This window comes from Amblyraja radiata, chromosome 6, assembly GCF_010909765.2.
Source record: "Amblyraja radiata isolate CabotCenter1 chromosome 6, sAmbRad1.1.pri, whole genome shotgun sequence".
In the NCBI taxonomy this organism is placed as follows: Eukaryota; Metazoa; Chordata; class Chondrichthyes; order Rajiformes; family Rajidae; genus Amblyraja; species Amblyraja radiata.
The window spans coordinates 10,035,541-10,107,265 of record NC_045961.1 but is presented as its reverse complement, the minus strand read 5'-3'; the positions used below and the strand labels follow the sequence as shown (position 1 = coordinate 10,107,265).

Here is a 71,725-nt window from a genome sequence, read left to right as displayed (position 1 = left end):
GACTAGAATATAAAAACATAAAAACATGCAATGCTGAGGCTCCATAAGACGCTGGACAGGACACATTTGCAGTATTAGGAACAGTTTTGGGCAGCTTATCTGACGCAGGTTGTGCCGGCTCCGGAGAGGGTTGTGGAGGCAATTTACGTGAATGATCCCAGGAAAAATTGTCTAAACATATGATGAGTGTTTGTCGGCACTGGGCCTGTACTCGCTGGAGTTTAGAATGACTGATGGAGTGGCGGCGCGGCTCTGGCTGCAGCGGCTCTCCGGCAGTCCTGTTTGTTTTGTGTTTTTTGGGTTGTTTATTTTCGTTTTGGTTAGTCTAGTTTTGGTTTTTAGTTTGTGTTTTGGGGGGGGGGGGGGGGGGGGGGGGGTTGAAACGGGGCTTGCTGTCTCTCCCTGTGGGGGAATGCGACTTTTTTGTCGTATTCCCCTTCTCTGCCTCCGTCTGCGCTGAGGCCTAATGGCGGAGCTGGCGACCTCGAGGCTCAGGAGGCAGAGCCCGCCAGGACTCGCACTGAGCTCGCTCCCGTGAGGACGGCCCGGCTCGGGGCTGGAACAGGGCTTTCGTGAGGGGCTGTGACGGCCGGCCCGAGGAAGGAACGGTGCTCCCGTCGGAGTAGCCGAGCTCGGGGAGGTGCGGCGTTCCCAGCCCGAGGGAGGAGTGGCGCCCGGTCGGGGCGGCCCAGCCCGAGGGAGGAGCGGTGCCCGGTCGGGGCGGCCCAGCCCGAGGGAGGAGCGGTGCCCGGTTGGGGCGGCCTGGCGCGAGGCTGAGACGGTGGCAGTACTCACGTGAGGGCGATCCAGCTCAGGGCTGGAACGATGCTCCGGGGGCTGGGACGGCAGTTCTGGTGGCGGTGGCCTGAGACCGGGGGTTCGGCCGCGGGCCAGCGGCTGCGTCAGCAGGTCTGGTGAGCGGCAGCTTCGACTACCCCGGGCCGCGGTGTTTGAGCCGCAGGACAGGTTTTAACATCGCCCGGGGGGTATCGCCTCAGCGCAGAAGGAGAAGAAGGAGAAGAGGAGGGAAGAGACTGCAGCCCTAAGACTTTTGCCTCCATCACAGTGAGGAGATGTTGGGTGGACTCACTGTGGTGGATGTTAATATGTGTTTATTGTTGTTTTTTATCGTATTGTATTGTATGTATGACTGCTTAAATTTCGTTCAGACTTCGGTCTGGATGACAATAAATTCTATTCTATTCTATTCTATTCTATTCTATGATGAGGGGGGACCTCATTGAAATGTACAGAATAGTGAAAGGCCTGGATACAGTGGATGAGGAGAGGATGTTTCCACTAGTGTGAGAGTCTAGGGCCAGAGGCTTTGGCCTTAGAATAAAAGGACGTTCCTTTAGGAAGATGAGGAGGAATTTCTTTAGTCCCTGGCGTGGTGGTGAATCTGTGGAATTCTTTGCCACAGACGGCTCTGGAGGCCAAGTCAGTGGATATTTTTAAGGCAGAGACAGAAAGATTCTTGATTAGTACGGGTGTCAAAGGTTATGGGGAGAAGGCAGGAGAATGGGATTAGGAGGGAGAGATAGATAAGGCAGGATTGAATGGCGGAGTAGACTTGATGGGCCGAATGGCCTAATTCTGCTCCTATCACTGATGAACATATGAACTCATGACCCCCTCCCCTCTCACAGCCCCATCTCCACCCTCCCCTCCCCCTCAGGTGATGACCCCCATTCACCTCGGTGCGGGTTCCCCGCTGGGGGGAGGGTTGTCGTGTAGGCTGGACCCCCTGGGCCTGGCTGCTGGCGAACAGCTCCTCCATTCTGCTGGTGTCGATGGCGATGTGCGCATCATCTGTCTGCGTTGTCCAGATGTTCTGCCGGCCCACCACACGGTGCTGCGGCAAGGCGTCCCAGTTAAAGCGGCGCAACCGGGAACGTCGGGCCGGGGCCGATCGCCGGAGCAGGCCGGAGGCTGGGGGAGGGGGTGGGGGAGGGGGTGGGGGAGGGGGGAGGGGGAGGGGGAGGGGGAGGGGGAGGGGGAGGGGGGGGGGGAGGGGGAGGGGGAGGGGGAGGGGGAGGGGGAGCAGGTCCTTGGCAACTGGGATCGGGGTCAGAGGACTGTTGCCCGTGGTTACCGGGGTCAGAGGGTGGTGCCGGAGAGTTTGCCGATTCTCCAGGACTGTTTTGTGGGAACAAATGTGTAGAATCCAAATCTGGTGGCGTTACCACGACTACTGGGATCTGCTCCGTTGTCACGGTGACTGGGGCCTGTTCCGTTTTCATGGTGACCGGGGCCTGCTCTGTTGTCATGGTGACCGGGGCCTGCTCCATTTCCATGGTGACCAGGGCCTGCTCTGTTGTCATGGTGACCGGGGCCTGCTCCATTTCCATGGTGACCGGGGCCTGCTCTGTTGTCATGGTGACCAGGGTCTGCTCCATTTCCATGGTGAACGGGGCCTGCTCTGTTGTCATGGTGACCGGGCCCTGCTTCGTTTTCATGGTGACTGAGGCCTTCTCTGTTGTCATGGTGACTGAGACCTGCTCCGTTGACTGCTTCGCTGCGGTTAGTCAGAATCCAACAACCAGTTGGCCGAGCGATCCTCATCCCGTCACCAGAGTCACCAACTCTCCCCGGACCAGAAACCTGCGACACAGGAACACCACCATAACATATCGCGGATGGATCCCTCACCCCCATCTCCTCTCGTAGCTCTGCTCTCACTCCCCCTCCCCACCAACACACAAGGGAACAATGGGAACAGCTCCATCCAAGACCACAGGAAATTGTAGAGAGTTGTGGATGTAGCCCAGACCATCCCACAAACTAACCTCCCATCTCAGGGCTGGCAACATTGGGTGAAAGTTGAGAGTGAAAAATTGTGAGGGAGCATAGTGACTGAGGGGAGGGGGGAGGGGGAGGAGTGTGCGAGGGGGGGTGTCCACCCCTCCTACGATGGGGAGCTTTTGCATTTTTCAGCTTGAAATTGTGCAATCTGGTGCATTCTGTAGCGAGTCTTTTAACTTACATTTGAATGCAACATTTATGCTTTAAATTAGATTAGGTATGAATAAGGTTAGGCTAAATTACATTCCTAATTACATTCCACAGTAGAGCCACACTCTGATCAACAGGTGCAGCACATGAATGACCTTAGTATATTCATGTATGGAAATCAGATTATAATTCATGCTGTATGCATATATATAGAGGAAAAAACCCCCATAGAAACAAGGCAAGAGGAGTCAGACTACCATCACTGTTCTGCACAAATAAATTAATCAATCAACCTCACCCTTTGACTATATAAACAAGATGAAAATAATGTCACATATTCAACCAAGTAATTGGTTCAATGAAATTAAGATATACAGTGGCTCGCGAAGAGCTCTATCTATCTCCCTTGCACCATTTCCTCTCCTTTTCACCTTCAGCCTTTGTACTCCACCCATTACCTACAGTGGCTTGCAAAAGTATTCATACCCCTTGAACTTTTCCACATTTTGTCACGTTACAACCAAAAACGTAAATGTATTTTATTGGGATTTTATGTGATAGACCAACACAAAGTGGTGCATAATTGTGAAGTGGAAGGAAAATTATACATGGTTTTCAATTTTTTTTACAAATAAAAAACTGAAAAGTGTGGCGTGCAAAAGTATTCAGCCCCCTTTACTCTGATACCCCTAAATAAAATCCAGTGCAACCAATTGCCTTCAGAAGTCACATAATTAGTAAATAGAGTCCACTTGTGTGTAATCTAATCTCAGTATAAATACAGCTGTTCTGTAAAGGCCTCAGAGGTTTGTTAGAGAACATTAGTGAACAAACAGCATCATGAAGCCCAAGGAACACACCAGACAGGTCAGGGATAAAGTTGTGGAGAAGTTTAAAGCAGGGTTGGTTATAAAAAAATATCCCAAGCTTTGAACATCTCACAGAGCACTGTTCAATCCATCATCCAAAAATGGAAAGAGTATGGCACAACTGCAAACCTACCAAGGCATGGCCGTCCACCTAAACTGACAGGCCGGGCAAGGAGCGCATTAATCAGAGAAGCAGCCAAGAGGCCCATGGTAACTCTGGAGGAGCTGCAGAGATCCACAGCTCAGGTGGGAGAATCTGTCCACAGGACAACTATTAGTCGTGCACTCCACAAATCGGGCCTTTATGGAAGAGTGGCAAGAAGAAAGCCATTGTTGAAAAAAAGCCATAAGAAGTCCCGTTTGCAGTTTGCCACAAGCCATGTGGGGGACACAGCAAACATGTGGAGGAAGGTGCTCTGGTCAGATGAGACCAAAATTGAAGTTTTTGGCCTAAATGCAAAACGCTATGTGTGGCGGAAAACTAACACTGCACATCACCCTGAACACACCATCCCCACTGTGAAACATGGTGGTGGCAGCATCATGCTGTGGGGATGCTTTTCTTCAGCAGGGACAGCGAAGCTGGTCAGAGTTGATGGGAAGATGGATGGAGCCAAATACAGGGCAATCTTGGAAGAAAACCTGTTAGAGTCTGCAAAAGACTTGAGACTGGGGCGGAGGTTCACCTTCCAGCAGGACAACGACCCTAAACATACAGCCAGAGTGACAATGGAATGGTTTAGATCAAAGCATATTCATGTGTTGGAATGGCCCAGTCAAAGTCCAGACCTAAATCCAATTGAGAATCTCTGGCAAGACTTGAAAATTGCTGTTCACAGACGCTCTCCATCCAATCTGACTGATCTTGAGCTATTTTGCAAAGAAGAATGGGCAAACATTTCAGTCTCTAGATGTGCAAAGCTGGTAGAGACGTACCCCAAAAGACTTGCAGCTGTAATTGCAGCGAAAGGTGGTTCTACAAAGTATTGACTCAGGGGGGCTGAATACTTTTGCACGCCACACTTTTCAGTTTTTTATTTGTAAACAAATTTGAAAACCATGTATCATTTTCCTTCCACTTCACAATTATGCACCACTTTGTGTTGGTCTATCACATAAAATCCCAATAAAATATATTTACGTTTGTGGTTGTAACGTGACAAAATGTGGAAAAGTTCAAGGGGTATGAAAACTTTTGCAAGCCACTGTATATGTAAAACATATACATGGAAACAGGCTCTTCGGCCCACCAAGTCCACACAGACTAGCAATCTTAGACAATAGACAATAGACAATAGGTGCAGGAGTAGACCATTCAGCCTTTCGAGCCAGCATCACCATTCAATGTGATCATGGCTGATCATCCACAATCAGTACCCTGTTCCTGCCTTCTCCCCGTGTCCCTTGATTCTGATAGCCCTAAGAGCTCTATCTAACTCTCTTTTGAAAGCATCCAGTGAATTGGCCTCCACTGCCTTCTGAGGCAGAGAATTCCACAAATTCACAACTCTCTGTGTGAAAAAGTTTTTCCTCATATCAGTCTCATCCTTCTAAATTCCAGAGTATACAAGCCCAGCCGCTCCATTCTCTCAGCATATGCCAGTCCCGCCATCCCGGGAAATAACCTTGTAAACCTACGCTGCACTCGCTCAATAGCAAGAATGTCCTTCCTCAAATTAGGGGACCAAAACTGCACACAATACTCCAGGTGTGGTCTCACTAGGGCCCTGTACAGCTGCAGAAGGATTCTTTGCTCCTATACACAACTCCTCGTTATAAAGGCCAAAATGCCATTCGCTTTCTTCACTGCCTGCTGTACCTGCATGCTTACTTTCAGTGACTGATGTACAAACACACCCAGTTCCCGTTGTACTTCCCCTTTTCCTAACTGAACACCATTTGTATAATAATCTGCATTCCGGTTCTTGCTGCCAAAGTGAATAACCTCACATTTATCCATATTAAACTCTGCCCACTCACCCAACCCGTCCAAGTCACCCTGCAGCCTCATAGTATCCTCTTCACAGTTCACACTGCCACCCAGCTTTGAGACATCTGCAAATTTGCTAATGTTACTTTTAATTCCATCTAAATCATTGATGTATATTGTAAATAGCTGCGGACCCAGCAGCGAGCCTTGCGGCACCCCACTAGTCACTGCCTGAATTTGAATTTGTGGAATTCTCTGCCTCAGAAGGCAGTGGAGGCCGATTCACTGGATGCTTTCATAAGGGAACTCAAGGTAAAGGAACCATAAGGAGGTAGTGACCATAATATGACAAGTTTGAGAGGGAGAAGGTAAAATCATGGCTGATCCTACACAATCAGTACCCAAATCCTGCCTTCTCCCCATATCCCTTGATTCCACGAGTCCTGAGAGCTAAATCTAACTCTTTTGAATACATGATCACATTGAATGGCGGTGCTGGTTCAAAGGGCTGAATGGCCTACTCCTGCACCTATTATCTCTGTATCTATGTATCCACCTTCCGCAGAGACCGCTTCTTCTACAGAGCTCTATCTAACTCTCTCTTGAAAACATCCAGTGAATTGGCCTCCACTGCCTTCTGCGGCAGAGAATTCCACAGATTCACAACTCTCTGGGTAAAAAGGTTTTTCCTTGTCTCAGTCCTAAATGGCCGACCCCTTACTCTTAAACTGTGACCCCTGATTCTGGATTCAACATTGGGAACATGTTTCCTGCATCTAGCCTGTCCAATCCTTTAAGGATTTTAAAGGTTTCTATAAGAAACCCGCTCATCCTCCTACTTTCCAGTCAATACAAACCCAGTTTTTATATGAATTTTATACGATTCCATAAAATCCAGGGAATTATAGGCTGATGAACCTCATTGAAACTTACCAAATAGTGAAAGGCTTGGACAGAGTTGATGTGGAGAGGATGTTTCCACTAGTGGGAGAGTCTAGGATTAGAGGTCACAGCCTCAGAATTAAAGGACGTTCTTTGCGGAAGAAGATGAGGAGGAATTTCTTTAGTCAGAGGGTGGTGAATCTGTGGGATTCTTTGTCACAGACGGCTGTGGAGGCCAAGTCAGTGGATATTTTTAAGGCAGAGATACTGTAGTTTGATTCTTCGGTAGACACTAAATGCTGGAGTAACTCAGGCAGCATCTCTGCAGAGAAAGAATGGGCAACGTTTCAGATCGAGACCCTTCTTCAGTCTGATGTCAGGGGATGGGGCGGGAGAGAGATAGAATGTAGTTGGAGACAGTAAGACTAGTGGGAGAACTGGGAAGGGGGAGGGGATGGAGAGAGAGGGAAAGCAAGGGCTATCTGAAGTTAGAGATGTCAATGTTTATACAGCTGGGGTGTAAGCTGCCCAAGCGAAATATGAGGTGCTGTTCCTCCAATTTGCACTAGGCATTACTCTGACAATGGAGGAGGCCCAGGACAGAAAGATCAGTGTGGGAATGGGAAGGGGAGTTGAAGTGCTGAGCCACTGGGAATAGATAGATTCTTGATTAGTACGGGTGTCAGGGGTTATGGGGTGAAGGCAGGAAAATGGGGTTAGGAAGAAGAGATGGATCAGCCATGATTGAATGGCAGAGCAGAGTTGATGGGCCAAATGGTCTAATTCTGCTCCTATCACTTATGACCTTATGGGCCTCATGCTAGTGGTAGGGAAGCTACTAGAGAGGATTCTTTGGTATAAGATTTACTCCCATTTGGAAGAGAATGGGTTAATTTGGGACAATCAGCATGGCTTTGTACACGGCAGGTCATATTTTCCCAACTCGATTGAGTTTTTTGAGGGGGTGATGAATGGTGGGGGGTGGATGTTGTCTGCATGGATTGTAAGGCGTTTGATGAAGTCCCCCAAGATTGGCTGATCCAGAAGATTCAGATGAGTGGGATTAACACTGACTTGGTCACATGGATTCAGAGCTGGATTACTGATAGACGTGAGAGGTTTGAGGTGGAAGGACAATATTCAGGCTGGAGGTGTGTGACCAGTGGAGTTATGCAGGGACCTGTGCTGGGACCGCTGCTGTTTGTAATTTATATAAATGACTTGGGCATCAATGTAAGATACACACAAAATGCTGGAGTAACTCAGTGGGACGGGCAGCATTTCTGTCGAGAAGGAATGGGTGACGTTTCGGGTCGAGACCCTTCTTCAGACCCGAGAACGTCACCCATTCCTTCTCTCCAGAGATGCTGCCTGTCCCGCAGAGTTATTCCAGCATTTTGTGTCTATCTTTGGTTTAAACCAGCACCTGCAGTTACCCTGGACGTAAATGTAGACAGGTTGGTGAGTAAGTTTGCAGATGACACTAAGATTGCTGGGGTCACGGACTGTGAGAAAGGCTGACAAGCATAAAGCGGAATATAGGTCAGCTACAGAAATGGGAAGAGAAATGGCAGATGGAGTTTAACCTGAGCAAGTGTGAGGTGTTGCACCTTGGCAAGGTATATGGTTGATGGCAAGACCCTTAACAGCAATGATGTGCAGATAAACTTGGAATCCACGTCTGATCTGGGGAAGTTTGAAGAAGGGTCTTGACTCAAAACGTCACCTATCCATGTTCTCCACAGATGCTGCCTGACCCGCTGAGTTACTCCAGCACTCTGTGAAACGTCACCTATCCATGTTCTCCACAGATGCTGCCTGACCCGCTGAGTTACTCCAGCACTCTGAGAAACGTCACCTATCCATGTTCTCCACAGATGCTGCCTGACCCGCTGAGTTACTCCAGCACTCTGTGAAACGTCACCTATCCATGTTCTCCACAGATGCTGCCTGACCCGCTGAGTGTTTTCTTTGGGGGGTGAGGGCTCCAGGTCCGTAGCTCCCTTCTTCCCTGTGGCTATCACACTGTACAACTCCTCCCCCTTCTGTCGTGGGGTAGACTGACTCCCCTACGCACTCCTCCCCCCCATCCCCCAATCTTTGCACATTCCCTGGCCTTTCCACCCATCACTTTAATTTCATTGTTCACGTATCATGTGTTTTTATGACTGTTGGCAGACCAATTTCCCTCCTGGGATAAATACAATTCTAACGTATCAGATCGTAGGGTGAGTGGGGAAAGCTTGAAGGAGATGTGCGGGGCAAGTGTTTTACACAGTGGGTGCTTGGAACGTGCTGCCAGGGGTGGGGGTGGAGGCAGATATGATAGTGGTGTTTAAGAGGCTTTTAGACGGGCACATGGATATACAGGAAATGGAGGGATGCGAATCAGATACAGGCAGAGCAGAATAGTTTATTTTGGCATCATGTTCAGCACCGTCATTGTGGTCTGAAGGGCCTGATCTACATGAAGGAAAGAACTGCAGATGCTGGTTTACATCGAAGATAGACTCAAAATGCTGGAGCAACTCAGCGGGACAGGCAGCATCTCTGGAGAGAAGGAATGGGCGACGTTTTGTGTCGAGACCCTTCTTCAGACTGGGGGATGGGTCACACATACTGACCCACACACACAGAACCCCCCCCCACACACACACACACACAGACCCATAGAGACAGACACACACACACCCACACACACACCCACACACACAGACCAACACAAACAGACACACACACACACAGACTCACACACACAGACCCACACACACAGACCCACACAAACAGACACACATACAGACACACACACAGACCCGCACACATAGACACACACATACAGACACACAGACACACACACACAGGTACTTTGGATCTGTCTTCACTAAGGAAGACACAAATAATCTCCCAGATGTACTGGAGGACAGAGAATCTAAGGGGTTAGAGGAACTGAAATAAATTTTCATTAGGCGAGAAATAGTATTGGGTAGGCTAATGGGACTGAAGGATGATAAATCCCCTGGGCCGGATGGTCTGCATCCGTCAGGGTCCTCAGGGAGGTGGCTCTAGAAATAGTGGACGCATTGGTGATCATTTTCCAATGTTCAATAGATTCAGGATCAGTTCCTGCGGATTGGGCGATAGCTAATGTTATCCCACTTTTGAAGAAATAAGCGAGAGAGAAAACAGGGAATTACAGACCAGTTAGCCTGACGTCGGTGGTGGGAAAGATGCTGGAGTCAATTATTAAAGAGGTAATAATGGGGCATTAGGTTAGGTAAGGGGGACTGTCATATGAGGAAAGATTGAAAAGACTAGGCTTGTATTCACTGGAGTTTAGAAGGATAAGGGGGGATCTTATAGAAACATATAAAATTATTAAAAACTGGACAAGCAAGATGCAGGAAAAATGTTCCCAATGTTAGGCGAGTCCAGAACCAGGGGCCACAGTCTTAGAATAAAGGGGAGGCCATTTAAGACTGAGGTGAGAAGAAACTTTTACACCCAGATAGTTGTGAATTTGTGGAATTCCCTGCCACAGAGGGTAGTGGAGGCCAAATCACTGGATGGATTTAAGAGAGAGTTAGATCGAGCTCTAGGGGCTAGTGGAATCAAAGGATATGGGGAGAAGGCAGGCACGGGTTATTGATTTGGGACATCAACCATGATCACAATGAATGGTGGTGCTGGCTCGAAGGGCCGAATGGCCTCTGCCTGCACCTATTTTCTATGTTTCTATGTTTCACACACACACAGACCGCCACACACAGTCCCACACACACAGACAGACACACACTGACTGGCCCACACACATCTGATCTATGTTCTATGAGGGTGGAAGGTTTCGGGAGGGAGTGGGGGTGGGACAGGAGAACGGTTTAGGGAGGGGGGGGGGTTGTGGAGAGAGGGTTTGGGAGTGTTTAAGGAAGTGGTTGGGGTAAAGAGATAGCAGGGGAACAGAGGGAAGACAGGATGAGGGGGGCAGTGGGAGGGGGGGAGTGGGAGAGGGGGCAGTGGGAGAGGGGGACTGGGGGGGGCAGAGGGAGAGGGGGAGGGGGGACTGGGGGGCAGGGGAGGGGAGAGGGGGACAGGGGGAGGGGGACTGGGGGGGCAGGGGGAGAGGGGACTGGGGAGAGGGGACTGGGGGGAATGGGGGGCAGGGGGAGAGAGGGAAGGTGGACTGGGGGGGCAGGGGGAGAGGGGGAAGGGGGACTGGGGGCAGAGGGTGAGGGGGGGAGGGGGGGCTGGGGGAGAGGGGGAGGGGGGGAGGGGGGGCTGGGGGAGAGGAGAGAGGGCGACGTTTGCCGCGGTTCTGACCCGCGATGGTCCCATGTATCTCACTCACCGGCGGCTCCGTCCCGCCCGGTCCCTCGGATTGCCCCCCACAGCCCCTCGGCCCGTCGCTCCTGTCCCGGAGTTTCCCGACTTTTCACCAACTCCCCGAAACTGCGCTGGGCGTCGGCGCGCATGCGCGGAGATCCTCCCAAAATCAGACCGACAGGTAACTCCCCACCGTCAGTGTCATTGCGTGTATATGTATGTGTGTGTGTGTATCACTGTGTGTGTGTGGGGGGGGGGGGGGGGTCTGTGTGTGTGGGGTCTGTGTGTGGGGGGGGGGGTCTGTGTGTGTGTGGGGGTCTGTGCGGGTGTGTGTGTGGGGGGATCTGTGTGTGTGTGAGTCTGTGTGTGTGTGAGTCTGTGTGTGTGTGTGTATGTGTGGGGGGGGGTCTGTGCGGGTCTGTGTGTGTGTGTGAGTCTGTGTGTGTGTATCAGTGTGTGTGTGTGGGGGGGTCAGTGTCAGTGTGTGTGTGTATCAGTGTGTGTGTGTGGGGGGGTCAGTGTCAGTGTGTGTGTGTATCAGTGTGTGTGTGTGGGGGGGTCTGTGTGGGGGTCTGTGTGTGTGTATGTGTGTGGGGGGGGGGGTCAGTGTCAGTGTGTGCGTGTGGGTCTGTGGGTGCGTCAGTGTGTGTGTGTGTGTCAGTGTGTGTGTGTGGGGGGGGGGTCTGTGTGGGGGGTCTGTGTGTATGTGTCAGTGTGTGTGGGGGTCTGTGTGTGTGTCGGTCTGTGTGTGTGTGTGAGTCTGTGTGTGTGTGTATCAGTGTGTGTGTGTGTGTGTGGGAGGGGGGGTCAGTGTGTGTGTGTGTGTGGGTCAGTTACGGCGGCACAGCGCTGGAGTTGCTGCCTTACAGCAAAATGCAGCGCCAGAGACCCGGGTTCGATCCCGACTACGGATGCTGTCTGTGTGGAGTTTGTACGTTCTCCCCGTGACCACGTGGGGTTTCTCCCACACCCCAAAGACTTACAGGTTTGTAAGTTAATTGGCTTGATAAAAATGTTAAATTGTCCAAGTTGGCGATATGCAGAGTACTGCCCTGCCGACTACAAAATTCAGAAGGTTCAGAAGTCTGGAAAAGGTACAGAGAAGATTTACGAGGATGTTGCCAGGACTAGAGGGTGTGAGTTATAGGGTGAGGTTGAGTAGCTGGGATTCTATTCCTTGGAGTGCAGGAGGATGAGGGGTGATCTTATAGAGGTGTATAAAATCATGAGAGGAATAGATCGGGTAGATCGGGTAGAGTCCCTTGCCCAGAGTAGGGGAATCGAGGACCAGAGGACATGGGTTCAAGGTGAAGGGGAAAAGATTTAATAGGAATCTGAGGGGTAACTTTTTCACACAAAGGGTGGAGGGTGTATGGAGCAAACTGCCTAGAGGAGGTAGTTGAGGCTGGGACTATCCCAACATTTAAGAAGCAGTTAGACAGGTACATGGATAGGATAGGTTGGAGGGATATGGACCAAATGTGGGCAGGTGAGTAGTGTAGCTGGGACATTGTTGGCCGGTGTGGGCAAGTTGGGCCGATGGGCCTGTTTCCACACTGTATCACTATGACTCAAACTCAATGTTCATAAGGCTGGAGTGTGAACTGCCTAAGCGAAATACGAGCTACTGCTCCTCGAATTTGTGTTGGGCCTCACTCTGACAGTGGAGAAGGCCCAGGTCAGTGTGGGAATGGGAGAGGATTAAAGTGTAGGAAGGAACTGTAGATGTTGGTTTAAATCGAAGATAGACACAGAATGCTGAAGTAACTCGGCGAGACAGGCAGCATCTCTGGAGAGAAGGAATGGGTGACGATTCGGGTCGAGACCCTTCTTCAGACTGATGCCAGGGGAGAGGGGGGAACAAAGATAGGATGTAGTCAGAGAGTAAGACTGGTCGGAGAACTGGGGAGGGGATGTAGAGAGAAAGCAAGGGCTATTTGAAGTTAGAGAAGTCAATGTTCATACCGCTGGGGGGTTACATTGTTTAACAACCGGGAGATCAGGTTGGTTGAGGTGGAATGAGTGGAGGTGATGGGCAAAATGATCACTCTGCCTGCGCTTTAGATTAGATTAGATTAGATTCGTTTATTGTCATTCAGACCTTTGGGTCTGAACGAAATTTCGTTTCCCTGCAGTCATACATATAATTAAAAAATGACACAAACACACAATCAACACAAATTTAACATCCACCACAGTGAGTTCACCAAACACCTCCTCACTGTGGTGGAAGGCAACATCTTAAAGTCTCTGTCTCTTCCCTCTTTGTTGGTCTCACCGATATACAGGAGTCCACACCTGGAGCAGCGGATACAGTAGATGAGGTTGCAGGAGGTGCAAGTGAACCTCTGCCTCACCTGAAAGGACTGTCGGGCTCCTTGGACAGAGTCGAGGGGAGGTATAGGGACAGGTGTTGCATCTCCTGCGGTTGCAGGGGGAAGGTACCTGGGGAGCGGGTGGGAACTGGGAAGGGATGAATTAAGCAGGAAGTTACAGAGGGAACGGTCTCTGCGGCAATTTGTGGAGATGGGAAAATGTGGTCTGTAGTGGGATCCCGTTGGTGGTGGTAATAATAGCGGAGGATTATATGCTTATGCGAGGGTCAGTGTGTGTGTGAGGGTCAGTGTCCATGTGTGTGTGTGTGAGAGAGGGTCAGTGTGTGTGTGTGAGGGTCAGTGTCCATGTGTGTGTGTGTGTGAGGGTCAGTATCCATGTGTGTGTGTGTGAGGGTCAGTGTCCATGTGTGTGTGTGTGTGAGAGAGGGTCAGTGTGTGTGTGTGTGTGTGAGGGTCAGTGTCCATGTGTGTGTGTGTGAGCGTCAGTGTCCATGTGTGTATGTGTGTCCGTCCGTGCGTGTGACCCGTCTCCCAGTGAGGGTCAGTGTGTGTGTGTGACCCGTTGCCAGTGAGTGTGTTACACAACATGCGGAGATGCGGTGTTTGCCAAAGATCGTAGAAGACTCTTGCTCTAGTATCTTTGGTGTTCGCCGCCGGCTGGGCACTGCTTGTAATGCCGGCTCTGTGCTACCGGCCCGGTGCTGCAGTGGTGGTGCCGGTTTGGTGCTACCGACTCGGTGCTGCCGGCACGGCGCTGCCGGCTCTGTGGTGCTGCCGGCCCTGTGGTGCTGCCGGCCCTGTGCTGCCGGCTCTGTGGTGCCGGCCCCGCCCGGCTACCTGCAGCAACCTGTCGGCAACATTCCAGCCGGGCTCCCACTCCCTGCTGCGCGCCGAGCGGTTCCGTGTTGAATGTCCGGCCCCCCAGGGGACAGTGAGGGGCGGGAGGTGACCGTGGAATGCAGCCTCCCTGTCATTCCTCTCACTGCTCCCTCTCACAGTGCGGGATTGTTCCAGAAACTTCCCCCACACCGTGACTCAGGGGTTCAGGCGAGGCTGACGCAAGAACTTACAGCAGGCAGACGTGTGGATTCTTTCATTTCAACAGTTTGCACTTTTTAAGCATTGGTCAGGTCGCAGTGTTGTGGGCAGTTCTGATCGTCCCATTAAGTTCATAGGTTATAGGATTCGGCCCATTAAGTCTATTCCACCTTCAATCATGGCTGATCTAACTCTACCTCCTAATCACACTCTCCTGCCTTCTCCCCATAACCTCTGACACCCGTACTAATCAAGAATCTATCTCTGCCTTTAAGATACCCACTGACTTGGCCTCCACAGCCGTCTGTGGCAAAGAATCCCACAGATTCACCACCCTCTGACTAAATAAATGTCTCCTCATCTCCTTCCTAAAGGAACGTCCTTTAATTCTGAGGCTGTGACCTCTAGTCCTCGACTCTCCCACTAGTGGAAACATCCTCTCCACATCCACTCTATCCAAGCCTTTCACTATTCTGTACGTTTCAATGATGTACCCCCTCATCCTTCTAAACTCCAGCGAGTACAGGCCCAGTGCCGACAAAGACTCATCATAGGTTAACCCACTCATTCCTGGGATCATTCTCCTAAACCTCCTCTGGACCCTCTCCAGAGCCAGCACATCCTTCCCCATATTTGGGGCCCAAATCCGTTTACAATACTCCTGAGTGCAGAAGGGTCTCGACAGGAAACGTCACCTATTCCTTTTCTCCAGGGATGCAAGCTGACCTGTTGAGTTATTTCAGCATTTTGTCTATCTTCACAATATTCCTAAAGCGGTCTGACCAGTGCCTTGTAAAGCCTCAGCATTACACCGTTTTTATATTCTAGCCCTGTCACAATACATGCTAGCATTGCCTTAGTATGCAAGGAAGGAAGGGGGTGTGTGTGTGGGGGGGGGGGGGGGTTACCAGAATGATGACTGATTAGGGGGGCATTAGAACAAGGAGAGGTTGGACAGATTGGTTTCTCTGGAGCGCCGGAGGATGAGGGAAGACCTGATAGAGCCAGAGAGTGATGCAGCCCAACTTGCCCACACCGGCCAACATGTCCCAGCTACACTAGTCCCAGAGTGGTACAGTGTGGGAACACACACAGTTCCCTTCAGCCCAACTTGCCCACACCGGCCATCATGTTCCAGCTACACTAGTCCCACCTGCCTGCGTTTGGTCCAGATAGAAGCATTTGCAGTGCATTCAGAAAGTATTCACACCCCTTCACATTTTTCCACATTTTGTTACGTTACAGCCTTATTCTAAAATGGATTAAATTCTTTTTTTTTAATCATCAATCTACATACAATACCCCACAATAAAAAGCGATAACAGGTGTTTAGAAATGTTTGCAAAGTAATTAAAAAGAAATAACTGAAATATCACATTTACATAAGTATTCAGGCCCTTTACTTTGTTGAGGCACCTTTGGCAGCGATTACAGCCTCAAGTCTTCTTGGGTATGATGCTACAAGCTTGGCACACCTGTATTTGGGTGATTTCTCCCATTCTTCTCTGCAGATCCTCACAAGCTCTGTCAAGTTGGATGGGGAGCGTCGATGCACAGCTATTTTCAGGTCCCTCCAGAGATGTTCAATTGGGTTCAAGTCTGGCTGGGCCACTCAAGGACATTCAAACTTGTCACGAAGCCACTCCTGCGTTGTCTTGGCTGTGTGCTTAGGGTCATTGTCCTGTTGGAAGGTGAACCTCCACCCCAGTCTGAGGTCCAGAATGTCTAAGGCCGCTGAGGAAGCACAATCTGCCACAGGAAATGATGGTCCAATTCTACACGGCCATCGTAGAGTCTGTCCTCACCTGGTCCATCATGGTCTGGTTTGGCTCAGCCACCAAGCACGACACACGGATGTTGCAGCGAATCGTCCGATCAGCTGAGAAGGTTATCGGCTGCAACCTTCCCTCCATTGACAAACTGTAAACTGCAAGGGCCAGGAAGCGAGCGGGCAAGATCATCTCTGACCCCTCTCACCCTGGCCACAAACTCTTTGAATCACTTCTCTCTGGAAGGAGCTGCCACAGCCAGACATAAAGACAGCTTTTTTCCACGAGTGGTTGCTCTACTCAACAGCCAAATATCCGTAGCCTCCTTTTGCTCTGGTATTTTTTGGTTCACATGTTTGATCAATAATGTTTTATTATTGTTTAGTGTTTTATGTGTCATTCATAACTGTCACTGTATGTCATGTTGTCACTTGTGGGCCGAGCACCAAGGCAAATTCTTTGTATGTGAATACTTGGCCAATAAACTTATTCATTCATTCAATCAATCATTCATTCAGAACGCTCTGGAGCAGCTTTTCAATGATCTCTCTGTACTTTGCTCCGTTCATCTTTCATAGAAACATAGAAAATAGGTGCAAGAGTAGGCCATTCGGCCCTTCAAGCCTGCACCACCATTCAATATGATCATGGCTGATCTTCCATCGATCCTGACTAGTCTCCCAGTTCCTGCCGCTGAAAAACACCTCCACAGCATGATGCTGCCACCACCATGCTTCACAGTAGGTATGGTATTGGCCAGGTGATGAGCGGTGCCTGGTTTCCTCCAGACGTGACGTTTGGCATTCAGGCCAAAGAGTTCAATTTTGGTTTCATCAGACCAGAGAATCTTGTTTCGTGGCTTCATGGCTTGGTTTTTGCTCTGACATGCACTGTCAACTGTGGGACCTTATATAGACAGGTGTGTGCCTTTCCAAATCATGTCTAATCAATTTAATTTACCACTGGTGGACTCCAATCAAGTTGTAGAAACATCTCAAGGATAATCAATGGAAACAGGATGAACCTAAGCTCATTTTTGAGTGTCATAGCAAAGGGTCCGAATACTTATGTAAATGTGATATTTCAGTTGTTTCTCTTTAATTACTTTGCAAAAATGTCTAAACACCTGCTTTTGCTTCTTCATTCTGGGGTATTGTGTGTAGATTGATAATAAAAAAAATGAATTTAATCCATTTTAAAATAAGGATGTAATAACAAAATGTGTAAAAAGTGAAGGGGTGTGAATACTTTCTGAATGCAGTGTACGCGTTAGATCCACACTAGTCTCACTGGCCTGCATGTAGTCCAGATAGAAGTATATGTTGTAACAGTATGAGAGGCATAGATAGGGCAGGCTGTTCAGAACCTTCCCCCCCCCCCCCCCCCCCCCCCCCACCCCCCACCCCCCCCCCCCCCCCCCCCCCCCCCCCCCCCCCAAGGTGGAAATGGCAAGAAAATGTCAAATGTGGGGTGATATGGTACGGTGCCGTAGTGCTATCAGAGGCCCGGGTTCCATCCTGACGACAGCAGCTGTCGGTACGGAGTTTGTACCTTCTCCACGTGACCACGTGGGTTTCCTTTGAGATCTTCGGTTTTCTCCCACACTCCAAAAGCATGCAGGATTGTAGGGAAATTGGCTTGGTATAAGTGGGGGGGGGCAACGCCGATGAGGGTGGTGGGCTGTTGGGGGTGAGGGGGTAAGGCTGAGTGAGGCAAGTGGGGGGGGGGGGGGGTGTGAGGGGGGCAAGGCTGGGCGGGCAAGTGGGGGGGGGGGGGGTGAGGGGGAAGGCTGGGTGAGGGGGGCAAGGCTTGGCGGGCGAGTGCGGGGGGGGGTGTGTGAGAGGGGGCTGCCCACATCCCTTTCGTATAGTCCACTGTCCCACAGAACCAGTCTCCAGATCTGGCTTTTCTTCATCAATAAATATGAACAGTGACAAAGTGCAGAGTTAAAGACAGATTTTAATACAGTACATCACCCCCCCCACCCCGATGATAATTCCAACACCCGGGATCCCAAGAAACTGTGGACAGGAAAACACAGACTTTCCTCAGCCTCCCCACAGCAGGGGACGGAACTGGGGCTATGACAATGCAGGGGACCCCCCCCCCCCCCCCAGTTCACCAGCTGGGTGTAACGAACTTTGTGGGTTTAGGGCCCGGATCCCCCAGAAAGTCACAAGGTGGTGGTGGGTGGGCAGAGCCCAGACTACCCCTCCCCTCCCCTTATACCCCTCCACTCTCTCACCCTCCCTCTATACCCCTCCCCCTGACTCTTCCCCCCCCCTCCCCCCACCCCACTCAGTGCTGGTCGGTACTAAAATGTACCGGTCCCATGGTCCGCGTGGTGCCTGTACCCCCACCTTGGTACCTGAACCCCCACCTCAGTGCCCATAAACCCACCCTCCGGTGCCTGAACCCCCACCTCAGTGCCCATAAACCCACCCTCCGGTGCCTGAACCCCCACCCTGGTGCCCGTACATCCCCACAGCCCCAGAGGACGAGGCGGTGTCCTGGGGGGGGGAAGGGTGTGACCCCCCCCCCCTCCCCACAGCAGGACTATGTACATGTCGGGGGGGAGGTGGGGGGGGGGGGGGGGGGGTGGGCTGTCCCCGACACTGTGGAGACATCTGGAAATGATTGGACTGAAGCGACACAGAAACGTTCCTAAAATTCTAGCAGCTCTTGAGTCTGTTTGAAGCAGGAGCGGAGAACAGAGTGTGTGTTTGTGTGTTTAATGTGGACGCCCCCCCCCCCCCTCACTGTTCCTCCAGCCACGACGGCTTGTCCGAGCTCGGCACCTTCACCTTCACGTTGAACTGTTTCAGTGTCAGCTCCAACTGCTGCTGGTTCCCCGCAAAGTAGGCGGACACAGCGTTGTGGAACAGCAGCAGCTGTTTGTGCATCACCTTCACCTGTGGGGACAGAGTGGTCAGTCTGGGTGCAGCCCCGACCCCCCCACAGACCCCCCCCCCACACTGACCCCCAAATACACCCTCCACACACACAGACCCCCCACCGTCCCCACACACTGACCCCCCCCCCCCACACTAACCGGCCCCTCTGCAGGATCTGCAGTCGACAACTCTCTGACAGTGGCCACACAAGTGGACAGAGCGGTGAAGAAGGCGAACCTTACGCTGGCCTTCATCGGTCGGGGCGTCGAGTACAAGAGTCAGGAAGTCACCACGCAGCTTTATCGGACTTGGGTCGGGCTGCATCTGGAGTATTGCGGGCAGTTCTGGTCGCCCCCATCACAGGGAGGATGTGGGGGCTTTGGAGACGGTGCAGAGGAGGTTTACCAGAACGATGCCGGGATTAGAGGGTTTCAGCTACAGGGAGAGGGTGGACAGACTTGGGTTGTTGTCTCTGGAACGTCAGAGGTTGAGGGGAGACCTGATAGATGTTTATAAAATGATGAGAGGCGTAGATAGGGTAGACAGTCACAGCCTTGTCCCCAGGGTGGGGATGTCACAGACTAGAGGGCACAGCTTTAAGGTGAGAGGGGCAAAGTTTAAAGGAGATGTGCGGGGCAAGTGTTTTACACAGAGGGTGGTGGGTGCCTGGAACGCGCTGCCAGGGGTGGTGGTGGAGGCAGATACGACAGTGGTGTTTAAGAGGCGTTTAGACAGGCACGTGGATATGCGGGGAATGGAGGGATGTGGATCACATGCAGGCAGAGATTAGTTCACCTTGGCAGCGTGTACAGCACGAACATTGTGGGCCGAAGGGCCTGTGCAACGTCCTGTTCTGTGTAATATTAACCTTAACTAAATACAACACACACTGCCCCTCCCTTCATAAGTGACAGGAGCAGAATTAGGCCATTCGGCCCATCAAGTCTACTCCGCCATCCAATCACGACTGCTGTATCTCTCCCTCCTAACCCCATTCACCTGCCTTCTCCCCATAACCCCTGGTTTCTGTGGCAGGGAACGGGGTCAGTGCTGGGTGACCCTAGCCCCTTCACACCGTGTGTGTGTGAGTGTGTGTGTGTGTGTGTGTGTGAGTGGGGGTCCACACCTTGTTCTCCTCCAGGAATTTCAGCTTGATGGTGACGTCGTTGCGTAGACGTTCGTACTTGTCCTTGTGCAGCGAGTGGAGCTGCTGAGCCAGGTCTATCTTGGGTAAGGTCAACGAGTCACGTGGGCCCAGGTTCAGCTCCTCCAGGTCCGTGCGGTAGGCATCATACTCCAGCCTGTGGAGGGAGAGCAGTCACTCACAGGGGCACACCACACCCCCCCTCACATACCCCCCCACACACACACCCCTCCAGGTCCATGCGATAAGCATCGTACTCCAGCCTGTGGAGGGAGAGCGGTCACTCACAGGGGCAGCCCCCCCCTCACATACCCCCCCCCCCCCCACACACACACACCCCCACACACACACACTCCTCCACACACCCCCCCCTACACACACACACCCCTCCACACCCCCCCCACATACCCCCCCCCCACACACACACCCCCACACCCCTCCAACAACACACACACCCACCTGCCCTTGCATACCACACCACACCCCCCCCCACACACACCACCCCACCACACACACAACTCCTCCACACACACCCCCTCCCCTCCACACCCCCCCCCTCCCACACACCCCCCCCCCCACACACCCCCCACACACACACAGCCCTCCACACACACACTCACCCCCCTTGCATACCCCCCCACACACACCCATACATACCCCCCCACACACACACTCCGCTCCAGATCCGTGCTGTAGGCATCGTATTCCAGCCTGTGGAGGGAGAGCGGTCACTCACAGGGACACAATCCCCCCCCTCACGCACCCCCCCCCCCCCTCACGCACCCACCCCACCTCACACACTCCCCCCCTCGCACCCACACCCCCCCCTCGCACCCCCACCCCCTCACACACCCCCTCCCCTCCAGGTCCGTGCGGTAGGCATCATACTCCAGCCAGTGGACAGAGAGCGGTCACTCACAGGGGAACAATCCCCCCTCACTCACACCCCCCCCCCCCTTCACACACCCCTCCTCGCACCCACTCCCTCCCCTCCAGGTCCGTGCGATGGGCGTGGTACTCCAGCCTGCGGGGGCAATAGAGTGGTCACACCCCGCGCACAGACACACACTGTCCCCCCGGGTGTTGGACTGACCGGGCGCTCTCGAAGAGTTTGACGGTCAGCAGCGTGTCCTCCATGGTCTTGTTGACCAGCGTGTTGATGCTCGACACAAAGAAGTTGACCGCTCCCAGCAGAGTCTCGCCGTTCTTGCACAGAAGCTTCTGGGTCTCAGCGTTGTAGCCAAACTCCTCCTGCACCGGGGTGGGGGGTGAGGGGACAGTGGGGAGGGGGGTAGACAGGGTTGGGGGGGGGGGGGGGAGTCAGGTTGAGATACACCAGGTTCAGGCTCCAGTGAAGACACATCAATAGTCGTGAAGCTCCACAGATACAGGTAACCGCTGCGGTTCCATCTCCCCCGCCCCCCCCTTCTCAGCCCCACCCCCTCTCCTGCCCCCCGCCGTTTACCTGCAGCTCTGGGGATTTCTGGCTGAGGTCAGAGAAGGCCTCGCCCAGAGCGCGCTGTGTCTGCACCATACTGTAGAAGTGACCGGTCAGCGCCCGCGCCAGACGCAGCACGTTCTCGTACTTCCTCTTGGTGTCGCGGAGCAGCTCGATCTGCGTCTCCAGCTCCAGGTCGACCGTGCGCGACCCCCGGCCGAACCGCTCCGAGATCATCTGCTTCGTGCACTGAGGGGGGGGGAGAGAGGCACATGGGAGTCGTGTGGGGGAGAGGGAGAGGGGAGCAGGTGGGGACGGTGTGGGGAGAGGGGGAGGGGAGCAGGTGAGAGCCGTATGGGGGAGAGGGGGGGGTGGAGCAGGGTCTCTGGATGTCCGTGATGTGTGGACACTGGCAGTAAAAGAGAGCTGAGGGGTGACCAGTGATGGGGGTGATGACCAGTACGGTGAGAAACATCCCTGGGGCCAGACAACTACAGTGACCACAGGAGCGGTCACTGAGAAACAATTCAGCAGGATGTGGCCAGGACTCCAGGCCTTGCGCTACAGGGAGGTGGAAAGGGGGAAGGGACAGAGGGAACCACAGCTGGGGACTGGCCATGAGTGGCTGGAGTGGGATAGCATGGACTAGCCGGGCAGAATGGCACCTCACACCCACCTTATACGTGTTCATGTAACACACCCGCGCGCACACTCACACACATGCTCTCACACACTCACACACACGCTCTCTCACTATCGTGCACTCACACACACGCTCTCTTACACGCTCTCTAGTGCACACACGCACTCAGACGCGCTCCCTCACACATACACAACCATAAATGCGGGCGCACACACACTCACTCCACACACACACACGCACACGCTCTCTCACACAAACGCGGGCGCGCACACACACACTCGCACACACACACACTCTCTCACACACACACCCACACTCTCTCACACACACACACCTCTCACACACTCTCAACAAACACACACACACCCACACAACACCAACAACCACACACTCTTACACACACACACCACGCGCACACACACCACGCGCACACACAACCACGCGCTCACACACACACCACGCGCTCACACACACACCACGCGCTCACACACACACCACGCGCTCACACCACGCGCTCACACACACCACACGCACACAATAAGCGCTCACACACCACGCGCTCACACCACGCACACACACCACGCGCTCACACACCACGCGCTCACACACCACGCGCTCTCACACCACGCGCTCACACACCACACGCACACAATAAGCGCTCACACACCACGCGCTCTCACACACCACGCGCTCTCACACACCACGCGCTCACACACCACGCGCTCACACCACGCGCACACACACCACGCGCTCTCACACACCACGCGCTCTCACACACCACGCGCTCTCACACCACGCGCTCTCACACCACGCGCACACACACCACGCGCACACACCACGCGCACACACACCACGCGCACACACCACGCGCACACACACCACGCGCACACACACCACGCGCACACACACCACGCGCACACACACCACGCGCGCACACACCACGCGCGCACACACACCACGCGCGCACACACACCACGCGCGCACACACCACGCGCACACACCACGCACACACACCACGCGCTCACACCACGCGCACACACCACCACGCACAACACACAACGCACACACACCGCGCTCACACCCGCGCTCTCACACACCACGCACACACACCACGCGCTCACACCACGCACTCACACACCACGCGCTCACACCACGCGCTCTCACACACCACGCGCTCTCACACACCACGCGCTCACACACCACGCGCTCACACCACGCGCTCACACACCACGCGCACACACCACGCGCTCACACACCACGCACTCACACACCACGCGCACACACCACGCGCGCTCACACACCACGCACTCACACACCACGCGCACACACCACGCGCTCTCACACACCACGCGCTCACACCACGCGCTCACACCACGCGCTCACACCACGCGCTCACACACCACGCGCTCACACCACGCGCTCTCACACACCACGCGCACACACACCACGCGCACACACCACGCGCACACACCAAAGCAAACACCACCGCGCGAACGCACCACGACGCGCGCGCACACGCGCTCGCGCGCGCAACCACCGCCCGCGGCGCACCACGCGCGCCACAAACCACGCGCACCACACACGCGCGCACACACACCACGCGAACCACACCACGAGCACACACACCACGCGCCGCTCACACACACGCACGCACACACACACGCGCGCACAACACCACGCGCACACACACCACCCCCGAGCCAAACACACACGCGCACACACACCACGCGCACACACCACGCGCACACACACCACGCGCACACACACCACGCGCACACCACGCGCACACACCACGCGCACACACACCACGCGCTCACACCACGCGCACACACACCACGCGCACACACACCACGCGCACACACACCACGCGCACACACACCACGCGCACACACACCACGCGCACACACACTGATACACACACACAAATACACACACACCCACCTTATACGTGTTCATGCCCCACTTCTTCACCACGTCGAACTTCTCCCCGGCGATGCCGCGCGCTGCCTCGTTACCCGTGGAGACGGGGTTGCTCTGGGAGTGGTGAACGTTACTGGACCCTGCAACACAGCCTTGTGGGGGTCACAACACAGGGCACCAGCCCCCTCCCCTCCTCAACACCCCTCCCCCACAACACCCTCCCCTCCCCAGCACCCCAAACCCCCACCACACCCCCTTTAATTCTGAGTGTGACCTCTAGTCCTAGACTCTCCCACGAGTGGAAACATCCTCTCCACATCCACTCTATTCAAGCCTTTCATGCTCCCTTCCATGCTGATCATCCCAAATCAGTACCCCGTTCCTGCCTTCTCCCCATATCCCCTGACCGCTATTTTTAAGAGCCCTATCTAGCTCTCTCTTGAAAGCATCCAGAGAACCTGCCTCCACCGCCCTCTTGAGGCAGAGAACTTCACAGGCTCACCACTATTTGTGAGAAAAAGTGTATCCTCGTCTCCGTTCTAAATGGCCTACTCCTTATTCTTAAACTGTGGCCCCTTGTTCTGGACTCCCCCAACATCGGGAGCATGTTTCATTGAAGTTCCCCCTCATTCTTCTAAACTCAGTGAGTACAGGCCCAGTGCCGACATACACTCATCATAGGTTAACCCACTCATTCCTGGGATCATTCTTGTAAACCTCCTCTGGACCCTCTCCAGAGCCAGCACATCCTTCCTCAGATACGGGGCCCAAAATTGCTCACAATATTCCAAATGTGGCCTGACCAGCGCCTTATAGAGCCTCAGCATTACATCCCTGTTTTTGTGTACAAGCCCACTTGAAATAAATGCTAGCATTGAGTTTGCTTTCTTTACTGCTGGCATCTGTGCTGGGACCACTGCTGTGAGATATATAAATGTCCTGTACATACATGTAGAGAGGTGTGTAAATACATGTAGAGAGGTGTGTACATACATGTAGAGGTGTTATACATGTAGAGGTGTGTACATACATGCAGAGTGGTTTGCACATACATGTAGTGGTGTGTACATACATGTTGAGGTGTGTACATACATGTTGAGGTGTGTACATACATGCAGAGGTGTGTACATATGTAGAGGTGTCTACATACATGTAGAGGTGTGTACATACATGCAGAGGTGTGTACATACATGCAGAGGTGTCTACATACATGCAGATGGGTACATACATGCAGAGATGGGTACATACATGCAGAGGTGTGTACATACATGTAGAGGTGTGCACATACATGCAGAGGTGTGTACATACATGTAGAGGTGTGCACATACACGTAGAGGTGTGTACATACATGTAGAGGTGTGTACATACATGTAGAGCTGTCTGCATACATGTAGAGGTGTGTACATACATGTAGAGGTGTGTACATACATGTAGAGAGGTTTGCAGACAACACCAAATGGTGGCGTACAGACGACTGAACAGAAGTACGCAGTGGGACGTAGCTTAGTGATGGAAATGGGGGGAGAAATGGCAGATGGAGTTTAATCTACAGTAACATAGACAATAGGTGCAGGAGTAGGCCATTCGGCCCTTCGAGCCAGCACCGCCATTCAATGTGATCATGGCTGATCATCCACAATCAGTACCCCGGTCCTGCCTTCTCCCCATATCCCTTGATTCCGTTAGCACTCAGAGCTCTATCTTAAAGGCCTGTCCCACTTGGCTATTTTTTCGGCGACTGCCGGCATCATATCAGGGTCGCCAAAAGATTTTGAACATTTCAAAATTCAGCGGCAGCAAAAAAAACGTTGCCTCACTTGAAAAAACACCGCGCGTCATACGTCATCACGCCGCAAATTTTTCGGTGTCCTGATACGTCAGTCAATGATGCCGGCAGTCGCCGAAAAATCACCACGTGGGATAGGCCCTTAACTCTCTTTTGAAAGCGTCCAGTGAATCGGCATCCACTGCCTTCTGTGGTAGAGAATTCCACAGATTCACAACTCTGGGTGAAAATGTTTGTTCTAATCTCCGTTCTAAATGGCCGACCCCTTATTCTTAAACTGTGGCCCCTGGTTCTTGACTCTCCAAACATCGGGAACACGTTTCCTGCATCGACCCTGTCCAATCCCTTAATAATTTTATATGTTTCTGTAAGATACCCTCTCATCCTTTTAAATTCCAGTGAAGACAAGCCCAGTTGACCCATTCTTTCATCGTATGACAGTTCCGCCATTCCGGGAATTAACCTGGTGAACCTGTGCTGCACTCCCTCAATAGCAGAAATGTCCTTCCTCAAACACACACACACACACACACCGACAGACAGACACACAAAGGACACGCACAGAGACACACGCACAGACAGACACACGCACAGACAGACACACGCACAGACAGACACACGCAGACAGACACACGCGCAGACACACACGCGCAGACAGACGCGCACACAGACACGCACACAGACACGCGCACAGACACGCGCACAGACACGCACACAGACACACGCACACAGACACGCACACAGACACACGCACACAGACACATGCACACAGACACGTGCAGATAAGCGCACAGACACGCGCACAGACATGCACACAGACACGCACACAGACACGCAGACGCGCACACAGACACGCGCACACAGACGCGCGCACACAGACACGCAGACGCACACATAGACACGCACACACAGGCACGCACGCACAGACACGCACACACACACAGACACGCACACACAGACACGCACACAGACACGCACACAGACACGCACACAGACACGCGCACAGACACGCGCACAGACACGCACACACAGACGCGCACACAGACACGCGCACACAGACACGCGCACACAGACACGCACACACAGACACGCACACAGACACACGCACACAGACACATGCACACAGACACGTGCAGACACGCACACACAGGCACGCACGCAGACACGCACACACACGCACACACAGACACGCACACACAGACACGCACACACAGACACGCACACACAGACACGCACACACAGACACGCACACACAGGCACGCACACACAGACACGCACACACAGACAGACACACACTGTAATCGCTGCGTTTAACAACTATCTGGTGAATACTTGCTGCCTACTAGCTTTGCAAATCCTGACTTTCGGAATGAGACTGAACAGGGATTTTCCGTCTTTAGTTCCTGTCACTGCCCTGTCCCTCCACGGGAGCTGCACTGCCTCTAGCTCGGCTGCAAGGGAGAAAACACCATCAGTGTGTGCCGGGCAGACTGGCCTGCACTCTGGGGAGTAGAGAGAGCAGGCACACCCACACTGTGTCCCACCTACCCCCCAACTTCCCCCTCCTACTCCCCCCCTACTCACCTCCCTACCCCCCACCCACTCCCCCCCCTACTCCACCCCTACATCCCCGCTACTCCACCCCTCACAACCCCCCCACTTCCCCCCTACTCACCTTCCTACCCCCCCTACTCACCTCCCTACCCCCCCACGCTGACCAACGCTATTGTCCCACCCCCTCATCTCTGCTCCTCCCCACCCAGCCCCCAACTCTCCCCAGAGTCCACACACATCACCCCCCCCCTCCCTCACACTCACCTCTTCCCACCCTCAACACCCACCCCCTCACAAAGCTCCCACCCCCCCCGCACACACACCCCCTCCTGCTAACACCCCCCCCTCCCCCACACCTCCCTGCCTCCCCCGCCCCCCCCCCGGTGCAGGCCACTCGGCCTGTTGACCCTGCTGTCTGTCCGTGGGGAATCACCTTTGATGGAGGCGGTGGCGATGATCCCGTCGGCGGGGGCACCGTAGCCACCGCTCACGATGCTGGTCTCGTTCAGGTTGGGGCCCGACACCATCACCTGCTGCAGGTCCTGCGGGAGACACACCGGGGTAGACACTGGAACTGGGGGAGACAGAGCGGGTGGACACTGGAACTGGGGGAGACAGAGCGTGTAGAGACTGGAACTGGGGAAGACAGAGCGGGTGGCCACTGGAACTGGGGGAGACAGAGCGGGTGGCCACTGGAACTGGGGAGACAGAGCGGGTGGACACTGGAACTGGGGAGACAGAGCGGGTGGACACTGGAACTGGGGGAGACAGAGCGGGTGGACACTGGAACTGCGGGAGACAGAGCGTGTAGAGACTGGAACTGCGGGAGACAGAGCGTGTAGAGACTGGAACTGGGGAAGACAGAGCGGGTGGACACTGGAACTGGGGGATACACACCGGGGTAGACACTGGAACTGGGGAGACATAGCGGGTGGACACTGGAACTGGGGGAGACAGAGCGGGTGGCCACTGGAACTGGGGGAGACAGAGCGTGTAGAGACTGGAACTGGGGAAGACAGAGCGGGGTAAACACTAGAACTGGGGGAGACAGAGCCAATAGAGACTGGTACTTCTTATTGAGACCAGATCACAACATTAGAGGGGTGGGAGATTGCAACCTTCACGTGGTCCGCCCTGTTTCGACGAATGCAATCAACCTGGCGTGCACAATCAAATACAGAACCAGGTGTCCCTACAACTTTAGGCTGTGCACGCCATACACAAGAAGAAGACAACATTAGAAATTGTGCAGCTTGTCGGGATCTGCATACAATGGCGTCCTGTGCGTCGTGTACTTCTTGCGCGCGGTTGTGGAAAGATCGGTGGAAACTGGGCCGCGATGTGAGCGCTCTTTCCTTGACCCCAGACTGTAACAGGGGGTGACACCCCAGGGTTACACAGGGTGCTGGCTGGGCCGGTGAACAGCCGCTGCCAGAGTCAGACCCACCGCCGTGCCCCTGCCAAGGAGCCTGGAGAACGGGCATGGGGAGGGCGTGAGGGGTACACACGGACCCCTAGAGTCTGCTCCCCTCCCCCCTCCCTGGACTCCCTGTTCCTACCCCACCCCCTCCCCCTCTCCGGACCCCCTGTGCCTACCCCCCCCCCCCCTACCTGCTCCAGGCTGTCGTCCTCGGGCAGCTCGGCACTATCACCGTTGCTGTTGATGGCGATCTCCATGGTGGCCGCTTTCCCCATGACCCCGTCGGTCATTGTTCAGATCTGCCGGACAGCCCAGGGTTCAAGGTCACACACGCTTTCCCCCTCTCACCCTAACGCAACGCCCTCTTGTCATCGACCTTCCCATCCCAGGGAAAAGGTTCAGACTGTCTACCGCATCTATATCTCTCATAACCCTCTCAACAATTCCCACCTGTAACTGCATCTGAGGAAGGGCAGTGCTGAACTACTATCTACCTCATTGGTGACATTCGCATTATCCTTGATCGCAATTTGCAATTGTGCGCACACACACACACGTGAAGACACGCTCACACACACGCTCACACCCGCTCTGACACACACTTTCTCGCACACACTTGCTCACTCACGCGTACACACACTCGTCGTCTCACACATGCAGCAGCGGAGTGTGTAGGACACTACAAAGTGTGTGCAGTCGCTGTGTTTATCTGGTACCTCTCGTGCAAGAGCAGAGTGCCAGCCCTCCCCACCCACTCCCACACGGCAGACAGACAGACGTAGACTGGGCTAGGGGTGGCTGACTGTAGCCACGGGCTGCCTGCAATGAGAGGCTGCCATTGCAACATCCACCTGGGCAATGGGTCATCACGGTCAGTGGAGGCGATGGATCAGGGGGCCACGCAAGCCAAGGGGACCCTCACAGCCCCTGCACAGGGTGCTGACGTTTGTCAGCATGGGGTGCTGCTGAACGAGTGGGTGTCATCTAGAAGTGTGTCAGTATTTGCCGGGGGGTCCAGGGGGCATGTGTCAGTTACAGGGGGTCCCAGTGATGTTGACTTGGGGTCTCAGGGGATTAGGAGGTACCGATGAGAAGTAGGTATTGCAGTTTACGAGGTCCGGACTCAAAACGTCACCTATCCATGTTCTCCAGAAATGCTGCCTGACCGGGAGGGAGTGCTGGGGGATAAGGGGAAATTAGCCCCCCCCTGTGCAGTTGGGGGCTATGGGTGAGGGGTGGAATATTGTTGCGTTGGGGGACCAGGCCTCCCCCGTGTGACAGGGACCCAACGGGTCCCACTTGGTCTAGTTCTTGCTTTTGATGGAGTGCAGTGTAGGTTCACCAGGTTAATTCCCGGGATTGCGGGACTGTCATATTTGGATAGAATGGAGCTTCTTCGTCTTCCGAATGAAACATAAACCAAAGGAATAGTTAGATCTCAAGCCGGGTGTTGAGCAGCCAGGTTGTTGTCTCTGCATCAATATCTGCCAGGCCCTGAGCTCCATTTGGTGGGTGGTAGTGCAGGCACCCAGAGATGACATGGTTGGCTGGCTGTTGTTCAGAATGGAGCAATTGGGCTTGCGTACACTGGAAGTTAGGATGAGAAGGGATCTTATTGAAACATATAAGATTATTAAGGGATAGGACGCGCTAGAGGCAGGAAACATGTTCCCGATGTTGGGGGAGTCCAGAACCAGGGACCACAGTTTAAGAATAAGGGATAGGCCATTTAGAACGGAGATGAGGAACAACCTTTTCACCCAGAGTTGTGAATCTGTGGAATTCTCTGCCTCAGAAGTCAGTGGAGGCCGATTCTCTGGATGCTTTCAAGAGAGAGTTAGATAGAGCTCTTAAAGATAGTGTAGTCAAGGGATATGGGGAGAAGGCAGGAACGGGGTATTGATTGTGTATGATCACATTGAATGGCGGTGCTGGCTCGAAGGGCCAAATGGCTTACTCCTGCACCCATTGTCCACCCTTCAGCCGTCTGCTGCACACTGAGTGCCCACCAGGTGGCAGGCTGACCCAGCACCAAGGCAACAGGCAGCAGCCAAAGTCTACGTTTATTATTGTCATGGAGTGATACAGCATGAACACAGCTCCCTTCAGCCCAACTTGCCCACATCGGCCAACATGTCCCAGCTGCAGTCGTCCCACCTGCCTGCACTCGGTCCATATCCCTCCAAACCTATCCTATCCACGTACCTGTCTAACTGTTTCTTAAATGTTGGGATAATCTATCTTAAATATTTCTTAAACGTTGGGATAATCGCTGCCTCAACTACCTTCGTTCAACAGCTATTAAATCTTTTCCTCTTCACCCTAAACCTATGTCCTGTGGTCCTTGATTCCCCTACTCTGGACATCGACCAGATCTGTTCCTCTCATGATCTTATTGTTGTGGCAGGCAGTGTTGCTAGTGCTACACGGGTGGGTGTAAGCTAAACAGTGGGTCAACAACGAGGAAGCGTATGCGTGCAGCTAACGGCCACGTTTAAACATTTCAAGAGAGAGTTAGAGTTATTTTTTTAGCTCTTAGGGCTAAGGGAATCATGAGCTATGGGGATAAAGCCAGAACTGATTTTGGATAATCAGCCAATATCATATTGAATAGGGTTGGCCCGAAGGGCCAAATGGGCTCCACCTGCACCTATTTTCTATGTTACTAACAGGGCAGGGGAATGGGAACCAATGCAAGGAAACAGGGGCCATAAAAGGGGGACAGAAGCAGCAGGTAGAAGGGAGAAAAGAAAAACAAACCTGAAAGCTTTGTGCCTTAATGCAAGGAGCATTCGTAATAAGGTGGATGAATTGAATGTGCAGTTAGTTGTTATGAAATATGATATAGTTGGGATTACGGAGACATGGCTCCAGGATGACCAAGGCTTATATTAATAATTTGGAAGAGGGAATTAGGAGCAACACTAGGAAGTTTGCGGATGAAACTCACTATTTGGTAAGTTTCAATTAGGTCCCCCCTCATTCTTCTAAACTCCAGCTAGTCTATGATTATGTTGGCTGTTTTCGGCGAGGTGTAGGTGGGTCTGAAGAAGGGTCTCGACTTGAAACGTCACCCATTCCTTCTCTCCAGAGATGCTGCCTGAGTTACTCCAGCATTGTGTCTATCTGCAGTAGGTCCTGCAATCAGGCCCTGATCTGGGTGAATGCTGAGCTCAGATTGACAAGACACGACGTGGAACAAATAGACAGCGAGCTCTGCGCATTGATTCCCCCCGGCAACTGAGAGTCGTTCCGATGTGAGTCGCTGAGGGTTCAGCAGCAACACTATTTCACACAGAGGGTGGTGGGAGCATGGAATGAGCTGCTTGACGAGGTGATTGGGGCAGGTACAATAACAGGTACATCAATAGGAAAGGTTTAGAGGAATATGGGCCAAACGTGGGCAGGTGAGACTCGTTCAGATGGGCATCTTGGTGGGCACGAACGTGTTGGGCCAAAGGGCCCGTTTCATGCTGTGAGACTCTCGGACATGTCCAGAGGGGAACACAAGGAGACAAGAGCAAGGCCAGGGAACGCTGGAACCCAGTGGAATAATGTGGGATAAAGGGGAAAAGGAAGCACATGCCAGCTATGGAGAACTAACAGCTGGCGAGGAGCTCGCCAGTATAAAAAGGGCAATACAAAGTTTAATGGTTAAAGGTGCAGAACAAGGTATTTTACAGAGTGGTGAGTACCTGGAAGCTGCTGCTGTGGTGGAGGTGGAAGCGTTTAACACACTCACATCTGCTGTTCAACATATACGCAGCCCTAGACACACACACACATACACTCTCACACCTGCTGCTCCACACACACACACACAGCCCTACACTCACTCACACCTGCTGCTCCACACACACACGCAGCCCTACACACACACCCCTATACACACACAGACACACACACACACACACACACCCCTATACACACACAGACACACACACACACACACACACAGACACACACTCACACTCTCTCTCTGCACCTAACCCTAACGCTCAGTCTCCTCCATTGTCAGAGTGAGGCTAAACACATGTTGGAGGAACAGCATCTCATATTTCGCTTGGGCAGCTAAATATTGGTTTCTCTAACTTCAGGAGCCCCGACATTCCCTCCCTCTATCCCTCCCCCACCCAGGTCGCACTAACGCCTTGTTTTCACCCAACAAACAGCTAACAATGCCGTTTCCTTTATCATTGTTACTTTTGTGCATATCTATCATTCTTTGTTCTTTATCTCTCTACATCACCGTCTATATCTCTTGTTCCGTTATCCCTAACCAATCTGAAGAATGGTCTCGACCCGAAACGTCACCCATTCCTGCTCTCCAGAGATGCTGCTGCCTGTCCCGCTGAGTTACTCCAGCTTTTTGTGTCCATCTACATACACATACCTGCGCTGTGCACACTCACTGCTCTGTGCACACTCACTGCTCTGTGTACACTCAGGCTCTGTGCACACTCACTGCTCTGTGTACACTCACACAGCTCCCTCCTCCCCCGACACTCTGGGCCAGCTCTGTAGCCACGTCACCAGCTGAGTTGCAGGCGGGGTGGGGGAAGCAGGTTGGGTTAGTGCTCTCACTGCCTGCTTCACCATACAGCTCCCAGCCCAGACTCAACGCTCTCACCGCCTGCTCCACCATACAGGGACAGATCACCGGCCTCATCCCCTCCATCCGCAGTGCCGTGAATGCCAGGAACATCATCCACAGTCCCGGCACAGTCCCGGCACAGCACAGGACAGTCCCGGAACAGTACAGCACAGCAAAGTACAGGACAGTCCCGCACATTACAGCACAGTACAGCACAGCACCAGCACAACGCTGGCACAGTCCCGGCACAATGAGCAGTCAGCCTGCCTGCCAGCTGAGACATGGGCTGGGGTCAATCCTGGACTTTGCCACCCGGCAGTCTACCACTCACACAGACCCATTCACCAGCAGCCGGCAACTCCCCCAACACAAACAATAGGGTGTGAACACTCGACACCTCCCTCAGCCAGGCACAGCGGCCACATCACCACCTCCCTCACACATAGAAACATAGAAATTAGGTGCAGGAGTAGGCCATTCGGCCCTTCGAGCCTGCACCGCCATTCAATATGATCATGGCTGATCATCCAACTCAGTATCCCGTACCTGCCTTCTCTCCATACCCTCTGATCCCCTTAGCCACAAGGGCCACATCTAACTCCCTCTTAATATAGCCAATGAACTGGCCTCGACTACCCTCTGTGGCAGAGAGTTCCAGAGATTCACCACTCTCTGTGTGAAAAAAGTTCTTCTCATCTCGGTTTTAAAGGATTTCCCCCTTATCCTTAAGCTGTGACCCCTTGTCCTGGACTTCCCCAATATCGGGAGCAATCTTCCTGCATCTAGCCTGTCCAACCCCTTAAGAATTTTGTAAGTTTCTATAAGATCCCCTCTCAATCTCCTAAATTCTAGAGAGTATAAACCAAGTCTATCCAGTCTTTCTTCATAAGACAGTCCTGACATCCCAGGAATCAGTCTGGTGAACCTTCTCTGCACTCCCTCTATGGCAATAATGTCCTTCCTCAGATTTGGACACACAGCCCACAATGTCCCTGCCCGACACAATACCAAGCTCAACTAACCTCCTCTGTCTACACGTGATCCATACCTCTCCATTCCCCGCATATCCGTGCCTAAACAAAAGCCTCTTAAACACCACTATCGTATCTGCCTCCACCCCATCCCCTGGCAGCGCGTTCCAGGCACCCACCCCCCTCTGTGTAAAACACTTGCCCCGCACATCCCCTTTAAACTTTGCCCCTCATCTTAAAAGGTTCAGGTGTGCTTATTAGACGATAGACAATAGGTGCAGGAGGAGGCCATTGGCCCAGTGAGCTACCACCGCCATTCAATGTGATCATGGCTGATCATCCACAATCTGTACCCCATTCCTGCCTTCTCCCCATATCCTCTGACTCCGCTATCTTTAAGAGCCCTATCTAGCTCACATTGTCACGTACTGGGGTACAGTGAAAAGCTATCCAAACAGACCAGATAATACTCTACATAAATACAAACAAGTTAAACTCAAGTACAACAGGTAGAGCAAAGGGGAAGATACAGAGTGCAGAATATAGTTCTCAGCATTGTAGCGCATCAGTTGCACAGACAAAGTCGGCAATGGGGTAGAGGTGAACCGGACAGTTGGAGCAGGGAGGAGGTGGAATGACCAGGAGCTGTGTCCTCTAGTCTGTGACATCTCCCCCCTTGAAGAAGGTTCTGACTATCTAGCCCTCATGTATCCCCTCTGTCCAACACATCTATCAGAGCTGCTGCACATCTATCAGAGCTGCTGCAGGCAGGAGCAGACAGCTAGCAGCCCACATCACCAACTGTGTCAAACATCCTCACAACACACAAGGAACGGCACGCGCTGGGCCCTTGAGCAAAGTGCGAAGTGCTGGAGGAACTCAGCGGGTCAAGCAGCATTGGTGGAAGGAATGGATTAGGCAGCGTTTCAGGTCAGGACCCTTCTCCAGACTGAGTTAGACGTGGGGAGAAAGCTGGGAAAGATGGGACAATGTCTGGCAAGTGATAGGTGGATACAGGTGATTGGCAGATAGGTGACAAAGGTTTAAGAGAGACAGATAGATCAGCCATGATTGAATGGTGGAGTAACTTGATGGGCCGAATGGCCTAATTCACTCATGACCTTATGAAGGACATGTCTTACAACTTGACTGAGTTTTTCAAGGAAGTGATAAAAGTGATGAAGTGATTGATCACAAGGGATCAGTGACACAGTCGCCTAGACTGGTGGTGGGGCCATAGACACAAACGCCAGTGGCAGAGAGGGCAAGGCTGGTGGGACAGTGAGTCTGACCCGGGTCAGTCTGGGGTGATGTGGGTGAGCAGATGTGTGGGAAATGCAGATGTGGGTGAGGACTCCATGATTCACGGTGGGGAAGAGCTCGGTTTCCTCCATAAAAGAGGACATCTCCGACGTCCTCAAATGAGAGACCTCATCTCCAGAACAGACGCTAACAGGCAGAGGGGGCATGATGTAGAAACAAGGAACTGCAGGTGTTGGGTTACCAAAAGTAGACAAAGTGCTGGAGTAACTCAGCAGGTCAGGCAGCATCTCTGGAGAACATGGAGAGGTGACATTTGAGTCGGGACCCTTCTTTAGACTTCAGGCTGAACCTGAAACGTCACCTATCCATGTTCTCCACAGACGCTGCCTGACCCGCTGAGTTACTCCAGCACTCTGTGAAACGTCACCTATCCATGTTCTCCACAGACGCTGCCTGACCCGCTGAGTTACTCCAGCACTCTGTGAAACGTCACCTATCCATGTTCTCCACAGACGCTGCCTGACCCGCTGAGTTACTCCAGCACTCTGTGAAACGTCACCTATCCATGTTCTCCACAGATGCTGCCTGACCCGCTGAGTTAGTCCAGCACTCTGTGAAACGTCACCTATCCATGTTCTCCACAGATGCTGCCTGACCCGCTGAGTTACTCCAGCACTCTGTGAAACGTCACCTATCCATGTTCTCCACAGATGCTGCCTGACCCGCTGAGTTCCTGCGGCAGTTTATCATTGGTGCAGGAACAGGTGGTATTGCCTGTGCCGAGTGCAATGCTGATCTAAACCGCTGACCTTCACGTGGTCTACACCCCTCCATCCCCTGCCTAATCACACCCGCCCCACACACCTCCCCTCAATCTCTCCCATCACTTTAAAGCTAAATTTACTAATTTGAGGTTAACCTTGTTTCAGAGACGACATCTGCCTGCCTTGTTACCCATCTGTCTCACTGCACAGACACTGCCTGGTCAGTGTTTCCAGCATGTGTAGTCGGCATATACAGTAAACCCTCATTGTAATCTGTTATTGCCGACTGAACCCTGTCATAGCGTAAGGGATTCGCTCCAAGAGCTTAGAGATGTGTGGGACAAATGATTTACAAAGAGAATAACAGGTGCTTGGGAGCAAGCTGCCAGGGGGTGGCGGTGGAGGCAGATACGATAAGAGGCTTTTAGATACACACATGGCTATGCAGGGAATAGAGGCGTAGGGATCAAGGGCAGGCAGGTGGAGATGAGTTTCACGGCATCATGTTCAGCACTGACAGTTTGGGCTGAAGGGCCTGTTTCTGTGCTGTACTCTTTTATGGTCTCTAAGTGCTAGTAGACTTTGTCCCTTTTGTTTTGTTTCCAGAAAGCCCTCTCTCGGTCCCACCCAATCACACATTCCCTTCCTCCCCCTGACTCCTCCACCCTCTGCACTTGTTCAAACAAGTTACGGACAGGTCACGTACGTGATACACTGCCTCCGCTCCTCCCTCCATACACACACCTCAATTGGCATTAACAACTCTTTTAGGCTTATTCCACATTTCCACCATGTCAATTTCTTTCAATAGTTTAGAGATACAGCACGGAAACAGGCCCTTCGGCCCATCGAGTCCACACTAGTTCTATGTTATCCCACATTCTCATCTACTCTCTGCACACCTGGGGCAATTTACAGAGGCTAATTAACCTACAAACACACTCACGTCCTTGAGACATAGGAGCAAATGGGAGTGCTGGTGCAGGATTCCTAAAAAAGTTAATTTGTAAGTCGAATCGGTAGTAAAGAAGGCAAACACAATGCAAGCATTATTTCAATAAGGCGCTGGTCCGCCCACATTTGGAATATTGGGAGCAATTTTGGGCACCGTATCTGAGGAAGGATGTGCTGGCTCTGGAGAGGGTCCTGAGGAGGTTTATAAGAATAATCCCAGGAATGAGTGAGTTAACATATGATGAGCGTTTGTCGGCACTGGGCCTGTACTCGCTGGAGTTTAGAAGAATGAGAGGAACCTCATTGAAACTTACAGAAAAGTGAAAGGCCTGGATAGAGTGGATGTGGAGAGGCCTCAGAATTAAAGGACGTTTTTTCAGGAAGGAGATGAGGAGGAATTTCTTTCGTCAGAGGGTGGTGAATCTGTGGAATTCTTTGCCACAGAAGTGATATGGAGGACAAGTCAGTGGATATTTTTAAGGCAGAGAGATAGATTCTTGATTAGTACGGGTGTCAGACGTTATGGGGAGAAGGCAGGTGAATGGGGTTCGGAGGGAGAGGTAGATCAGCCATGATTGAATGGCGGAGAAGACTTGATGGGCTGAATGGCATAATTCTGCTCCTATCACTCCTGAGGAAACCCACGGGGTCACAGGGAGAACGTGCAAACTCCATAAAGACAACAGGTTAGTATCAAACCCGGTTTGTAGCGCCTAGAGGCAGCAGCTCTACCCACTGCACCACTCGTTAGTTTGACAACATGCTGCTGAATATATCTACATTCTTTTTAAACAGCCCGAGAAATATATCATCCAATTTATACATTCTAAAACTCTTCCTCTGTTACTGTGGACGTTACCCAGTATCACTTCACCTTAACAAAGACATCAACATCATCTCGTCTCTTTTGTCTGACAACCGTGAAATATTCATGAGGAGTTTGACCTGCACTGTCTGCCTGTGTGTGTCTGTGTCTGTGTGTGTGCGCGTGCGTGTGTGTGTGTGCGCGAGTGTGTGCGTGTGTGTGTGTGTGTGTGTGTGTGTGTGTGTCTGTGCGCCTCTGTGTGTGTGCGCGTGTGCGTGGCCTTGTGTGTGTGCGCGCGTGAGGGTGTGTGTGCGCGTGTGTGTGTGTGTGTAACCGTGTCTGTGTGTGGCCATGTGTGTGCGCGTGCATGTGTGCGCGGGTGTGTGCGCGTGTGCGGGTGGGTGTGTGTGTGTGTGTGTGTGCGCGCGTATGTGTGGTTGTGCGTGTGTGTGTGCGCTCGCGCGCGCGTGTGTGGGGTTTTGTATGCGTCTGTGTGTGTGCGCGCGGGTGTGTGCGCGTCTGTGTGCGTGCGTGTGTGCATCTGTGTGCACGTGCGCGGGTGCGTGCATGTGTGTGTACACTCTAACAAACTCCAGGCGTACTGGCTCACCCCCTGGCTTTATGTACTGAAACATTTTTGCACCTTTCCTGATTTGGTTCTTCCCAATTCCCTTTAAATGTTATTCCTTCAGGTCCTGAACTATTCCAGTTTTCTTCTGGCCTGAATTGTCAGCAGCCGCTTCCTATTGCCCCGTCTCATCCTGTTGTGCCCCTTGTTGTCCAGGCCATCCTCACCCTCAACCCTCGGCAAGGTCTCATTTATCTTCCTCATTCCAATGCAATTGATGAAAGACATCTTGGTCTAGAAGAACTGGTCTTATCCCAATTTAACAACATCGTTACTGTACACACGGGAACTGCAGATGCTGATTTACAAAAAAGACAAAGTGCTGGAGTAACTCAGCGGGTCAGGCAGCATCTGTGGAAAACATGGATAGGTGACGTTTCGGGTCGAGTCCCTTCTATGGGTACAGGTGAGGGGGTTTTGTTGGCAGGTGGGTGGACAAAACAGTTTCCCCTCAGGTTCCTATTACATTCTCTTCCATCTCACTTTAAACATGTACTCACCTGAACGATTCCCCTCATGATTTTATGGACCTCTATAAGATCACCCCTCAGCCTCCTGCACTCCAAGGAATAAAGAAGCAGCCTGTCCCACCACTCCCTATAGCTCAATGTCGCAAGTCCTGGTGACATCCCCATGCATCTCTGCACTGTCTCCAGCTTAATGGCATCTTTCCCACAGCAGGGTGACTAAAATGGAACACAACAAGGTCATACAGAATAGCAGTAAAATTAGCCAATCAAGTCTACTCCGCCATTCAGTCATGGCTGATCTAGCTCTCCCTCCTCACCCCATTCTCCTGCCTTCTCCCCATAACCCCTGACAACCGTACTAATCAAGAATCTATCTATCTCTGTCTTAAATATATCCACTGATTTGACCTCCACAGCCTTCTGTGGCAATGAATTCCTCAGATTCACCACCCTCTGACTAAAGAAATGTCTCATCTCCTTTGTAAAAGAACGTCCTTTAATTCTGAGGCTGAGACGTCTAGTCCTAGACTCTCCTAGTGGAAACATTCTTTCCACATCCACTCTATTCAGGCCTTACCAAAACTCCAAATGGGGCCTCACCAATGTTTTATACAACTGTAACATAACATCCAAACTTCTATACTCAATTCTTTGACTGATGAAGGCTTGCATGCCTAAAGCCTTCTTTACCATCTATCTACACTACTTCAGGGAACTCTGTCCTTGTACTCATATGGTCATAAGAAAGAGGAGCAGAATTAGGCAATTCGGCCCATCAAATCTACTCCCCCATTCAATCATGGCTGACTTATCTCTCCCTACTCACCCCATTCTCCTGCCTTCACCCCATAACCCATGAGACTCCCAGATCACTCGTCCTCCTCCTCCTCGGACTCTACCATTCACCGTGAAGGTCCTGCTGTGGGTTGATTCCCAAAATATAACATTGAACTCCATTTGCTGTTCCTCAGCCCACGGGCCCAACTGATCAGGATGCTGCATTGATGTTTGATAACCATCTTCACCGTCTATGACACTGTACTGTCATCTGCAAACTAATGGCATGTTTGTGTTGCTTGATAACAAATTCCACCAGCCTGGCTGTGTGGTCATTAAAATACAATACAATAACAACTGGAATCAAAGCATGATTGTGCTTTGTACATTCCCATTCCAAATACTGAGAGAGATGACAGTGTGTTCAACTGAAACCTTGTGCTGAGCATTTCTACAATCTGCAGCTTTTTCTTTTCCTTGTACCCTTGTTTCCATTGGCCGTGTCACAATCAACAGCAATATTCACCGTCTTGTGTTTGTCTACCTGACCGGTTTGGAACTTGTCAGAGATTTGCCAGCATTTTCTCTGTGGAGACCAGCAGTGAACTCCCAAAACGTGGCCGCTCCATTTATTCTTCAGTTCAACCCACAGCCTGGTCTGATCACCTTCTGTCTGTCTGAAGATTTCCCTGTGATTGGTTCCTCAGCACAAAATCGGCTTCACTTTTATTTCCCAACTTGTTTGAAACGCGTGTATCCAGAAACTATAGAAATGATAAAGTGCCTCCTTTATCTGCACGTTTCAGCATCATTCTCCCCTTGCCTTCAGCTCACCTGTCCTGCTCCAGTCAGCACAGCCACGCAGCTCTCCCTTCTCTTTCCACATCTCTACCTCCCACCCTTTCTGCTTTCCTCCCTTCCAAATCTTTGGTCAGCTTCATTATTCTCTGTGCAAGGGTGGGGGATAATATACATCTTATAAAAGTGTATGAGATCGTGCCCGAGTTAACCTAATGGGCAGAAGCACCAGCAAAGCTGCTCTGTTGAATCATATTCAGGTGAAGAAGCCTACCCACCAGTTCCACCCCACCAGGTCTAGGGACAGCTACTTTCCTGCGACAGTCAGGTTCTTTAACCGACTCACACAAGTGTAAAACGCACACCTCCAGATTCACAGACAGTTTCTTTCCAGTTGTTATCAGGCAACAGAATCATCCTACCACAACCAGAGAGCAGTGCTGAACTACCATCTACATCTTTCATGACCCTCAGACTATCCTTGATCAGTCTTTGCTGTCTTTACCATGCACTAAACGTTATTCCCTTATCATGTATCTGTACAATGTAAATGGCACAATTGTAATCATGTATTATCTTTCGCTGACGGGTTAGCACGCAACAAAAGCTTTTCACTGTACCTTGGTACACGTGACAATAAACTAAACTGAACCCTAATTCTACCTCGACAATGGAACTCCACGGACCACTTCTTACGCAAGCGAGCCTGTCTTGTTCCTTTTTCTGATTATAATTTAGCACAAACGTCCTGCATCCTGCAATCTTCTTTCTTTACAAACATTTTGATTTATGTCTAACTTATTCATAATGATTTTTTTTGTGTTTGGCCGTGTCTATGTGTCTGTGATGCTGCTGCGAGCTTTGCACCTGCACCTCACTGCACACGTAAATGACAATAAACTCAATGTCATATTTTTACAACTCCCACCTTTTATAGATATTGAACAGTTCAGTACAGGAACAGCCTCAACCTCACTCAATCCCCACATAAAGCACACTGCCTCTACATGGCAAAACCTACTCCACTCTTCTCTATGTAAACACCACAGATGACGGTTTCTAAAAACAGCCACAAACACCAGAGTAACTCAGCGGGTCAGGCAGCATCTGTGGGGAACATGGATAGGTGACGTTTCACAGAGTGCTGGAGTAACTCAGTGGGTCAGGCAGCATCTGTGGGGAACATGGATAGGTGATGTTTCACAGAGTGCTGGAGTAACTCAGCGGGTCAGGCAGCATCTGTAGGAGAACATGGATAGGTGACTGTTTCACAGAGTGCTGGAGTAACTCAGCGGGTCAGGCAGCATCTGAGGGGAACAAGGATAGGTGACATTTCACAGAGTGCTGGAGTAACTCAGCGGGTCAGGCAGCATCTGTGGGGAACATGGATAGGTGACGTTTCACAGAGTGCTGGAGTAACTCAGTGGGTCAGGCAGCATCTGTGGGGAACATGGATAGGTGACGTTTCACAGAGTGCTGGAGTAACTCAGTGGGTCAGGCAGCATCTGTGGGGAACATGGATAGGTGACGTTTCACAGAGTGCTGGAGTAACTCAGTGGGTCAGGCAGCATGGACAGGTGACATTTCAGGACCCAAATCAGTTTGATTGGGGAGGGAGGTGCATGGTTAGAAAGTTGGGTGGGCGGGACAAAGAGTGGCAGATAGGTTTATCAAAATGGCCCCTCACCTGTGTTCACCTGTTACCTGCCACACGTTGTCCTGCCCCTCCTCTCCTCCACCTTTCTTTCCCTACACCCAGAATCAGTCCGAAGCAGAGTCCTGACCCAAAACGTCACCTGTCCATGTTCTCCAGAGACACTGTGTGGGAAGGAAACTGCAGGTGCTGGTTTACACCGAAGGTAGACACAGAGTGCTGGAGTAATTCAGCGGGACAAGCATCATCTCTGGAGAGAAGGAATGGGCGACGTTTCGGGTCCAAAGCCTCCCTCCCTCCCCCCGGCCACCTCACCTTCACCCCCATCATTCATCATCACCCTGCACCTCCTCCTCCTCCATGTCCCTCCACCAACTCTCCCCCCCCCCCCCCGCATCATTGTTGCTCCTCTCCCCCCCCGCGGCGCTCCCTCACTCCCTTCCTCACTCACCCCCCGCCCACCGCGGCGCTCCCTCACTCCCTCACTCACCCACCGCGGCGCTGCCTCCCTCACTCCCTCACTCACCCCCCGCGGCGCTCCCTCCTTCACTCACTCACCCACCGCGGCGCTCCCTCCTTCACTCACTCACCCACCGCGGCGCTCCCTCCCTCCTTCCCTCACTCCCCGCGGCGCTCCCTCCCTCACTCACTCACCCACCGCGGCGCTCCCTCCCTCCTTCCCTCACCCCCCGCGGCGCTCCCTCCCTCCCTCACTCCCTCACTCACCCAGTCCGGCCCGCGAGCTGCAGCGGGACCTCCGCCAGGAAGTGACGACATCCATTCACCTGTCAGCGGGGTCGCCCGGAAACTCCGGGGCAAAGGTCACCGCGACATGGCGGCGGAACCCGGGCAACAACAACTGCGCAACGTGAGTGTGGGGGGGGAGGGGGCGGTGTGTGGGGGGAGGGGGTGGTGTGTGAGTGTGGGGGGAGTGAGTGAGTGTGGGGGGAGGGGGCGGTGTGGGTGTGGGGGGAGGGGGCGGTTGTGGGTGTGGGGGGAGGGGGCGGTGTGTGTGTGGGGGGAGGGGGTGGTGTGGGTGTGGGGGGGGGGGCGGTGTGTGGGGGAGGGGGTGGTGTGGTGTGGGGTGGGAGGGTGGTGTGGGTGTGGGGGGAGGGGGCGGTGGGTGGGGGAGGGGGGAGGGGGTGGTGTGGGTGGGGGGGGAGGGGTGGTTGGGGGGGAGGTGTGGTGAGTGAGGTGTGGGGGGAGGGGGCAGTGAGTGAGGTGGGGGGAGGGGGTGGTGTGGGGTGTGGGGGAGGGATGGGAGCGGTGAGTGAGTGTGGGGGAGGGGGCGGTGTGTGGGGGAGGGGGGAGGGGGTGGTGTGGGTGTGGGGGGAGGGAGGGAGCGGTGAGTGAGTGTGGGGGAGGGGGCGGTGTGTGAGTGTGGGGGGAGGGTGGTGAGTGAGTGTGCGGGAGGGGGCGGTGAGTGAGTGTGGGGGGAGGGGGTGGTGTGGGGGGTGGGGGAGCTGCAGCGATCAGAGGCGGGGAGAGGGTTCTGGAGGGTGACAGAGGTGGAGGATTTGACGGCGGAGAAGGGATTGGGGGGTGGGGGGGGCGAGATGGAACTGTAAAGGTCAAAAGGGATTGGAGCAGCATTAGGCCATTTGGCCCATCAAGTACTCCACCATTCAATCATAGCTGATCTATATCTTCCTCCTAACCCCATTCTCCTGCCCTCACCATAAGCTCTGACACCCGTACTAATCAAGAATCTATCTATCTATCTCTGCCACTGACTTGGCCTCCACAGCCGTCTGTGGCAAAGTATTCCCCAGATTCACCACCCTCTGACTAAAGAAATTCCACCTCATCTCCTTCCTAAAAGAACGTCCTTTAAATCTGAGGCTGTGACCTCTAGTCCTAGACTCTCCCACTAGTGGAAACATCCTCTCCACATCCACTCTATCCAAGCATTTAGGGGACAAAGGAGAGGGGAGAGTGACAGAAGGGTACAGGGGTGGGGAGGGGACGAGGGGGAAGTAGGATGAGGATGAAATGAGGCAAATAGAGGGGCAGGATGAGTGTTGGGAATGGTCTGGAGCGGGAATAGGGTCCGGGGAATGAGGGGTATAGGAGGGCAATGGGATGGAGGTGGAGGAGAGAGGATGGAGTTGTGAGAGAAGGGGAGACGTTATAATGGGGTACATCGGGGGAGGGGGAGGTGGTTTTATACAAGGAGAGATGGATGGAGGGAAGGGATGCAAGGAAAGAGGAAGTGGAAGTACACAAAGGAAGGGACTGGGCAAGATGGAGTTGGGGAGCAAGAGGATGAAGAATGGGAGGAGGAGAGAGAGCTGGGAGAGAAGGGAAGAGTTTAAAAGATGGGAAGAAAGAGAAAGAGAGTGAGCGGTGTGAAAGTCAGGCTCAGAGGATAGTGTCAACACCTCGCACCTTCCCCACTCACCCTCGCACCCTCCACATCCACCCACACACCCACCCGTCCTCACACCCACCCACCCGCCAGTCCTCCACTGGCTCATTCTCCCCTCTTCCCCCATCCCTCCCATTTCCCCTACCCCCCACACCTCCCATTTCCCCCACACCCGCCATTTCCTCGCCCAATCAGTAAACTCTCCATTGCGTTTCAGCTCCGGGATTTTCTGCTGGTTTACAACAAGATGACAGAAAGCTGCTTCAACAAATGTGTGACCAACCTGAACTACAGAAGCCTCACTCAAATTGAGGTAACGACCCCACACCCTCACACGTACATGGAATAGTGGCCACAGGAGCAGGCCCTTCTGCCCATCATGTCTCTGCTTACCGTCATGCCACTTTAACACCACATGCAGATACAAGCAACTGCAGATGCTGGCTTATATAAAAAGGCACAAAGTGCTGGAGTAACAGTGGGTCAGGCAGTAACTGTAAACATGGATAGGTGATGTTTTGGGTTAAGACCCTTCTGGGGGGAGAGAAGCTGGAAGAGGAAAGGGACAGGACAAAGTGTGGCAGGTGACAGGTGAACATTGGACGCAGTTTGATGAATGAATGAATAAGTTTATTGGCCAAGTATTCACATACAAGGAATTTGCCTTGGTGCTCCGTTCACAAGTGACAACATGACATACAGTGACAGTTAAGAATGATACATTAAACATTAAACAATAATAAAACATTATTGATTAATGTTAGGTAGAGGATTGGTCCAGAGATGGAAAAACAGAAGGTGAGACAAAGGATTGAAGTTCCGTTTTTTTTTAACATTCAGTTTTGAGTCACAGAGTGAAACAGCATGGAAACAGGCCCTTCATCCCAACTTGCCCACAACAGTCAACATGTCCCAGCTACACTAGTCCCACCTGCCTGCGCTTGGTCCATATCCCTCCTAACCTGACCTATCCATGTACCTGTCTAACTGTTTCTTAAACGTTTAGTTTATTGTCACATGGACAGAGGTACAGTGAAAAGCTTTTTGTTGCGTGCTAACCAGTCAGCGGGAAGACAACACATGATTACAATCGAGTAATTACAGTGTACAGATACATGATAAGGGAATAACGTTTCGTGCAAGGTCAAGCCAGCAAAGTCCGATCAAGGGTAGTCCGAGGGTCACCAAAGATATAGACAGTCGTTCAGCACTGCTCTCTGGTTGTGGTAGGATGGTTCAGTTACTTGATAACAGCCGGAAAGAAACTGTCCCTGAATCTGGAGGTGTGCGTTTTCACACTTCTGCACCTCTGGCCCGATGGGAGAGGGGAGAAGAGGGAGTGACCGGGGTGAGACTGGTCCTTGATGATGCTGTTGGCCTTGCCGAGGCAGGGTGAGGTGTAGATGGAGTGTATCGAAGGGAGGTTGGTGTTGAGTAAATCACACATACTCACGGAGCTGGTCCAACAGTATTGAGTAACGTATACAACACACTACAACATGTTAGCTCTATCGTGCTGCATCACTAACTAACAGCACATGTCGGGTCGTGATAATATGAATGGTGTAGTAGTAGGCGGAGCTTATATTAATGAAGCACTACATTGGTTAGTCAGTAATGTAACCAATCTACATCTTTCCTTGTAAGAATAAAAGGTGAACCACATCTACAATAAAGTGATACATATGTATAAGCACGTTACTAGGTGCTGACTGATTAATAATGCAACCGAAACACTGATAGCGCAAACAAGTTCAGGTGGTTCAAACAAAGTCCTTGTATTTAAGGGGCGGCCTACAAACCCGTCCCGCGCACGTACGGTACAGATCCGCATCTCCTCCCTTCACGGGCGAGAATGCCGGGGTCTCGGGCGGCGGGACCACTGGGCCTGGGGGGACAAACACAGCGAGGCTGGCGAGCGGAGCACCGAGCGTGGTGGTGAGGGAGCTGGAGACACAACCAGGGAGTGTATGTTATGTCTGTTAGCTTCAGGCTCGGAGAGAGTAAGCGGAGGAGGTGCTGGTAGCTCTTGGTATTCGATATCAGAATCTTCATGTTTTAACAGGTGCACAGGCTGCCTTGGAACTGAGAGATTCCCACGGGCTCGACAGCATTTAATGAAATGATTACTTCTTTTGCAAAAGTGGCATAATTTTCCAAATGTAGGGCACAGTTTGCGGTCAGCGGGGTGTGACCCGCCACAGTTAGAACACTTTTCAATAAATCTGTGAGATTGTCAAGATGATATATTGGGCTGTGAACGTTGGGTGCGGTAGGAGGTGTCGGTAGCATCAACACGGTACGAGGAATGCAGTCCGGGCCCCATTGATTTAGTGTGAGACTCGGTGAGTTCAGCAATGCAACAAGCATGTTCAGCTCTGACCAGGGTTAGTTCAGTATCACGGAGTAATTCATCACATACTTTGTCACTGAGGATTCCACCCACCAGTCTGTTGCGGACGAGTTCTTCACACAGATTCTCAAAATGGCAGCGTGCAGCAATATGTTTTAGAGTGCTGATATAAATCTCTACAGGTTCGCCTTGTAGCTGATTACGAACAAATCATTCAGTACGTTCCAATACAGAGTTAGTGCGAAGGTCACATAACTCTGAATTTGTTGATCACAACTTCGGGATCATCTAAAGTTTCAGCAGGTACCACAATCTGATTGGTGTGATCCAGAACTGTAGGAGCAAGGTCGAAGCGCTCTGCTCATTTGATAGCTTCTGGGCCAACGATGTTGAGAAGTATAGAGGCACGGTGCTCTAGTTGATCATTGCGAAGAGCAGCACAAATGTAAAAATTAAAGTCACGCTCGAAGATCTGCCAACCTTCAGCGAGGTCTGAGTCAAAATTGAGGGGATCAGGTTTACGGAATTAATTGGCCATTGCAACACGAGATATGGGACAAAACGCGTGAAATAAAGCACTGGAAAGAAAATAAATACAGATATATTTATTAGCGGGGTGGGTTGACCACATCTCACACCACGTTGAGTACTCACACAACAGTATTGAGTAACGTATACTAACACACTACAACATGTTAGCTCTACCGTGCTGCATCACCAACTAACAGCACATGTCGGGTCGCGATAATATGAATGGTGTAGTAGTAGGCGGAGCTTATATTAATGAAGCACTACATTGGTTAGTAATGTAACCAATCTACAGTTGGTTTGTGTGAATCGTTGCGAATTGCGAAACCAGAGGAAGGAATGTAGGGGGGGGAGAAATAGGTCTGAGTCACAGACGCAGATGTACAGACACACAGACACATAGACATGTAGACACACAGACGTAGACACACATACAGACAGACACACAGATGCACAGACACGTAGATGCACAGACATTTAGACACATAGACACACAGACACGTAGACACACAGACACGTAGACACACACACGTAGACACACAGACACGTAAACACACAGACACGTAGACACACAGACACGTAAACACACAGACACGTAGACACACACACCTACAGACACGTAGACACACAGACACGTAGACACACAGACACGTAGACACACAGACACGTAGACACGTAGACACAGACACGTAGACACACAGACACGTAGACACACAGACACGTAGACACACAGACACGTAGACACACAGACACGTAGACACACAGACACGTAGACACACAGACACGTAGACACACAGACACGTAGACACACAGACACGTAGACACACAGACACGTAGACACACAGACACGTAGACACACAGACACGTAGACACACAGACACGTAGACACACAGACACGTAGACACACAGACACGTAGACACACAGACACGTAGACACACAGACACGTAGACACACAGACACGTAGACACACAGACACACAGACACACAGACACGTAGACACACAGACACGTAGACACACAGACACGTAGACACACAGACACGTAGACACATACAGACACGTAGACACACAGACACGTAGATGCACAGACACGTAGACACACAGACACTGCGCTCTGTGGCAGAGAATTCCACAGATTCATAACTGAGTGAAAACGTTTTTCCTCGTCTCAGTCATAAATGGCCTCACCTTTTCTCTTAAACTGTGACCCCTGGTTCTGGACTCTCCCAACATCGGGAACATTTTTCCTGCATCTAGTGTGTCCAATCCCATAAGAATTTTATATCTTTCTATAAGATGCCCTCTCATCCTAAATTCCAGTCAATGCAAGCTCAGTCGATCCGTTCTTTCATCATATGCGAGGTGTGTGTGTGAGGTTTAACATTGTGCCCCTGTCTAGGAGAGCTGCATCAATGGGTGTGCGGGGAAGCTGATCCGTACCAATCACCGGCTGATGGGCGCATACGTGCAGCTGATGCCGGCGATCGTGCAGAAACGGCTGGCGGAATACGAGAGGAGAGCAGCAGAGGTGGCCCTGGCGGCCCCAGTGCCAGAGACGGCCCCAGTGCCAGAGACGGCCCCAGCCTCGAGCCTGGAGGTGACGAGTGGAGCAGAGTGACTGGTCACGTGTGGGAACAAGCAGTGATGTGGACAGGACGACGCCGCGCTGCTGACCGGCGATCCAGTGAGACTTGGTGCCCAGAAACTCCCATCCCACTCTCCCCCTCCGGGAACACTGTGCTCCTCCCCCTCAGCACTAATCATCGTGGCCTCTGTGACCTGACCGTGATTACAGAACGAGTGAAGGTTGATTGTGCCCGCCTGCCCCCACCCTGCCCTGCTCCCGCCCTGCCCCTGTACCCACCCCACCCTGCCCCCGCCCCCGATCTGCCCCTTGCCCCAGCCCTGCCGAGTGGCAGGTGGACGGTTGCAAGTTTCCTGGGCCAGGGGGCGTGGGCCTGACTGTACAGAAAGACTGCCCAGACTGAGGATGCTGTCACAAACGGCAGCCATCGAAGAATGAACACTGAGCACACACAGCGGAGAGCAGATTAAAGTTTCCCGACGGTGTCGAATGTCTAATTGTCGTCTCTCAGCAACAGAAGTGATTGTTTTACTTGCTGCAGCTTCCCTGGGCCTGCAGCACAGAAACACACAGGCAAATGTACAATAATCAATAAAAAATAATCAAGGGTCCTGACCTCAACCACCACCTATCCATTTTCTCCAGGGACGTTGTCAAGCTGGAAAGGATACAGAGAAGATTTACGAGGATGTTGCCAGGACTAGAGGGTGTGAGCTATAGGGAGAGGTTGAGTAGGCTGTGTCTCTATTCCATGGAGCGCAGGAGCATGAGGGAGGATCTTATAGAGGTGTATAAAATCATGAGAGGAATAGATCGGGTTGACGCACAGAGTCTCTTGCCCAGAGTAGGGGAATCGGGGATCAGACGACATAGGTTCAAGGTGAAGGGGAAAAGATTTAATAGGAATCTGAGGTGTAATGTTTTCACATAAAGGATAGTGGGTGTATGGAACAAGCTGCCAGAGGAGGTAGTTGAGGCTGGGACTTGTTTAAGAAACATTTAAGAAACAGTTAGACATGGATAGGACAGGTTTGGAGGGATATGGACCAAACGTAGGTAGGTGGGACTTGTGTAGATATGGCATGTTGGCCGGTGTGGGCAAGTTGGGGCGAAGGGCCTGTTTTCACTCTCTGTGACTCCATGCTGCCTGATCCACTGAGTTACCCCAGCATTTTGTGTCTATCTTTAATTATAATTACAGTATTACGTATCCTTAATAGTAATAAGCCAAAGTCTGTAGTGCAACTAAAGATCAGTTGCAGAGGTTAGTGTTGTGCAGTGTTTAAGAGCCTGATGGTTGGTGGGAAGAAGCTGTTCCTGAACATAGAGGCCACGGTTTTCAGGCAGTTTCATGTCAATTCAAGCAGGGTGCAAGGCCACCAAATTCAAATGCAACTTCATACCATTTCATGCAGGGTGAAACCACCATAAAACCACACAAAACACCAGACTCACAGTTCAGTAGACATTCAGCGTGTTCAGTTGATTCACAGCTCAGACAGAGTCGTGACCTCTCCCTCCACCATCATCCAGAGACTGAGCCACACCCACAATTCCGGGTTTTATAACCCCTCCCACCGGAAAAGGTGTGGCTTTCATGGCGTGATTGACAGGAGAGAGATTCTCAACATTTTTTAAACACTAATAACACTTTTATTTTTCATTGAAGGGAAGAATTCTCTGCACCTGCTTAGCGGAGGGGGGAGTGAGTAAGATGACCAAAAATCACAGCCGTAAGTGGTAGCGTTTTATCTAAAATCAATATACAGTGCAAACAGGAAGTAAGTGCATTTGCAGTAGTGCGTTTTCACTTCAAGCCAAAGCACCCAAGCCGCCATTTCAAGTTCAAGTTCAAGTGAGTTTATTGTCATGTGTCCCTGTATAGGACAATGAAATTCTTGCTTTGCTTAAGCACACAGAAAATAGTAGGCATTTACTACAAAAGAGATAAATGTGTCCATATACCATGATATAAATATATACACACATGAATAAATAAACTGGTAGTGCAAATAACAGAAAGTGGTTGCTAATAATCAGAGTTTTGTCCGAGCCAGGTTTAATAGCCTGATGGCTGAGGGGAGGTAGCTATTCCTGAACCTGGTTGTTGCAGTCTTCAGGCTCCTGAACCTTCTACCTGAAGGTAGCAGGGAGATGAGTGTGTGGCCAGGATGGTGTGGGTCCTTGATGATACTGCCAGCCTTTTTGAGGCAGCAACTGCGATAAATCCCCTCGATGGAAGAAAGGTCAGAGCCGATGATGGACTGGGCAGTGTTTACTACTTTTTGTAGTCTTTTCCTCTCCAGGGCGCTCAAATTGCCGAACCAAGCCACGATGCAACCGGTCAGCATGCTCTCGACTGTGCACCTGTAGAAGTTAGAGAGAGTCTTCCTTGACAATCCGACTCTCCGTAATCTTCTCAGGAAGTAGAGGCGCTGATGAGCTTTTTTGATAATTGCGTTAGTGTTCTCGGACCAGGAAAGATCTTCAGAGATGTGCACGCCCAGGAATTTGAAGTTCTTGACCCTTTCAACCATCGACCCGTTGATATAAATGGGGCTGTAGGTCCCCCTCCTACTCCTTCCAAAGTCCACAATCAGTTCCTTGGTTTTGCTGGTGTTGAGGGCCAGGTTATTGCGCTGGCACCATATGGACAGTTGCTCGATCTCTCTTCTGTACTCTGACTCATCCCCATCAGTAATACGCCCCACAATAGTGGTGTCGTCAGCGAACTTGATGATGGAGTTCGCACTGTGGTTCGCTACGCAGTCATGGGTATAGAGTGAGTACAGCAGGGGGCTGAGCACGCAGCCTTGAGGTGCTCCCGTGCTGATTGTTATTGAGGCTGACACATTTCCACCAATACGAACAGACTGTGGTCTGTGGACGAGGAAGTCAAGGATCCAGTTGCAGAGGGATGCGCAGAGACCCAGTTCTGCGAGTTTGGTAACCAGTTTGGAGGGGATGATTGTGTTAAATGCCGAGCTGTAATCAATGAATAACAGCCTGACATATGAGTTTTTGTTGTCCAAGTGGTCCAGTGCGGAGTGGAGGGCCAGCGAGATCGCATCCACCGTTGATCTGTTGTGGCGGTACGCGAACTGCAGTGGGTCCAGGTTTTTGTCGATGTAGGAGTTGATTTGCTCCATGATCAACCTCTCAAAGCACTTCATCACCACCGGCGTTAGTGCCACTGGTCGATAGTCATTGAGGCATGTCACCTTACTCTTCTTGGGCACCGGTATAATTGATGCCCTTTTAAAGCAGGTGGGGACCTCAGACCTCAGAAGTGAGAGGTTGAAAATGTCCGTAAAAACTCCCGCCAGTTGGTCCGCACAGGTTTTTAGAACACGACCGGGTATACCATCAGGACCAGGTGCTTTTCGGGGGTTCACCCCTCTGAAGGATTTCCTGACATCGGCCTCTGTGACTGAGACTGAAATGCCATCGCAGCGAATGGGGGATCGGGAAGGCACATCAGTATTCTCCCTGTCAAAGCGTGCGTAAAACGCATTGAGCTCGTCAGGGAGTGATGTTACACCGGCATTCGAGCTGCCTCCTGGTTTTGCCTTGTAGGAGGTGATTGCATTCAGACCCTGCCACAGCTGCCGAACATCTGTCTCGTCCTCCAGTTTGGAGCAGAAGTCCCTTTTGGCCTTTTTGATGGCCTTACCAAGGTCGTATCTGTTCTTCATGTAGGCCACTGTATCATTGGAGGTGAATGCCCTGTGTCTGGACTTCAGGAGAGTGCGGATCTCAAAGTTCATCCAAGGTTTCTGATTGGGAAACACTCAGAAGGTTTTTGTAGGGATGCAGTCCTCCACACATTTCTTTATGAAGTGTGTAACGACTGTGGCATATTCGTTCAAGTCCGTTGCCGAGTCCTTGAACATTGCCCAGTCTACAGACTCCAAACAGTCCTGGAGTTGTTCTTCTGCCCCCCCCGACCAGCTCTGTGCTGTCCTGACTTCTGGGGGTGCGCTCTTTAATTGCTGCTTGTAGGCAGGAAGAAGCAGCACCGCGGTATGGTCGGACTTACCGAAGTGAGGGCGAGGGATAGAACGATAGGCATTCTTGATGGTGGTGTAGCAGTGGACGAGGGTGTTAGGTCCTCTGGTGCAGCAGGAGACATGTTGGTGGAAGTTGGGGAGTGATTTCTTGAGGTTCGCCTTATTGAAGTCCCCAGCAATGGTGGTAAATGCCTCGGGGTAAGACGTCTGGTGTTTGTTGACCACGGCCTGCAGCTCCTCCAGTGCCAGACGGACGTCTGCCTGGGGTGGGATGTAGACCGCGGTATTTGCAGAAGTAGTGCCTTTCAACTTCAAGGAAAAGCACACAAGCCACCATTTGCAGTAAGTAGTGCCTTTCAACTTCAAGCCAAAGCACCCAAGCCACCATTTGCAGTAAGTAGTGCCTTTCAACTTCATGCCACCATTTGCAGTAAGTAGAGCCTTTCAACTTCAAGCCAATACACTCACGCCACCATTTGCAGTAAGTAGTGCCTTTCAACTTCAAGCCAAAGCACCCAAGCCACCATTTGAAGTAAGTAGTGCCTTTCATCTTCAAGCCAAAGCACCCAAGCCAACATTTGCAGTAAGTAGTGCCTTTCAACTTCAAACCAAAGCTCCCAAGCCACCATTTGCAGTAAGTAGTGCCTTTCAACATCAAGCCAAACCACCCAAGCCACAATTTGCAGTAAGTAGTGCCTTTCAACTTCATGCCAATACACCCACGTCACCATTTGCAATAAGTAGTGCCTATCAACTTCAAGCCAAAGCACCCAGGCCACCATTTGCAGTAAGTAGTGCCTTTCAACTTCAAGCCAAATCACCCAAGCCACCATTTGCAGTAAGTGCCTTTCAACTTCAAGCCAAAGCACCCAAGCCACCATTTGCGGTAAGTAGTGCCTTTCAACTTCAAGCCAAACCACCCAAGCCACCATTTGCAATAAGTAGTGCCTTTCAACTTCAAGCCAAAGCACCCAAGCCAACATTTGCAGCAAGTCGTGCCTTTCAACTTGAAGCCAAAGCACCCAAGCCACGATTTGCAGTAAGTAGTGCCTTTCAACTTCAAGCCTAAGGACCCAAGCCACCATTTGCAGTAAGTAGTGCCTGTCAACTCGTGCCACCATTTGCAGTAAGTAGTGCCTTTCAACTTAAAGCCAAAGCACCCAAGCCACCATTTGCAGTAAGTAGTGCCTTACAACTTCAAGCCAAAGCTCCAAAGCCACCATTTGCAGTAAGTACTGCCTTTCAACTTCAAACCAAAGCTCCCAAGCCACCATTTACAGTAAGCAGTGCCTTTCAACTTCAAGGCAAAGCACCCAAGCCACCATTTGCAGTAAGTAGTGCCTTTCAACTTCATGCCACCATTTGCAGTAAGTAGTGCCTTTCAACTTCAAGCCGAAGCACCCACGCCACCATTTGCAGCAAGTAGTGCATTTCAACTTCAAGGCAAAGCACACAAGCCACCATTTGCAGTAAGTAGTGCCTTTCAACTTCAAGCCAAAGCACCCAAACCACCATTTGCAGTTAGTGCCTTTCAACACACGCCAAAGCTCCCAATCCACCATTTGCAGGAAATAGTGCCTTTCAACTTCAAGCCAAAGCACCCAAGCCACCATTTGCAATTAGTGCCTTTCAACTTCAAGCCAAAGCACACAAGCCAACATTTGCAGTAAGTACTGCCTTTCAACTTAAAGCCAAAGCACCCAATCCGCCATTTGCAGTAAGTAGTGCTTTTCAACTTCAAGCCAAAGCACCCAAGCCACCATTTGCAGTAAGTAGTGCCTTTCAACCTCATGCCACCATTTGCAGTAAGTAGTGCCTTTCAACTTCAAGCTCAAGCACCCAAGCCACCATTTGCAGTAAGTAGTGCCTTTCAAATTCATGCCACCATTTGCAGTAAGTAATGCCTTTCAACTTCAAGCCAAACCACCCAAGCCACCATTTGCAGTAAGAAGTGCCTTTCAACTTCAATCCAAAGCTCCCAAGCCACCATTTGCACTAAGTAGTGTCTTTCAACTTCATGCCACCATTTGCCGTCAGTAGTGCCTTTATATTTCAAGCCAAGGCACCCAAACCACCATTTACAGTTAGTGCCTTTCAACTTCAAGCCAAAGCTCCCAAGCCACCATTTGCAGTAAGTAGTGCCTTTCAACTTCAAGCCAAAGCTCCCAAGCCACCATTTGCAGTAAGTAGTGCCTTTCAACTTCAATCCAAAGCTCCCAAGCCACCATTTGCAGTAAGTAGTGCCTTTCAACTTAAAGCCAAAGCACCCAAGCCGCCATTTGCAGTATGTAGTGCTTTTCAACGTCAAGCCAACGCACCCAAGCCACCATTTGCAGTAAGTAGTGCCTTTCAACTTCAAGCCAAAGCACCCAAGCCACCATTTGCAGCAAGTAGTGCCTTTCAACTTCATGCCACCATTTGCAGTAAGCAGTGCCTTTCAACTTCAAGCCAATGCACCCACGTCACCATTTGCAGTAAGTAGTGCCTTTCAACTTCCAGCAAAGCACCCAAGCCACCATTTGCAGTAAGCAGTGCCTTTCAACCTCAAGCCAAAGCACCCAAGCCACCATTTGCAGTAAGTAGTACCTTTCAACTTCATGCCACTATTTGCAGTAAGTAGTGCCTTTCAACTTCAAGCCAAAGCACCCAAGCCACCATTTGCAGAAAGAAGTGCCTTTCAACTTCAAACCAAAGCTCCCAAGCCATCATTTGCGGTAAGTAGTGCCTTTCAACTTCAAGCCAAAGCACCCACGCCACAATTTGCAGTAAGTAGTGCCATTGAACTTCAAGCCAAAGCACCCAAGCCACCATTTGCAGTAAGAAATGCCTTTCAAATTCAAGCCAAATCACCCAAGCCACCATTTGCAGTAAGTAGTGCCATTCAAATTGAAGCCAAAGCACCCGGCACCATTTGCAGTAAGAAGTGCCTTTCAACTTCAAGCAAAGCACCCAATCCAGCATTTGCAATAAGCAGTGCCTTTCAACTTCATGCCACCGTTTGCAGTAAGTAGTGCCTTTCAACTTCAAGCCAAAGCACCCAAGCCACCATTTGCAGTAAGAAGTGCCTTTCAACTTCAAACCAAAGCCCCTTAGCCGCCATTTGCAGCAAGTACTGCCTTTCAACTTCAAGCCAAAGCACCCAAGCCACCATTTGCAGCAAGTAGTGCCTTTCAACTTCATGCCACCATTTGCAGTAAGCAGTGCCTTTCAACTTCAAGCCAATGCACCCACGTCACCATTTGCAGTAAGTAGTGCGTTTCAACTTCCAGCAAAGCACCCAAGCCACCATTTGCAGTAAGCAGTGCCTTTCAACCTCAAGCCAAAGCACCCAAGCCACCATTTGCAGTAAGTAGTACCTTTCAACTTCATGCCACTATTTGCAGTAAGTAGTGCCTTTCAACTTCAAGCCAAAGCACCCAAGCCACCATTTGCAGAAAGAAGTGCCTTTCAACTTCAAACCAAAGCTCCCAAGCCATCAATTGCGGTAAGTAGTGCCTTTCAACTTCAAGCCAAAGCAACCACGCCACAATTTGCAGTAAGTAGTGCCTTTCAACCTCATGCCACCATTTGCAGTAAGTAGTGCCTTTAAACTTCAAGCCAAATCACCCAAGCCACCATTTGCAGTAAGTAGTGCCATTGAACTTCAAGCCAAAGCACCCAAGCCACCATTTGCAGTAAGAAATGCCTTTCAAATTCAAGCCAAATCACCCAAGCCACCATTTGCAGTAAGTAGTGCCATTCAAATTGAAGCCAAAGCAGCCGGCACCATTTGCAGTAAGTAGTGCCTTTCAACTTCAAGCAAAGCACCCAATCCAGCATTTGCAATAAGCAGTGCCTTTCAACTTCATGCCACCGTTTGCAGTAAGTAGTGCCTTTCAACTTCAAGCCAAAGCACCCAAGCCACCATTTGCAGTAAGAAGTGCCTTTCAACTTCAAACCAAAGCCCCTTAGCCGCCATTTGCAGCAAGTACTGCCTTTCAACTTCAAGCCAAAGCACCCAAGCCACAATTTGCAGCAAGTAGTGCCTTTCAACTTCATGCCACCATTTGCAGTAAGCAGTGCCTTTCAACTTCAAGCCAATGCACCCACGTCACCATTTTCAGTAAGTAGTGCCTTTCAACTTCCAGCAAAGCACCCAAGGCACCATTTGCAGTAAGCAGTGCCTTTCAACCTCAAGCCAAAGCACCCAAGCCACCATTTGCAGTAAGTAGTACCTTTCAACTTCATGCCACTATTTGCAGTAAGTAGTGCCTTTCAACTTCAAGCCAAAGCACCCAAGCCACCATTTGCAGAAAGAAGTGCCTTTCAACTTCAAACCAAAGCTCCCAAGCCATCATTTGCGGTAAGTAGTGCCTTTCAACTTCAAGCCAAAGCACCCACGCCACAATTTGCAGTAAGTAGTGCCTTTCAACCTCATGCCACCATTTGCAGTAAGTAGTGCCTTTAAACTTCAAGCCAAATCACCCAAGCCACCATTTGCAGTAAGTAGTGCCATTGAACTTCAAGCCAAAGCACCCAAGCCACCATTTGCAGTAAGAAATGCCTTTCAAATTCAAGCCAAATCACCCAAGCCACCATTTGCAGTAAGTAGTGCCATTCAAATTGAAGCCAAAGCACCCGGCACCATCTGCAGTAAGTAGTGCCTTTCAACTTCAAGCAAAGCACCCAATCCAGCATTTGCAATAAGCAGTGCCTTTCAACTACATGCCACCGTTTGCAGTAAGTAGTGCCTTTCAACTTCAAGCCAAAGCACCCAAGCCACCATTTGCAGTAAGAAGTGCCTTTCAACTTCAAACCAAAGCCCCTTAGCCGCCATTTGCAGCAAGTACTGCCTTTCAACTTCAAGCCAAAGCACCCAAGCCACCATTTGCAGCAAGTAGTGCCTTTCAACTTCATGCCACCATTTGCAGTAAGCAGTGCCTTTCAACTTCAAGCCAATGCACCCACGTCACCATTTGCAGTAAGTAGTGCCTTTCAACTTCCAGCAAAGCACTCAAGCCACCATTTGCAGTAAGCAGTGCCTTTCAACCTCAAGTCAAAGCACCCAAGCCACCATTTGCAGTAAGTAGTGCCTTTCAACTTCAAGACAATACACCCACGCCACCATTTGCAGTAAGTACTGCATTTCAACATCAAGCCAAAGCACCAATGCCACCATTTGCAGTAAGTAGTGCCTTTCAACTTCATGCCACCATTTGCAGTAAGTAGTGTCTTTCAACTTCAAGCCAAAGCACCCGCCGCCATTTGCAGTATACGTGCCTTTCAACTTCAAGCCAAAGCACCCAAGCCACCATTTGAAGTAAGTACTGCCTTTCAACTTCAAGCCAAACCACCAAAGCTACAATTTGCAGTAAGTAGTGCCTTTCATCTTCAAGCCAAAGCACCCAAGCCACCATTTGAAATAAGTAGTGCCTTTCAACTTCAAGCCAAATCACCCAAGCCACAATTTACCGTAAGTAGTGCCATTCAACTTCAAGCCAAAGCACCCGCCACCATTTGCAGTAAGTAGTGCCTTTCACCTTCAAGCAAAGCACCCAAGCCACCATTTGCAGTAAGCAGTGCCTTTCAACCTCAAGCCAAAGCACCCAAGCCACCATTTGCAGTAAGTAGTGCCTTTCAACTTCAAGCCAATACACCCACGCCACCATTTGCAGTAAGTACTGCCTTTCAAATTCAAGCCAAAGCACCCAAGCCACCATTTGCAGTAGGTAGTGCCTATCAACTTCAAGCCAAAGCACCCAAGCCACCATTTGCAGTAAGTAGTGCCTTTCAACCTCATGCCACCATTTGCAGTAAGTAGTGCCTTTCAACTTCAAGCCAAAGCACCCAAGCCACCATTTGCAGTAAGAAGTGCCTTTCAACTTCAAACCAAAGCTCCCAAGCCGCCATTTGCAGCAAGTAGTGCCTTTCAACTGCAAGCCAAAGCACCCGCCACCATTTGCAGTAAGTTGTGCCTTTCAACTTCATGCCACCATTTGCAGTAAGTTGTGCCTTTCAACTTCAAGCCAAAGCACCCGCCGCCATTTGCAGTATAAGTGCCTTTCAACTTCAAGCCAAAGCTCCCAAGCCATCATTTGCAGTAAGTAGTGCCTTTCAACTTCAAGCCAAAGCACCCAAGCCACCATTTGCAGTAAGAATTGCCTTCAACTTCAAACCAAAGCTCCCAAGGCGCCATTTGCAGCAAGTAGTGCCTTTCAATTTCAAGCCAAAGCACCCAAGCCACCATTAGCAGGACGTAGTGACTTTCAACTTCAATCCAAAGCACCCAAGCCACCATTTGAAGTAAGTAGTGCCTTTCAACTTCAAGCCAAAGCACCCAAGCCACCATTTGCAGCAAGTAGTGCCTTTCAACCTCATGCCACCATTTGCAGTAAGTACTGCCTTTCAACTTCAAGCCAAAGCACCCAAGCCACCATTTGCAGTAAGAAGTGCCTTTCAACTTCAAACCAAAGCTCCCAAGTCGCCATTTGCAGCAAGTAGTGCCTTTCAACTTCAAGCCAAATCACCCGCCGCCATTTGCAGTATACGTGCCTTTCAACTTCAAGCCAAAGCTCCCAAGCCATCATTTGCAGTAAGTAGTGCCTTTCAACTTCAAGCCAAAGCACCAAAGCCACCATTTGCAGCAAGTAGTGCCTTTCAACTTCATTCCACCATTTGCAGTAAGTAGTGCCTTTCAACTTCAAGCCAATGCACCCACTCCACCATTTGCAGTAAGTAGTGCCTTTCAACTTCAAGCCAAAGCACCCAAGCCACAATTTGTAGTAAGTAGTGCCTTTCAACTTCATGCCACCATTTGCAATAAGTAGTGCCTTTCAACTTCAAGCAAAGCACCCAAGCCACCAGTGCCAGTAAGTAGTGCCTTTCATCTTCAAGCCAAAGCACCCAAGCCACCATTTGTAGTAAGTAGTGCCTTTCAACTTCAAGCAAAGCACCCAAGGCACCATTTGCAGTAAGCAGTGCCTTTCAATTACAAGCCAATACACCCACGCCACCATTTGCAGTAAGTACTGCCTTTCAACATCAAGCCAAAGCACCAAAGCCACCATTTGCAGTAAGTAGTGCCTTTCAAATTCAAGCCAAAGCACCCAAGCCACCATTTGCAGTAAGTAGCGCCTATCAACTTCAAGCCAAAGCACCCAAGCAACCATTTGCAGTAAGTAGTGCCTTTCAACTACATGCCACCATTTGCAGTAAGTAGTGCCTTTCAACTTCGCCAAAGCACCCAAGCCACCATTTGCAGTAAGAAGTCCCTTTCAACATGCCACCATTTGCAGTAAGTAGTGCCTTTTAACTTCAAGCCAATGCACCCACGCCACCATTTGCGGTAAGTAGTGCCTTTCAACTTCAAGCCAAAGCACCCAAGCGACCATTTGTAGTAAGTAGTGCCTTTCAACTTCATGCCACCATTTGCAATAAGTAGTGCCTCTCAACTTCAAACAAAGCACCCAAGCCACCATTTGCAGTAAGTAGTGACTTTCAACTACAATCCAAAGCACGCAAGCCACCATTTGCAGTAAGTAGTGCCTTTCAACTTCAAGCCAAAGCACCCAAGCCACCATTTGCAGTAAGTAGTGCCTTTCAACTTCAAGCAAAGCACCCAAGCCACCATTTGCAGTAAGTAGTGCCTTTCAACCTCAAGCCAAAGCACCCAAGCTACCGATTGCAGTAAGTAGTGCCTTTCAACTTCAAGCCAAAGCACCCAAGCCACCATTTGCAGTAAATAGTGCCTTTCAACTTCAAGCCAAAGCACCCAAGCCACCATTTGCAGTAAGTAGTGCCTTTCAACCTCAAGCCAAAGCACCCGCCACCATTTGCAGTAAGTAGTGCATTTCAACTTCAAGCCAAAGCTCCCAAGCCACCATTTGCCGTAAGTAGTGCCTTTCAACTTCAAACCAAAGCTCCCAAGTTACCATTTGCTGTAAGTAGTGACTTTCAACTTCACGCCAAAGCACCCACGCCACAATTTGGCGTAAGTAGTGCCTTTCAACTTCATGCCACCATTTGCAGTAAATAGCGCCTTTCAACTTCAAGCCAAATCATCCAAGCCGCCATTTGCAGTAAGTAGTGCCATTGAACTTCAAGCCAAAGCACACAAGCCACCATTTGCAGTAAGTAGTGCCTTCAACTTCAAGCAAAGCACCCAAGCCACCATCTGCAGTAAGTAGTGCCTTTCAACCTCAAGCCAAAGCACCAAAGCCACCATTTGTAGTAAGTATTGCCTTTCAACTTCAAGCCAAAGCACCCAAGCCACCATTTGCAGGAAGTAGTGCCTTTCAACTTCAAGCCAAAGCACCCAAGCCACCATTTGCAGTAAATAGTGCCTTTCAACTTCAAGCCAAAACACCCTGGCCACCATTTGCAGTAAGTAGTGCCTTTCAACTTAAAGCCAAAGCACCCAAGCCACCATTTGCAGTAAGTCGTGCCTTTCAACTTCAAGCCAAAGCACCCAAGCCACCATTTGCAGTAAGTCGTGCCTTTCAACTTCAAGCCAAAGCACCCAAGCCACCATTTGCAGTAAGTAGTGTCTTTCAACTTCAGGCCAAAACACCCAAGCCACCATTTGCAGTAAGTAGTGCCTTTCAACTTCAATCCAAAGCTCCCAAGCCACCATTTGCAGTAAGTAGTGCCTTTCAATTTCAAACCAAATCTCCCAAGCCACCATTTGCAGTAAGTAGTGCCTTTCAACTTCAAGCCAATGCACCATAACCACCATTTACAGTAAGTAGTGCCTTTCAACTTCATGCCATCATTTACAGTAAGTAGTGCCTTTCAACTTCAAACCAATACACCCACGCCAACATTTGCAGTTAGTTGTGACTTTCAACTTCAATCCAAAGCTCCCAAGCCGCCATTTGCAGCAAGTAGTGCCTTTCAATTTCAAGCCAAAGCACCCAAGCCACCATTTGCAGCAAGTAGTGCCTTTCAACCCATGCCACCATTTGTAGTAAGTATTGCCTTTCAATTTCAAGCCAAAGCACCCGCCGCCATTTGCAGTATGTGCCTTTCAACTTCAAGCCAAAGCTCCCAAGCCATCATTTGCAGTAAGTAGTGCCTTTCAACTTCAAGCCAAAGCTCCCATGCCACCATTTGCCGTAAGTAGTGCCTTTCAACTTCAATCCAAAGCTCCCAAGCCACCATTTGCAGTAAGTAGTGCCTTTCAACTTCAAACCAAATCTCCCAAGCCACCATTTGCAGTAAGTAGTGCCTTTCAACCTCATGCCATCATTTGCAGTAAGTAGTGCCTTTCAACTTCAAACCAATACACACACGCCACCATTAGCAGTTAGTAGTGCCTTTCAACATCAAGCCAAAGCACCCAAGCCACAATTTGCAGTAAGTAGTGCCTTTCAACTTCAAGCGAAAGCACCCAAGCCACCATTTGCAGTAAGTAGTGCCTTTCAACTTCAAGCCAAAGCTCCCAAGACACCATTTGCAGTAAGTAGTGCCTTACAACTTCAAGCCAAAACACCCAAGCCACCATTTGCAGTAAGTAATGCCTTTCAACTTCAAGCAAAGCACCCAAGCCACAATTTGCGGTAAGTAGTTCCTTTCAACCTCAAGCCAAAGCACCCAAGCCACCATTTGCAGTAAGTAGTTCCTTTCAACTTCAAGCCAAAGCACCCAAGCCACCATTTGCAGTAAGTAGTGCCTTTCAACTTCAAGCCAAAGCACCTTAACCACCATTTGCAGTAAGTAGTGCCTTTCAACCTCATGCCATCATTTGCAGTAAGTAGTGCCTTTCAACTTCAAACCAATACACCCAAGCCACCATTTGTAGTAAGTAGTGCCTTTCAACTTCAAGCCAAAGCACCCAAGCCACCATTTTGCAGTAAGTAGTGCCTTTCAACTTCAAGCCAAAGCACCCAAGCCACCATTTGCAGTAAGTAGTGCTTTTCAACTTCAAGCCAAAGCTCCCAAGCCACCATTTGGAGTAAGTAGTGCCTTTCAACTTCGTGCCAAAGCACCCAAGCCACCATTTTCAGTAAGTAATGCCTTTCAACTTCAAGCAAAGCACCCAAGCCACCATTTGCAGTAAGTAGTTCCTTTCAACCTCAAGCCATAGCACCCATGCCACCATTTGCAGTAAGTAGTTCCTTTCAACTTCAAGCCAAAGCACCCAAGCCACCATTTGCAGTAAGTAGTGCCTTTCAACTTCAAGCCAAAGCACCCAAACATCCATTTGCAGGCAGTGCCTTTTTACTTCAAACAAACCATATTTTCATTTTCAAACCACATTAAGGGGACTCACAGTTGTGTAATAATAATAATAATAATGGATGGGATTTATATAGCGCCTTTCTAATACTCAAGGCGCTTTGCATCGCATTATTCATTCACTCCTCAGTCACACTCGGTGGTGGTAAGCTACTTCTGTAGCCACAGCTGCCCTGGGGCAGACTGACGGAAGCGTGACTGCCATTCTGCGCCTACGGCCCCTCCGACCACCACCAATCACTCACACACATTCACACACATTCACACACAGGCATTTGTTCAGTGTTGCTCACAGAGACGTGACCCTTGGCTTCATCCATCTTGCAGAGACTGAGTGAGGCACACCACTTCCTGGTTTTATAGTCCCTCCCCCTCCCTCCAGCAGGGGCAGCAGAATGTATGGTGAATTTTAAAAAAACATTAATATCTCTCTGATTTGTCATCGATGGGAAAAATCCTCCGCGCCCATAATGCGGAGGGGGGCTCTGAGCAAGGTGGTCAAAAATGATGGCCGTAGGTGGCGGCGTTCTGTTGGACATCGCAGCACAGTGGGCCAAAAGCTGTCAAGATCAGAGTTTTAGTAATATAGATAGAATATATATCTCTATGGTAGAATGGAAAGTAATCAAAATGTGCGTTTAAAAAGTGCCAGCGAGTTAATGGACCAAACAGATCTAAGCTACATTTTAATATAAAATTGGATACATGTAAGCCTAGAAGGAACAAACAAAATGTGTAGATCACCTCTGAAAAGTACATAGTTACAATACCACTTGTTTTAGTGACTGTGAAATGTAAAAAATAATAATTTAATTAAATAGAGCCTGGAAAACCAATTGGCGAAAAACCAGTCATGGCATTACATTTTGGGCTTCAGCCCCATCCTACCCTTTGGGCTTCTACCCAATCTAAACTTAGTTGTGTGTGTGTGTGTGTGTGTGTGTGTGTGTGTGTGTGTGTGTGTGTGTGTGTGTGTGTGTGTGTGTGTGTGTGTGTGTGTGTGTGTGTGTGTGTGTGTGTGTGTGTGTGTGTGTGTGTGTGTGTGTGTGTGTGTGTGTGTCTTAGTTGTGTGTTTGTTAGTTGTATGTGCGTGATGTGTGTGTGTTAGTTGTCTGTGCGTTATGTGTGTGTGTGGGAGGGAAGGAGAGAAGGGAGGGATGGACAGAAGGGAGGGAGGAGAGAAGGGAGTGAGGGAAGTAGATAAAGAAGGGGTGAGAGCGAAAGAGAGAAAGAAGAGAGGTAGGGAAGGAGAGAAGGAAAAAGAGAGAGGAAGGATGGAGGGAAGGAGAGAAGGGAGGGAAGAATGGAAGGGGGGGGAGGGAAGGAAAGGGAAGGAAAGGGAAGGAGAGAAGGGAGGGAGAGGGCCAACGGCGGGAACGGATGCCGGGGTCCGGCCGTGAGCTGAGGCCGAGGTTTGTAAACGTTGCTGCAACCCCCGGCCTGGCCCTCCGTGTATTGTTCATCGCGTCTTCCCGGGGAGAGAGAGTGGGGGGCGGGGCTGTGGGCGTGAAGCACGGCGACTGGAAGGACGGGAGAGCTGCCCTGGGAGCGTGAGGGCACCTCCCCCTTCTCCATTCCCCCTCACACCCCCCTCCCCGTCTACCCCTTTCTTCCCCCTCTACCTCTCTACCCCCCCCCCCCTCCCCCCTGCACCCGGGGTAGATCTACTCGAGCCGAGAGTAGATTACTACAAAGCAAAGCTGAGAGATTAAAGGATAAACAAAAATGCAGCGGGTCGGGAGTCAGACTGAGTCAGGAGAAAGGGGAACTCAAACCATCCTCCCCCCCCACCCCACCCCCTTCCCTCCGTCACGGATACGGAGCGATCGCCGGCCCCACTTTTTTTTGGTAAATATCTATTTCCTTCGGGGGGTTTTTTAATTTCCCCCTTACCATTTCCGTACTTTTTCGCTAGCTGCCATAACCCGTTTGATGTCATCCTTCGCCCTGCTCCTCATAGCTGCTCCTGGTCTCGGCCCGCACCTATCTGCCGGACATGCTGTGTGTTTATGTGTGTGTTTGTTTGGCGGAGTCTGAGTGGAGAAGTGCCGGCACCAAGAGCGAGCGAACGCGCGGACAGACGAACAAAAGCAACGATCATAGAGCGGAATAGGGTGATTTCACGAAAGGTCACAGGAGCGTAGATCCGCATCCACGTGACCGAAAATTTTAACTGGGGGACAAGCGTCACTTCCGGTACATGTTAGTGAATGGGAAAACACGCACTTTCACACCCGTTAAAAACATCGAAAACGGCCATGGTTTTGAGCTGCAATTTACTGAGCCAGTCGGGGTGACCGTGAGGCACAGCTACCTAAATTTACAGTTAAAAAAAAAGATAGAAACTAAGGTAAATACAAGAGGGAGCTGAAGGGGCAAAATAATAGCGGATAGCGGACAGGTAAATTTTACTCAGATGCAAGCTAAGGAATGGTATAATTCTCAGCTGTTAATGTGACAAAATCAGGATATTTTATTATTAGCCAAAAAATGTCCTGATTTTGTCAAATTAACAGCTGAGAATTATACCATTCCTTAGCTTGCATCTGAGTAAAATTTATTTCAAGACGCATTTATGATTCACGGATATTTAAATGGTGAATGTAGCTTCAGAAGCGTGTTCATTTTGCATGTTAAACCCCACCTGAGAACCATGGGTGATTTTGCAATTTTACTGAAGGATTTCTAACTTTTAATACTTTTCATCTAACAAATGAATAAAGATAACAAAGCCAATAATGCCTTACTTTTGATGAAATGCAGCGAGCAAACGCGATAATTCCCGATATTTTGGATCTTTAAATCTCCACGAAAAATGTACGCTATCAACTTCCGCTTATTTTGCCCCTTCAGCTCCCTCTTGTATTTACCTTAGTTTCTATCTTTTTTTTTAACTGTAAATTTAGGTAGCTGTGCCTCACGGTCACCCCGACTGGCTCAGTAAATTGCAGCTCAAAACCATGGCCGTTTTCGATGTTTTTAACGGGTGTGAAAGTGCGTGTTTTCCCATTCACTAACATGTACCGGAAGTGACGCTTGTCCCCCAGTTAAAATTTTCGGTCACGTGGGTGCGGATCTACGCTCCAGTGACCTTTCGTGAAATCACCCTATAGGTGACCAAAGATCTTTGTAGGTAACATTTCGGGTCGAGACCCTTCTTCAGACTGACTCAGGGGAAAGAGGAGCAGGAGATATAGACGGTACTAAGGACAAATGAATGGAAGATATGCCGATATCTCCCGTTTCCCTTTCCCTTGACAGTCAGTCTGAAGAAGGGTCTCGACCCAAAATGTCTACCAATGCTGCTCTATGAACGTTGGTTTCGTCCGTCTGTCCACGCGTTCGCACGCTCTTGGTGCCGGCGCTTCTCCCCTCATGGCAGCTATTGAAAAAGTCGACCCGAAATATCACCTAGTCCTCTCCAGAGACGCTGCATGATCCGCTGATTTACTCCAGCCTTTTGTGTCTGTCTTCGGTTTAAACCAACATCTGCAGTTCCTCCCTGTATAATGTATGTCCCGTTTGAAAGGAAAATGATAAAAAACATTTAAAAACACTTAAACCGTTCCCCCGCTGCGAGAGGCATAACTGAAGTCGGGTCGGGGTTACTGAAATGACGGAGGTTACGCTCCGGTGCGTACTACGCGTCAGTTCATTGTATTTCGCAGGAGTGGACCACCTTGCGCGCTATAAGATCTTTGCTCCAATTGATTTGATTACTCTAGCGCGGGGCCCCCTTAGGCGCGGGGCCCAATTGGGAGCAATCGGTCCAATCGGCTAAAGGCCGGCCCTGCCCAGCCGCTCCATTCTCAGCCTCAGCATATGCCAGTCACGCCATTCTGGGAATTAACCTGGTGAAACTACGCTGCACTCCCTCAATAGCAAGAATGTCCTTCCTCAAATTTGGAGACCAAAACTGCACACAATATTTCAGGTGTGGTCTCACTGAGGCCCGATACAACTGCAGAAGGACGTCTTCGATCCTATACTCAAATCCTTTTGTTATAAAGGCCAACATGCCATTCGCTTTCTTCACTGCCTGCTGTACCTGCATGCTTACTTTTATTGACTGATGAACAAGGACCCCCAGATCCCAAAGTCCAATCCAATCCAATCCAACTTCCCCTTTTCCTAACTTGACACCATTTGGATAATAATCTGCCTTCCTGTTTTTGCTACCAAAGTGGATAACTTCACATTTATCAACATTAAACTGCATCTGCCATGCATCTGCCCACTCACCCAACCTGTCCAAGTCACCCTGCATTCTCATAGCATCCTCCTCACAGTTCACACTGCCACCCAGCTTTGTGTCATCTGTAATTTTGCTAATGTTACTTGTAATCCCTTCATCTAAATCATTAATATATTGTAAATAGCTGCGGTCCCAGCACTGAGCCTTGCGACACCCCACTTGTCACTGCCTGCCATTCTGAAAGGGACCCGTTAATCCCTACTCTTTGTTTCCTGTCTGCCAACCAATTTTCTATCCATGTCAGTATTCTACCCCCAATACCATGTGCCCTAATTTTGCCCACTAATCTCCTATGTGGGACTTTATCAAATGCTTTCTGAAAGTCCAGGTACACTACATCCACTGGCTCTCCTTTGTCCATTTTCCTAGTTACATCCTCAAAAAATTCCAGAAGATTAGTCAAGCATGATTTCCCCTTTGTAAATCCATGCTGACTCGAACCGATCCTGTTACTGCTATCCAGAGTTAATTACAGAGAGAAAGCGCAGCGTTTTCAAAGAGGTAGGTTAGGAGATCGCGACTGCACCCTAGTTTATGGGAGGTCCATTCAGTAGTCTGATAACAGCAGGGAAGAAGCTGTTCCTGAATCGGGTGGAGAGCGCTTTCAAGCTTTGTATCTTCTGCCTGATGGGAGTGGGAATGATGGAGGGTGGTCCTTGATTATGTCAGCTGCTTTGCTCAGGCAGTGTGAAGTGTAGATGGAGTGGAAGGTGGGGAGTCTGTGTCACATCTGGGGACTGGTGAGTAACGGAGAAGTGACCCACCGACTGGGGAAGCAACAGCCTGACATTGCCTGGGAGATATATTTCTACAGATATAACCATGTGCCCAACTCCATCACAATCCCTGGAACTCAGAGATCGGGCAGAGTGGGTGGGAGCAGACTTTGGAGTCTGCATGCCAACCATGGGCAAGGAAACCTTTACTGCCTAACAGCTGATGAATTGTCGTCACATAGAATCATGTAATGTAGGAAGTTCATGTTGATAAGTGACAGGAGCAGAATTAGGCCATTCAGCCCATCAAGTCTACTCTGCCATTCAATCATGGCTGGTAGACAAAATTGCTGGAGAAACTCAGCGGGTGCGGCAGCATCTATGGAGCGACGGAAATAGGCAACGTTTCGGGCTGAAACCCGTCTTCAGACCTGGCAGACCTTCTTCAATCATGGCTGATCTATCTCTCCCTCCTAACCCCATTCTCCTGCCTTCTCCTCGTAACCTGACACACGTAGTAATCAAGAACTTGTCTATCTCTGCCTTAAAATTATCCACTGACTTGGCCTCCACAGACCTGACGAATGAGGCAATGAATTCCACAGATTCATCACCCTCAAACTAAAGAAATTTCTCCACATCTCCTTCCTAAAAGAACGTCCTTTAATACCGAGGCTGTGACCACTGGCCCTAGACTCTCCCACTAGTGGAAACATCCTCCCCGCATCCACTCTATCCAGGCCTTTCGCTGCCTGCCTGTCCCGCTGAGTTATGGGACATGTCGATCCCAAGAGTTTCCAACTATTCACAACAGCAAATCATTCCAGGGCCCTGCCCTCACATCCCAGCAACAGAATGAGTCTAAAATCATGAGAGGAATAGATTGGGTAGATGCACAGAGTCTCTTGCCCAGATTAGAGGAATCGAGGACCAGTGGACATAGGGTCAAGGTGAAGGGGAAAAGATTTAATAGGAATCTGAGGGGTAACTTTTTCACACAGAGGGTGGTGGGTGTATGGAACAAGCTGCCAGAGGAGATAGTTGAGGCTGGGACTATCCCATCGTTTACGAAACAGTTAGACGGGTACTGTACATGGATAGAACAGGTTTGGAGGGATATGGACCAAGGGCAGGCCGGTGGGACTAGTATAGCTGGGAGGTGTGGGCAAGTTGGGCTGAAGGGCCTGTTTCCACACTGTATCACTCTATGACCCTACTGAATGGCGGAATAGACTTGATGGGCCAAATGGCCTAATTCTGCTCGTATGACTTATGAACATGAAAATAAATTCTGTGCATTGTTGCATGTTGCCCACATATCCAGTGTTCAGGTCAAAAGGACAAGTTGAGACATGTTGGCCGGTGGGGGACATGTTGGGCTGAAGGGGGCAGTGTGTGTCCACGCTGGACCACTGTGTGACTCTGTGAGAGGCGCGGCTACAATGGGGGGCGCGCTCCTCTTGCTGGGCGCACGCGCGGCTCCGCTGTCTGGGTCGCGCGCGCGACGCGACACTACGCGGTGACGCAGGGACGCGCTGACGTGCGCGCGCCCGGGCCCGGTGGCGTCGCCCTGGCAACGGCGGCAACGGACGAACAGGCGGGTAAGTGGCGGGATTTACCGCAGGCCCTTCGGCCGGCCGCTCCGTGCTGACCCCCTCACCCCACACACCGGCCCTTCGGCCCGGCCGCTCCGTGTCGCCCACACACGCCAGGGGCAAGTTACAGAGGCGAGTTACCCCACAAACACACACACGTCTTTGCGGGAAACCGGAACACCCGGGGAAACCCACGCGACTCACGGGGAGAACGTGTAAACTCCGTACAGACAGCGCCCGTGGTCGGGATCGAACCCGCAACTCCACCGCTGCCCCACCGTGCCGCCCCGAATGGTGGAGCACAGCAAGATCCCAGAGCACAGCAAGATCCCAGAGCACAGCAAGTGCCCAGAGCACAGCAAGTGCCCAGAGCACAGCAAGATCCCAGAGCACAGCAAGATCCCACACGGCAAGATCCCACATGGCAAGATCCCAGAGCACAGCAAGATCCCAGAGCACAGCAAGATCCCAGAGCACAGCAAGATCCCAGAGCACAGCAAGATCCCAGAGCACAGCAAGATCCCAGAGCACAGCAAGATCCCAGAGCACAGCAAGTTCCCAGAGCACAGCAAGATCCCAGAGCACAGCACGATCCCAGAGCACAGCAAGTGCCCAGAGCACAGCAAGTGCCCAGAGCACAGCAAGATCCCAGAGCACGGCAAGATCCCAGAGCACGGCAAGCTCCCAGAGCACGGCAAGATCCCAGAGCACAGCAAGATCCCAGAGCACAGCAAGATCCCAGAGCACGGCAAGATCCCAGAGCACGGCAAGATCCCAGAGCACGGCAAGATCCCAGAGCACGGCAAGATCCCAGAGCACGGCAAGATCCCAGAGCACGGCAAGATCCCAGAGCACGGCAAGATCCCAGAGCACAGCAAGATCCCAGAGCACAGCAAGTTCCCAGAGCACAGCAAGATCCCAGAGCACAGCAAGTGCCCAGAGCACAGCAAGATCCCAGAGCACGGCAAGTTCCCAGAGCACGGCAAGATCCCAGAGCACAGCAAGATCCCAGAGCACAGCAAGTGCCCAGAGCACAGCCGATAGATTTCTCCAGTCTCTCCGTCCACATTTGCTTATTCTGTATTTTTATTTCTATATTGCACTATTACTACGGACTGACGCTAAACTGCATTTCGTTGTACCCATACTTGTATTTGTGCAATGACATTAAAGTTGAATTGAATTGAAAAAGATCCCAGAGCACAGCAAATGCCCAGAGCACAGCAAGATCCCAGAGCACAGCAAGATCCCAGAGCACGGCAAGATCCCAGAGCACGGCAAGATCCCACACGGCAAGATCCCAGAGCACAGCAACATCCCAAACGGCAAGATCCCAGAGCAAGGCAAGATCCCAGAGCACAGCAAGATCCCAGAGCACGGCAAGGTCCCACTCATGAGCACTTGCGTTCTTCACAAGGAAGAGCCTCACACAATCTTTCTACTTTCCAGAGCCAGAGACATAGAGCTGTACAGCACGGAATGAGGCCCTTCGGCGCACATGGTCCATGTCAACCAACTTGACATTATA

General features: G+C 51.0%; 2 protein-coding genes across 5 annotated transcripts; one reads left to right on the top strand and one right to left on the bottom strand.

Annotated features, from left to right (window-relative positions):
• Positions 1–18,812: 18,812 nt before the first annotated feature.
• arfip2 (ADP ribosylation factor interacting protein 2) lies at positions 18,813–45,031 on the bottom strand. Of its 4 annotated transcripts, none has more exons than XM_033022198.1 (8): positions 45,020–45,031; positions 29,087–29,194; positions 27,909–28,017; positions 24,157–24,287; positions 21,600–21,821; positions 21,228–21,385; positions 20,117–20,291; positions 18,813–19,008 (listed from the first exon to the last, which is right to left on the bottom strand). In XM_033022198.1, the coding sequence occupies exons 2-8, from the start codon at positions 29,183–29,185 to the stop codon at positions 18,853–18,855; spliced, it is 1,050 nt and encodes a 349-aa protein (XP_032878089.1). In that variant the 5' UTR covers positions 29,186–29,194; positions 45,020–45,031; the 3' UTR covers positions 18,813–18,852. The 4 variants fall into 4 exon arrangements, with proteins under 4 accessions (XP_032878089.1, XP_032878087.1, XP_032878090.1 ...); XM_033022196.1 differs by lacking the exon at positions 45,020–45,031 and adding an exon at positions 43,300–43,366; XM_033022199.1 differs by lacking the exon at positions 45,020–45,031 and adding an exon at positions 43,300–43,366 and having other exon boundaries at positions 24,157–24,275.
• Positions 43,312–49,891, top strand: timm10b (translocase of inner mitochondrial membrane 10B). Its single transcript, XM_033022201.1, has 3 exons — positions 43,312–43,441; positions 45,159–45,254; positions 49,221–49,891. The coding sequence occupies exons 1-3, from the start codon at positions 43,406–43,408 to the stop codon at positions 49,437–49,439; spliced, it is 351 nt and encodes a 116-aa protein (XP_032878092.1). The 5' UTR covers positions 43,312–43,405; the 3' UTR covers positions 49,440–49,891.
• The last annotated feature ends 21,834 nt before the right edge of the window (positions 49,892–71,725 follow it).

Excerpts from the sequence above, each read along its gene's own strand:
- timm10b (XM_033022201.1), top strand. The coding sequence starts at position 43,406 with ATGGCGGCGGAACCCGGGCAACAACAACTGCGCAAC. Across the intron at positions 43,442-45,158 it reads GGCAACAACAACTGCGCAAC|CTCCGGGATTTTCTGCTGGT; the intron begins GTGAGTGTGGGG and ends ATTGCGTTTCAG. Across the intron at positions 45,255-49,220 it reads GAAGCCTCACTCAAATTGAG|GAGAGCTGCATCAATGGGTG; the intron begins GTAACGACCCCA and ends GCCCCTGTCTAG.
- arfip2 (XM_033022198.1), bottom strand. The coding sequence starts at position 29,185 with ATGACCGACGGGGTCATGGGGAAAGCGGCCACCATGGAGATCGCCATC. Across the intron at positions 21,822-24,156 it reads GGGGCATGAACACGTATAAG|TGCACGAAGCAGATGATCTC; the intron begins GTGGGTGTGTGT and ends CCCCCCCCTCAG. Across the intron at positions 21,386-21,599 it reads AGAAATCCCCAGAGCTGCAG|GAGGAGTTTGGCTACAACGC; the intron begins GTAAACGGCGGG and ends ACCCCGGTGCAG.